The following is a 71,087-nucleotide window of genomic DNA, read 5'->3' as shown; positions in this document are numbered from 1 at the left end:
CCCGCGCCGCACTGTTCGCCTTCTTGCCCGGTGAACCAATAGGCTGATCGTTGGAATAAGGAAGCCGATGACAGCCGGTCGCAAGATTAAATTGCGATCGGCCGTCATCGGCTTCCTTATTCCAACGATTAGTCTATTCGTTCACCGGGCAAGAAGGCGAAGAGTGCGAGGCGCATGATCGACACGGCCCGAAGCGCGACAACGAGGTCGGCATGATGCTAGGGAGGCTGGCACCGTCTTGGCATTAAGGACTCGTTCACGTACTGGACGGCGAGAGAAGAAAAGTGGTCGCTGCGCCGGAGAGGCATGTCGGCGTTGTTGTCTCATCAAGGACTCGTTCACGGAACGGCGGCCGAGGAAAGGGGGCTCGTCTACAAAGTATATTGCGGCGTATAGGTGACCAAACATTCTAATCATCGGCACTAAAATGGAAGAAAGGCCAATGCAATTAAGAAGTAGCTAGTATGAACTAAATGGAATGCCTCATACTTTGTTGGTCGAAACAAATATGAACATCCCGGGATGGCGTTAGTGAGGCCGAGGTAGGATGCACAAGAGATTGATATTTGTGCCATCACACCAGGCTCACTAGCGACACCCGGAGTGTACGAGTTGACCGACTCTAATCATCGGCACTAAAATGGAAGAAAGAGCCAAGTGGTATCAACTAAATGGAATGCCTCATACTTTGTTGGTCGAAACAAATATTAACATCCAGGGATGGAGTAAGTGAGGCCAGGTAGGATGCACAAGATATTGATATTTGTGCCATCACACCAAGCCTCACTTGCTCCACCCCGAGTGTACGAGTGATCGACCAACCATCTAATCATCGACAAGTAAATCACTTGGGGTAATGTTAAAATGTTTGTCTCCATATTTGGGAGACATTTTTAATATTGGAGTCTAGCTAATGGAAATCAAGAACTAGTCTTGAGCTCCAAATGGTGATTAGAGGGAATTTATTCATCTTAAGCAACATTAGGGACAAATGGGATCATGCAAGGGACTTGGGTCATTTGGATCATAAGGCATCAATTAAGGAGGCAACCAGGGACAAAGGGAAACATTTGATGATCCATTATCATAGGAAACAAAGCAGCAACTTTTTCCCCTCTAATCTAGCTAGAGTCCTTAAAAGAAATCCATCATAAGCATGGTCAAATACACATATATAGCATTTGGAGAGCAAACAAGCGATGAGCCATATCACTCAATCCAATAATATAGTAATTTGGATCATAAGGCATCAATTAAGGAGGCAACCAGGGACAAATTAAGGGAAACATTTGATGATCCAAGTAAGTGCATGACACTTTGAGCTACCCAAGAATAAAGGCCAACGAGTGGATAAACATCTGCTCAACCATTTCTTGCACTAGAGGAAAAGTAACCAACATTGAAACTTGAATAGTCAAGTGACACTACAAGCAGACTCACACACACATGCAAACACATGTGTTGACGAGTAACTAATGGATATCAAGAACTAGTCTTGATCTCCAAATGGTGATTAGAGGGAATTTATTCATCTTAATTAAGCAACATTAGGGACAAATGGGATCATGCAAGGGACTTGGATCATTTGGATCATAAGGCATCAATTAAGGAGGCAACCAGGGACAAAGGGAAACATTTGATGATCCATTATCATAGGGACATAAGTCAAGATGCTCAAACACACATAGCATGCATGGAGCGAGATGCTCCAAAGGGATTATTCATCACTTGGTATATAGACCAAGTGATGCTGCTAAAGAGAGGCCAATCAAGAACCAGGTAAATCGAGTAAGTGATAGATATGCCTAAACAAGCAACAACACATAGCATATCCCGACTAACCGGATGAGACAAGTCTTGGTAGCCAAGCTGAATCACCTAGCACCACCTAGCCTTTTAAAACCATCGAAACAGTCCTTTTTCTTCAAAGGATACCACGGTGGCATTCATTTACATGATCCCCTACTCGTGGATATCTCTATTTTCATCAAAGCCAACACAAGAAATAGAAATTTATCATTACTCGAGTTGAGTTCAAAACAAAGTCTGGGGTACCATAAGGGATTATTCATCACTTGGTAGTAACCATCATAAGCATTCCATTTAAATCACACATTTTAGTATATGTTCTTATCCAAGTTTTTGCCTCAGCCTTTGCATCATTGGCTGAGCTAAGACATCAAGCTTCGGCCGGGGAGCATTCTTTATTTTTAGGGAACTATATGAACTATATGCACATGATCCGGTAAGCATCCCCACTAATCGAGCATTATAAGCATACCATAAGCTCACAAAAATCCATCAAGTAAATCATCGGGGGTCCAAAAAACTTGGGGTCCGGAAAACTAATCCCAACGAGAGAATTACTTGGGGTCCAGAAAACTAATCCCGAGCCAACCAAGAGCAACTATAAATATGTATGTATACAAGCCCACCGGTAGCATTTCATGCATTTAAATTCCTATGAACCAGTTAACCTCACTGAGCACAACAAGCATTTAAATGAACAGTAGCATCAAATTCCTATGAACCCATCAAGAAAATTGTTAACGAGTTAACCTCACTTGAGCACAACAAATGAACCGAGTAGTAATAAGCCATCAAGATTAACGAGTTAACCTCACCGAGCACAACAAATGAACCGAGTAGCATCAAATGAACCAACCGAGTAGCAATGCATCACTAGCAGACAATGCATCCAGAGCCAACAAATGAACCGGTAGCATCAAGATTAACGACTAAGCATCACTAGCAGACAATGCATCCAGAGCCAACCGAGCGAGCATTTCGTCGAGCACGTTGTGCTCGCGCGGGAGGAAGAGGGAGGGAGGGAGGGAGCTTACCGACGATTTGGAGAGTTGTGGAGGAGCTCACCGACGACGACGGCAGGGGTGGAGGTCGCGGCGGCTCTTCCACCTTGACGCGGCGGCGGCTCCTCCACCTTGACGCCGCGCCGGCCCTCCTCCTCCACGCCGCGGCGGCTTGTGCTGCTGGTGGCGGGGATGGGTGGAGCGTGGCGGCATCCGGCCCTCGCGGAGGAAGGCGGCGGCGGCGGCGACAGCGACAGCGACGGCATCGCTCGCCATGGAAGGCGGCGGCGCGGGGAGAGAGGGGAGAGGAACTTCTCTGTGGCGAGGGAGGGGTACGGCCTTGATATAGGACACGTTATTTCTGTGGCGCACCGAGACAAGTGCGCCACAGAAAACATTATTTTTGTGGCGCACTGTCGCCGTGCGCCACGAAGAAGTAATTTACGTGGCGCACCGAGGTTTGTGCGCCGTAGAAATTGTAAAACCAATGGTTGAGGGTGACAGGGTGTGGGGCCCACCAAGTTTTTGTGGCGCACGGTTTAGTAGTGCGCCATAAAATTAAGCTATTTCTGTGGCGCACCGAGCTTCGTGCGCCACAAAATAAGTTTCTGTGGCGCACTCAAAACGGTGCGCCACAGAACTAAGCTTCGCCTATAAGGGTTTTCCTACTAGTGCGAAACTTCAAAACAGTACGAAGCAACTTTAATGCAGTTGTAGACAACTATGCAACAACAAAATACAACTTCACTGCAACGGTAGGAAACTTCACAACAACATGAAGCAATGCCCGGATGCCGACGTGGTTGTCACCTAAATTTTACCGTTGGACACAAAATTTGCTCTATCGGGCACCAAAGTTATGCCGATAGGCACCAATGTTGCTTTGTTGGACACCGAAATTGCACCATTAGGCACCAAATTTGCTCTGACGGACACCAAAGTTAAGGCTCCGGGACCAAAGTTGCTCTATAGGGTACCAAAGTTGCTCCGTCGAGTACCGAAATTGCTCCGCAAGGCACCAAAGTTGCTCTGTTGGATACCAAAATTACACTGTTACGCAACAAATTTGCTCTAACGGGCACTGAAGTTACATCACCGAGCACGAAAGTTCCTCTGCACAGTACCAAAATTGCTCCATACGGCCCTCGAAGTTGCTCCCTCTTATGGGCACTGAAGTTACGACATTGACGGTGATGGTCAATGTCGCTGACTATGGCGACGGGATTCCGGGAGGGGAACCGCCTGTGGTTGAGGCGGGTGGTGGCCTCCGCGCCGCTGTGGAGGAGGTCAATAGCAGGGAAGGGAGCTGCGTGCCTTGGGGCCCTCCATGGTGGTGCCGCAGAGGTAGGGGCGGCGACGGTCTCCTGTCGGTTCGGAAGGAGCTGGAGCGGTGGTAGCCTCGAGCTGGCGGGGGAGAAGCAGGGGCGGTGGTGGACTTGCTCCGGCGGGAGAGGATTAGGGGCGGCGCGCAGCCTCCGGTCGGTGCGGGAGGAGCAGAGGCGCTGCCGCCGGCATGGCCTCAAGTAGGTGCGGGGCGGAGAGAGGTGCGGCGGCGCACTAGAGGCACGATTTGGGGAGGAACTGGGGACGAGTGCATGGGGCGTCGGTTGTCCTATAGTGCGTGTGCTCGAGAGGTCCATCTGGCATGCGCCCACCCGGAAGAATTTAGGTACTTTTATTGTAGCTAGTCTAAAACTAGTCAGAAGTATCAATCTTCGGTTTATGAGACCACACTCACAATGCATAGTATCATAGTTCATCATATTTAATGTTTGTAGAATCTCAATGCAAATTTTTGTATATGATATATTTGTTACTAATTTTTTAGTTTTACCTGCTATGATACGGTATCATATCATGATAGCACTCTCATCTTACTAATTGATGTGTCACATTAAAAATTTACCAGTATAGCATCCATGATACCACTAATTATACTTTCATTGTGGCTTGTTTAAATTGCTTCAGCCAATATGTAATATGAAGCTAGTAACAAAATAATTATCATGTGTACTTCGGTTTTCCTAAAAAAATTGCTACCTGAAAATTGACTTAGCTCTCGGTCGAGTTGTATATCATCGGATTTTCATCACGATCACTCAGTTGCAACAAGAAGAATGTCATTGGCCGTTAAATTTACTGGCTTTGTCATTCGTGCTAATTGTGAGTTATAATATAACTGATCCAATGACATCATTTAATTGAAAACTAAGTTAATTCTTATTCAACTAAGAATGAGTTACATACTATATACTGTATCATGACATTATGCAAATCCGGAGGCATGATACGTAGCTAAAATCTAACTTATGCAATCAATTTTCTCTAAAATGCAAAATAAATATTACATAACATATTGAAGGGAAACTTTGCAGTAGTTAGATCAAACCATACCTATACTCACTTTCCCGTTGACATTGCAATACCTATAGGAATCATGCATGTGTAGCATGATTCTCGAACGAATCACAATGCCACATGTTAACATGGATCCGAATATTTCAGGATTAAATATATGATGTGTCAGTAGCTACTGTTCATAAGTTCTTCATGTGATGGAATAATTTACGAATTTCCGTACAAATATAACATATTTGTTTTCGTGGACTTCTCCAACTTTGTAATACTTTTGTGCTTTATTTTCAATTCACTTGTCAGCTTCACTACATGAAAACACGGCTTTGCCATGTATATAAAAGACATGGCAAAGGGTCCCGGAACACAACAAACCCTTTGCCATGTGTTTACACATGGAAACACAATCACCACAGAGATGCCCTGGGCAGTGATAATTTGTCGTGTGTTTTTGTCCCTGAACTCGGCATTTCACATATGTACACAATTAATGTGCCTATTTTTGCGTGTTTTCATTCATCCCTGCAGTTCAAATTCCGTATGGACGTTATAGTAGCAGATCTATAACCAGATGAATAGATATATTACCATATCAATGATAACCATAGTGGTAACTGGTAACTGGTGGGGATATACGGGTGCTGCTGTATGCCGAGCTGGTCGGCGCGGATGCGGTCGCCGCACACCCCCCGCGCCCGGATTACTAAACTGGGCCACAGCCCGCAGCCCAACATCAGGTAAGCCGGTTTTTTCTTTTTCGTCTTTTTTTTCTGTTGTTTGTTTTCTTTTTTTAAAGAATCTTTTTTTAAAATCTGAATATTTGAAAATTTTAAAAAATTCAAATTAAAAATAAATCACTTTTTAAAAAATCTGAACATTTTAAGATTTCAACATTTTTTAATTTGAACAAAAATGTATTTTTTTCTATGAACAATTTCCGAATTTGAAAATTTCTAAATTTGAACAAAATTTATATTTGAACAATTTTCGAATCTGAACGATTTCATATTAGAACAATTTTCAAATTTGAACAAAATTCAAATTTGAACAAATTTCGAATATGAACAATTTTCATATTTGAATAAATTTTGAATTTAAACAGTTTTCATATTTGAACAGTTTTCGAATTTTAGTAATTCTCAAATTTGAAGTTTTTCGAATTTAAACATTTTTCGAATATAGACTTTTCTAATTTGAACAAAAGAAAGAATAAACAGAAAGAAAAAAGAAAATAAAACAGAAAACGGAAAAAGAAAAAAAAGAAAAAAAAAAGAGAAAACGGAAGCGAAAAAGTTAAATGGGCCAGGCCCAATACCCGACCAGGGGTGTGCGGCAACCTGCATCGGCACCGACCTGGTCGGTGTATAAGACTCCCGGGGATATACCCTTGGGGTCCATCACCAAGCTCACTCACCGGGGAAACCAAGGCCCAAGAACGGTTCACTTTGCTCCGAGTGGCCCAGGATCCATAGTGTCTGAAGCCCAAGGCTTTGCCTTGCGGAATTGGTTAGGGCCAATCCGGCCTTTAGCTTGTGTCAATCCCGATGATAATCCTTGTAAAAGCCTTGCCGGGGGTGCTCATATGATCCCTCGCGCAAAACCGTAGAAGGGATCCAATCTCGCTGTAATTCCACGCCCTAGCTCGCAGTCGCCAAAACCGACTCGACGAGCACCCCCATTGTAATCATGTGGATCAATAAAAACTAGCATGAAGTAGGCCGTTTACTCTTCGAAGGGATTGAACCTGGGTATGTGTAATCTCGTCCCACATATGGTTTTGCTCTCCTTGCCTCGCACCAACGAAGTGTCACACCCCGTAGCATCTACCGTGGTTAAAACAAAGACAGTGGCGCCCATCGTACGGCCGTGGGACGACTGGCCTCAGATCTGCAACGAGACCTCACACGCCAATCCGCCGGACAATAGCCACCGGCGGATTCCTCCACGTCTAGCCGAGCACTTATTGCCTAGCGTCGGCATCCGTCACCCACACCGAGATGGTGTAGATCGGCACGATCAATCTATTTGTCTGCTTCACTGGCGTCGTCGACCCGATCGAATCAGCGGGTTAGTCCACCGTCCGCCTCAACCCGCCGCCCGATTTCCACGCGCCGGTCAACTCTACAACGCCACCCTCCCGATCTCGGGAGCCATCCTCGCCGACGACGCTGCTTTGCTCGATTACGCCGACTCGGCGGCTGTAGGGTTAGTCGTTGGGTCAATCAAGCCAGCCTCCATCGCCAACTCCATCGTCCGAGTCTCCAATTCAGGAGATTTCGAGTATGGATCTCTATCCTCCCCCTCTTCGACTCCGACTCAGAGACAGAGTCCATTGAGTGTCCGCGACACCACGCCACCGTCAACTATCCCTCACAAAACTTTTGGCTCCCGCACGGCATCCAGAGGCCGCCGGACTCGTTCACCGACTACGTCGCCGGCGACGAGTGCCCGCGCTCGCTGCATCTGCGGGGGGATGGCTACGGCTGCTGTCGGTGGATCGTCGACGTGATCTACGACGCGCGCGGCAAGATGTACCTCCACATCGGCTGGGAGAAGTTTGCGCGCTACCACCGCCTCGAAGCCGGCTTCGTCCTCCTGTTCTCCTACTTTGGCGACAGAGACATGAGCGTCAAGGTATTCGACGAGACGCGTTGTCGTTGCAACTACCACGGCGACAACACCGACGAGGACGACGACTGAAGAGTGTTGTTTCTTCGCAGCGAATATATGCACGAAGGTCTCTCGTTGTTCTTCCTCGGAAGAACCAACAGGGGCACCCTCAGCAGCTGGATTTTCCAGTTTGGATGACTGGGTGTGCCCTCGAGTGTTCTTTCTTAGCAGCGAACACACGAAACCTTCGATGCTCGGCCTAGTTAGGTTTAGTTTTTTTTGCAATGTTTTATATTTGCGTCAACCATGGTTCAAACTATGTATTAGTTTATGGAAAAACCATGTTCCAAACTATATCTTCATGTAAACCACGTTCCAAATTACGTACTATTCCATGTATTAGTTTGTGGAATATTTCTTCTCTTTTTTGAAATAAAAATGCAAAAAAAAGAGTATTTTAATGTTTGGGGCGGTGTTTGGGGACCACGGCTGGGGAGCGACGTTCTCCAGGCACGAACGAAACACGTCCCCAATACGCTTAATCCGGCGTATTAGGAGACGCGACTGGAGATGCTCCAAGGGCTCCGCCGGTGGGGGTGGAGCGAGCCGTCAGAGGTGGGCGGAGAGCGCCATCTCGGCCGTTTTCTCTTGTTTCGTCGCAGCCACTTTCTCCAAGGATCCATATCGGCTAGGGGTGGGGCGGAGAAAGCCATCTCCAGGGCTCCGTCGCAGCCAGAGGTGGGCGCCCAGTCCATCATTAGATCAATTCCTGCTCAATCGCTAGCCCAATCTCAACACACAACCAAGGCAGTCCGAACATTGCGAATCTCCAGCCCAGAGCTATGAAGGAGTCCATTCAGACAGAGAGAAACGGCATGGTCATGACAATTCCCAGAAAAAGGGTGTCATTCTTCAAATGGGAAGTAGGCATGTGGAGTAAAACAAAGACTAAATAGCAGACAGACCTAAAAGCGTCCAGCAGAACAAGAAAAACAGACCGCACACCACGCGCATGGTCATGACCGTCCATACGCCACCAACAGGTGTCAAGCATGTGTACAAGTTGGTTCCATACAGGCAGATATAGAGTACTCACAGATATATTATGCACAGCAAGAGTTCGTAACTTTATATAGCTGGACAATGAGACGAAAGTGGAAATAGCTCTCCAGCTCTAGGATGCTCGTTTTAGATAAGAACTTGAAACCAATCCGGGATGAATCATGTTGTGTTATGGACCATACATATACGGTTGTGCTAATCAGGAAAACCAATCCTGGAAATGGGCATGCCGAAAGATGCACAATACATGAGTCTGGTAGACTGGTACCAAGGAACTGAAACTGGCAAATTAAGAGAATTTTAGACTCAGTGCAAACAATGAGTTTGGAGCAAACTACTGGGACTTACGAGTAACTGTAAGCATGTGTATCTCACATTCTCACACTCCCTCCGATTCATATTAATTGTCTCTAATATGGATGTATCTATACACAGTTTAATTCTAGATACATCCATACTAGCGACAAGTAATATGAATTGGAAGGAGTACTAAAAACTCCAACCTAGGCTCCAGAATATCATCAAACAGCATACATATCATATTGGCAAACCAGTTCAGATCAGTGGACTAAGATCAGTGGACAACTGACAAGAGTGACGTGCAACAATATTTGCAATAACAGGTAACAGATACAGGAACACTAGCCTGAGGCTTCTGGATGATCGTAAGCTTGTAACTAATGATGCCAAGAGGTCACAATACATGTGTGTGTTGCTCCTCCTACCAAACAAGTGAAACTGGCAGGTTCAGTCCAACATGGTACTAACATTAATTCACTCATGAGTAAGCATATATATACAGAAATTTAAGAACAGGGGACTACTGGGATGAGGTGAGAGCAAGATCATTGCACTAATGGATGACATATACACAAATACAGGCCTGAGACTCTTGGATAACTGTGTATGAACATCAGAAACTAAATACCGACATTATGTGGTGCAAATATTATGATAACAAAACTGAACTTAAGCTTGAATATCAGGAAACAACAGATTGGCAAACCAGAAACTTCGGTACAAATGACTTAAAAGGTAATATGAGCACAAAATTCACTGCATTAACTGATAACAGATACTACAGCAAAGCAGGTCTCATTGTCCAAGAAACTTAATGGGAAAACTCTCTAATTACCATAGCATTTCAGTAGAATGGCAGTAATCTAGTGATAGTACACTACGACTTCCAAACCATAAAGGATTGCACGGGGTACATAGCAAGAGAGGTAGTTCAAACTCCCCCATAATTGCAACCAAATAACCACCAGGAAATGATGTAAACTAACGGCCTACCTATTGTGCCTCCTCTGCCTCTTTCTTCTTCTTTTTCTTGTCCTTTTTCTTCTCACTTTTCTCAGCTTCGGCACTCTCTGGTTCAGCAACAACATCACTGCCTTCCTTGCTCTTCTTCTTTTTCTTTTTCTTCTCACTGGTACCCTTCTCCTCATCAGACAGTTCGACCTTCTCCTCCTTCACAGCTGATCCTGGTTCTCCCTTGTCCTTCTTTTTCTTCTTCTTCTTCTCACTCTTCTCCTCTTCCACAGCCTCAGTGCCCTCCTCCTCAACCTTGATCTTTTTGGCAGGTGTTGCAGCTACATCATCCTCATCAGTCTTCCTCTTCTTCTTCTTCTCCTTGAAGTCCTCACTTGCCAACACCTCCTGCTGTTCCACCTTCACCTTCTCGGGCTCCGGAGCAGCCGCAATGCTAGCAATCATAGCATCACCACCTGTAGGAAGCACCACATTGCGAAGCCACTCCTCTGGGGTCTTGTCAGTTGGCTTGCCATGCTTATCAAGGAGGCCCTCAGCGATCATCTTCTTCTTCTTAAGCGCCACCGGGCCAAGCCCCCACTTCCTTGGGTACGTGTCCCTGTCCATGACCACCCTCTTGATCTTGGCCACAGCACCATGGTCGCAAGTCGCCATAACAGCAGTGGGCATCTCAGCGATACCAATGGCAATCGCCTCCCCCTTGGTGGTCATGAGGACCACCTCCTCCCCAACATCAATGTCATTCTCAAACCGAAGCAACCCAGGGATCATAAGCTTGGCACCATAGCAGATAGCATTGACAGCAGAGTCCTTCACCACAAGCCTCTTGTAGCTCGTCAGAATCACCTCAAGCGGCATCACAACACGCCTGATGTAAGACTCGTCCTTGTGGTTGTCAAGCGCCCACATGGAGTCCATGACATCGTGCATGGTGACCATGTTGTCCTGCTCCCCAAGGATGCCCGACCGCACACGGCGGAGCTCCTGCATATGCGCGCCGACGCCGAGGAGCAGCCCGAGGTGCACGCAGAGGGTCCGGACGTAGGTCCCGGCCTCGCACGAGATCCAGAAGACGGCGAGGTGGCGCTCGGGGTCGTGCTCGAGGAGCTTGCTCTCGTAGATGGTGCGCACGCGGAGCTGGCGCTTGACGGCGGAGATGAGCGGCGGGCGCTGGAACACGGCGCCGGTGAGGGACTCGAGCGCGCGCGCGACGCGGGCCGTGTCGGGGACCGCGGCGTGGAAGCGCGCGATGCAGACGTACTCCTTGCCGGCGCCCTGCTGCGACTTGACGAGGCGCGTGGCGCGGTCGACGCAGACGATCAGGTTGCCCGTCACCTTGGGGTCGAGCGTGCCGCTGTGGCCCGTCTTCTCGACGCGGAGCAGGCGCTTGATCCAGGCCACCACCTCGTGGGAGGACGGGTTGGAGGGCTTGTCGAGGTTGATGACACCGTAGCGGAGGTACTCGGCGATGGGGCGCTTGAGCGGCGAGTGGCCGGAGGGGAGCGGCGTGTAGTGGCCGGTGCGGACGTTGAGGCGGTCGTAGTTCTTGAGGAGGAGCGGCCAGGTGGAGGTGTCGAGGGAGGGGACGAGGGCCTGCGGCTTGATCATGAAGCCGTCGGTCTTGGCCTCCGCCTCCGCCAGCGACGGCGCGTCGACGGCGGGGTCGGCGGCGGGAGCATCCTTGGACTTGGTCTTCTTCTTCTTGGATTTGGTGAGCTCGGAGGCGGGGGACGCGATGGCCGGCGGCGTGGAGGACATGGCGGCGGGTGGTGGGAGGGGAGGGAGGGGCTTTGGGGATTAGGGTTTTTGCGGCCGTGGCGGCTAGAGGAAGAAGTGGGGTTTTAAGGACAAGGGTTTAGCGGGTGAGGATGGTTGCGCGCTGCCGACCGTGGGCTCGATGGAATGGGCTTGCCGTTGGGCCGCCCAGCCAGAATACATGGAATGGGCTCGACGAATTTTGCTCTTGTGTTTCTGATTGAAGAAAGTCCACTTCTGGACCTTTCTTTGAAAAGTTCACTTTTCGTTCTAAATTTTTTTTTTATTCAAAACGGAGCTTAAACTCTCAGAATAGTCCACTTTTCATCCCATTTTGGTTGAGTTGAGGAAATCGCTGACGTGGAAAGAAAAAACAGCCATTTGAACCAAAGCATAAGCTAGGTGAGATGTGGAACCCAACATCTTAATGCAAAAAATTAAAACACCTATGTCCTAAACCAGTCTCTCGCTTGGTTTCTCCCTCTCTCAGTTCACTTGAAGCGTTGAGACACAAAGAACCGCTTGATTTTTCCATCAGCATTGTCATGCCTCTCTGTCCTTGCACCGTTGCCTTGAGTTTTTTGTCACCCTTGGCAGATCTTTGCCTAGCTCAACCGGGGTAAGGACTAAAAGTGAATGATTCTGAGTTCAAGGTTCATCTTGAACCAAACGAAAGTTTTAGGATCAAAAGTGAATTTTCACTAGAATTCAAGGACTAAAAGTGAACTTTCTTCTTTTTGATCCGGACGAGGGGTATATGGAACGAGAAAAGAGTGGATGCCTCGATGAGACATGTGAGGCTAGTTCCGATAAATTCACAAATATCATACTACCTCCGTCCCAAGGAATAAGGCATACGCATATTCCAAAACGAACTTTGACCATAAAAGTTGAATAACACAATCTTGATTATATTATACTAATTAGTATCGTTGGATTCGTATTAAAAAGCACTTCTAATGATGCTAATTTCATACAAACACTCTTTATATATTTGAAGTAATTCTTGGTCAAGCAAAAAACACGTAAAACGAGGGCGCCTTATTCCTTGAATCGGAGGTAGTATTTGTTATAGCCATAAATCGCTATACAGTTGCAATAAGTCAATGTATAGTTGTCAGTCGTCCTCATTTCGGAAGAAAAATAAGACTAGGCAATTAGCCAGCAGGGACTCTACAATGACTCAAACATTATTATTTTTTACAGGAATACGACACATTATTGATGTAATAACATCAATGCAAAGAAAAAAATAGATACAGTCCAAAGAATCTAGAAAAAAATGTGTGCCACTTTATTAAGAGAAAGATTGACATGTCAAAAGGTCGTCGGAGTAAAACCAGCAAGCAAAATGTTAATGTTGTTGACCACCAAACCAACCGGTGAACGATTTAGAGAAGAAGAGTTCATCCGTTGAATCAAGGACAAACATTTAGAGAGGAAGATTGCCCAAAAAATAACCATGGTTACAGCCTTGATGTTTCTTATTCTTCTTACTTCTCTCTACTTAAGGAGGTGATGCCCATGACGAGTCTAAAGTTGCCATGGTTACATCTCCTTATAGATTGTAAGTAGGTACAGCCTATTTCTTTGTGGAGATTGCGAAGAGTTTGTGCAAAATTAGTTCGGAAATAAGAGATCAATGTCATGGAAGAAGATAATACATGTCATGATGGATGTAGGCCAATGATCTACGTGAAAGTATCTAGGATATGGGAGATATTAGTCGGTTCTTATCCATTGCATAGATGAACCTATAAATTTCTCGAAGCTCCCCATACATGCTTAAGATGCCATTTTTGAATATAATTGTCATACAAAATGACCTAGCACAAACCTTTGCGCCGCCCGCTCATGCAGGAGGAGTGGTAGAGCCGCCCATGCCTACTGTAGGATGAACCTTAACTACCATAACATTGCTCACGTAGTTAGAAACTACGGCTGGAGTCGGTGGCGGAGCCAAGGACGGATCAAGAGGGGTGCTAATTTGTGACATACACAAAAAATTCTAGCATGCAACCAAAGTACGTAAAAAAAGAATAGCTAGCTCCCATCAAAAATGCACAAAACATAAATAGTCTAGTAGAGAAATTAAAAAGAGAGATATAGCAACTTTGGCGATGTGCCTCACTGTATAATTTTGGGAAATTAATCTGAGGAGAACTTGGGGAGACAGAGAAGAAGAACGGGGTAGGCCAGAGGAGCCAGAAGCAAGGATCTGTGGTGCGCGCGTGCATGAACGAGTGCAGGATTTCCTCTTTCATCATCATATACTTGGGGAGGGGGGCTTTAGGGATTATGGTTTCTGCAGAGATGCAGAGCGGCGCCGTGGCGGCTAGAGGAAGAACGGGGTTTTAAGGACAAGGGTTTAGCGGGTGAGGATGATGTGCGCTGCCCAGCGTAGGCTCGATGGAATGGGCTTGCCGTTGGGCCGCCCAGCCAGAATACATGGAATGGGCTCGATGAATTTTGCTCTTGTGTTTCTGATCCGAACGAAGGGTATATATGGAAGGAGAAAAAATGGATGCCTCGGTGAGACCTGTGAGGCCAGTTCCAATAAATTCACAAATATCATATTTGTTATAGCCATGGGAGAACCTTTGTTGGTATTTTTGAGTCTATGGTTTGTTATCTATCCTTGGCTGTCTTTAGAAAGGTACAAAATTGTGTCTTGAAAGAAGAAAGAGTTTGAAGACCTCGAATATTTGCTAGTATCTTTTAGACATTATTTTGTAACCGTTGGAGACAGCTCGTGTATCTCTACCATGTACTATTTGTTATTATGAATACTAGAACAATACCCCACGCGTTGCAGTGGGTATCTATTTAAAAAATCTAATAAAACACATAAACTTGGTTTATAGAATATGCAATATTTAGTTGGCCATAGGAGTTGAGACACTAAATTTAATAGCCATGAAATGGATATGTATTTAAAAATTTAAAAATCATTATATTCTAGAGGTGTACATGATTGATTTAGATAAGGTAAATAACCAAATGATATTGATGGCTTGCATGAAAAATGCATGCACATTGCCGCATGTTTTTAAAAACATCATATGTGGTTACATATAAGGGCACATAATTAACATTGAGTTTAATTCACAAAAAGTTCTTTTCATTATCAAACTATTTCGGTGTTCAAGTTGCACATGACTTAACTATATAATGATATAACAGGAGGGTATGATATTATCAATCGAGCGGAAAACAAAAGATGGCATTGCTAGTTTAATGGTTAAAAATAGATAATATAAATATCTTGCATGTAGAGATAGATAATAAATAATAACTATTAGTGGGATGAGGTGGACAAATGATTAGCTGAGGAAATAGGTGATGTGGATAGCTTGCATGTTGAGATAGACAAATATTAATTACACTTAGTGGAGTTTTGTTTTATAAGAAGTATAGATATGTGGTATTGATTGTGTCAAAAGAAAAATGCTATACAGTCGCCATAAGTCAATGTATAGTCGTCAGTCGTCCTCATTTTGGAAGAAAAAAAGAGTAGGCGATTAGCCCATAGCGACTCTGCAACGACTTAAACGTTACTTTTTTTTACAGGAATACGATACTTTATTAATTAAATAATGTCAATGCAAAATCTGAAATAAACCCTAAGCTAGCAAGTTCACAAGATCTAGAAAAAATGTGTGGCAAACCAGCAGGCAAAATGCTGATGTTGTTAACCACCAGACCAACCGGTGAACAATTTAGAGAAGAAGAGTTCATTCGTTGAATCAAGGACAAACAATTAGAGACGAAGATTGCCCAACAACCATAGTTATATCCTTCATGTTTCTTATTATTCTCACTTTTCTCTTCTCTCTGCTGAAGGAGGTGATGCCCATGAGGAGCCTAAAGTTGTCGTGGTTACATCTCCCTATAGATTGTAAGTAGGTTCAGCCTTTTTCTTTGTGGAGATTGCGTAGAGGTTGTGCTCGGAAATAAGAGATCAATATCATGGAAGAAGATAGTACATGCATGCCGCCACCAATATTTTTACACAATACAAATATGTGGGAGGGCGCATATCCCCCCCCCCCCCCTATATATGTCTGTGAGTTCGCCCTATATATGTTAGATCTTGCCAACAAATTTGCTACTGTTTTATAAATGGATGCAGCGGGACATCTCAAAGTAAAGTAGTATATGCGGTATGTAATCTTGTTGAGGAACAAAGCAGGCCCTGATGTTTTGGCACATGGGAGCGTATGCTCCCTTTATTTTGAAATACATGTTAGACACATTTTAAAATATCAAAAAAATTGAAACAAAAAATTTGCACCTACATCTTCACGTGCTACGCGCTCACAAAGTTGTTTCATAAAAAATCGACATGCCATGTGGCGTGTGTAAAAAAGACAAAAGTCGGTGCTGAAACAGAGACTTGTCACAAGATAAATTTTCTCTTTTTCGCTTAGACTACAAAAAATATCATTTTTTCGTGAAACTTGACGAATACACATATATTATGAAGATGTACATGTAAATCTTTTTGTCAAATTTTTTTAACACTTGGAATTATGTTTTTATGGTAGAGGGATCATACGCACCCGGAAGCCGAATTGAGTTTCTGACAAAGCAAGTCCTAAAATTCTGTCCTTCAAATAAATTGTATGTCACAAAACTATAAGCACAACAAATTAAACTGACAGGCCGGCCTTCTAACTATGTCTAAGATCGTGCATCAGGACAAGATCGAGTGTGTGGCAACACTAACTCTGGCTAATGAATGGCACCAAATTATTTATCTACTTATACATAATTAGTTTGTCTTAAATACACACTCGAATAAAGCCTTCGTGAAAGCTCCACCGCAAGTTAGTGGTTATTCAAAAGCTCTCCTTTCATCCTTTCACATACTACAAAGCCATGGCACATGTTCACCTTCATGATTTCTTAATATGTTTTCTAAAAATTTAAGAGTATTTGTGTTACCATGTATTTAGGTCTGAATTTCTTCAGCCGTGTGTTGCGGTCTGACTTTATAGCCAGTTGCTACGAGCAATTATTTTTTAGTAATGATTAAATGTTATACCAGTTACATATCCTAGGTTCAAATTTAGTTTTGGCACTAAGACCTTGATTTATTGGTTCAACTTTGATAGCAGGTAGGAAGGTTGTGAACAGCAATTACAAACTACTATGCGCTTAGATATGCCATCGGGTTTCATTCCGGTTGGTACCCTAGAGAAATTTTATCCGTTGATCCAACATTGCGATCCATGCAAGAATTTTCTTTTTTGTACTTTAAAGAATAAACAATACATTTTTGCACCATGTGAACAAATTATTACATTAGTGTGAACATTTTGCAGACATGAGAAAATGCAAACCTGAACACTGTATAAGACGGGGCAAAACATGCAAAGTGCCAAATTTTGGAGGCACATGAATGCAATAGGCCAATAGCTGTAGTAGAAGTAGAACTGAGGAATTCCTCCTGTGCGTTTTTTGCGACGACCCAAAATTGGGGGCGAAATCCAGCCCCCCACGATCCCAATCCCCGAGAAATCCGCGCTCGGAGCCCTAATCCCTCCCAAATCCCATCTCCGGCCGGCCAAATGCTTCCTGCCGGCGGTGGCCCGTCGGCCGCCGTCGCCGCTCTGTCTTTCCCGGACGCGGACGGCGACGACTACTCGGAAGACGGCGACTTTACTGACGCGCCGTTTCTCGAGCCGCCCGATCCGGGCCTCCCCGACCCCACCTCCTCCTCCGCCACCGCCCTGCTCCCCGCGGGCGGCCAGGCCTCGTCCGGCGGCGAGCGGCGGCCCCTCTTCCAGCGCCTCTGGACGGAGGAGGACGAGATCGTGATCCTCCGCGGCTTCGCGGAGTTCACCGCCGCGCGCGGCACGGCGTTCGCGTCGCACCAGTACGACACGGACCCCTTCTACGAGGACATGCGCCGCCGCCTCCAGCTCGACTTCTCCAAGAGCCAGCTCGTCGAGAAGCTCCGCCGCCTCAAGCGCAAGTACCGCAACTGCGTCTCCCGCCTCCGCGGCTCCGGCGCCGCCTTCTCCTTCCGCTCCCCGCACGAGCAGGCCATTTTCGAGATCGCGCGCAACATCTGGCGCCCCGCCAATAAGCACGGCAAGGACCCCTCGGCCGACTCCGACGACGAAGAAGCTGTTGTTGCCGCAGCCGCGGTTGCCGCCACAGCCGTCCCTGCGATCACCAGCCCCAACGGGAATGGGGAAGTCAAGTCCCCCTCAGGCTCAGGCCGGCAGCGCCGCCGAAGACGCTCCTCAGACTCCAATGCCCCTGCCCCTGTCCCTGCCACCATTCTGGTGCACCCCCCTCAACCAGTGCAGGTGCCTGTGTCAATCCCTGTCAAGATAGATGATTCGCTGCCAGCACTGCCACAGACTCCAATGCCTTTGACGGTGACCATGGAGGGATCAGAGCCTCTCAGATTTCCGCTCATGTCACCTCAGTCAGGGGTTGTTGATGTTGACAAGAACTGTCTGACACCTCTGTTTAAGGAGATGATTCATGCAGTGATACATGCTGGATCCAACCCGTTCGGTATGAAACTGCCCGAGCCACCGCTTGGGTTGCCCATGGATGGCGAGAAATGGAGAAATCAACGAATTCTAGAGCTGGAGGTGTACTTGAAGCGGATCGAACTGCTGCAGGACCAGGTGAAGGCGGCGCTTGAGGAGCTCAAGTCCTCCACACCTGAGACTTGAGGCTTTTAAATTAGGATCTGATAAGGTGACTCTTGTCATAGGATTATTGCTGCAGTTCTCAGGGTAAATGTTTAGGTTTTCCTCTTCTTCTTTTTTTGCAGATTTTCGTTCATAAAAGAATATTGTTAACAGGATTGGGGTTTGCAACTAGTTTATTTCTGGTTCTAATTGTTCATCTGATATTTAGCCGTGGTTTATTTCTGTATAATGTAGGTGTTTCTTTTTATCTGTGTTTAAGTGTTATGCTTTGAATGGCCAGTTAGGTCTGCTGATGAAAATTCTGAATCTTTCAATTCATTTGTTAGGTTACAGAGTGTTCTAGTTTCAGCATTTCACCTTCTGTACTGTATTCTCTAGTTTGTGCAATGTAGTTTATATGACAGGGATTATATAGGATAAACTAGTGTTTAATTTTTGGTTCAGCATGAGAGAATGACAGTAGTGATATGCTAAACAGGTGATAGTTTAACTTGTATTTGATCAGAATTCATGACCCTGTTTTTGTTGTGACGGTTATATGTTTGTTAATATCTGTGAACCAGATGATTTGGAAGTTACTTCTCCCTTTAATTCTCCTATTGGAATAGGTGATAGTTTAACTTGTATGCATGAGAGAATTCATGACCCTGTTTTTGTTGTGAAGGTTGACTGTTTGTTACTATCTTTGTACCGGATGATTTGGAAGTTACTTCTCCCTTTAATTCTCCTATTGGAATAATGTCAACGTATAAGAACAGAGGGTGTTTCTTATTGCTCAGTGACATACATTGGCATTATGAAAATCAGAGTTCCTTGTGTGCATCAGAATTAGGTGCAGGGCAGCACATTTGACGGTACTTCAGAAAGTTGTTCATGTGATATTTAGCTGCAGTTTATTTCTGTATAATGTAGGTGTTTCTTTTTATCTGTGGAAGTGTTATGCTTTGAGTGTCCAGTTAAGTCTGTTGATAGAAATTCTGAATCTTTCAATTAATTTGTTATGTTACAGAGTGTTGTAGTTTCAGCATTTCATCTTCAGTACTGTATTCTCTATTCCGTGCAATGTAGTTTATATGACAGGGATTATATAGGTTCAGCATGAGAGAATGACAGTGGTGATAGGCTAAACAGGTGATACTTTAACCTGTATTTGATCATGATTCAGGATCCTAGTTTATTTTGGTGAAGGTTGAATATTAGTTAATATCTGTGTACGAGATGATTTGGAAAACTTCTCCCTTTATTTGCCCTGTTGGAATAAGGTCAAGATATAAGAACATAGTTATTGCTTATTGATCAGTGACATACATTGCCACTAGGAAAACAAGAATTCCTTGCGTGCATCAGATTTAGGGGGCAGCACATTTGACAGTAAACCTACCATTCATGTGTTAAACTCAATATGGTACACAACGTGATGTTTTGTTTTTTGAGACCTTTATAATACAGTGTGTTGCTGTTATAGAGTGAATTACGGAAATGTAGGTCTATTGCTCTGTGAATTTGGATTGCTTCTGTCAGAGTACACAATATCAGTATATTGATTATCTTTTTCTACTTATCAATCATTAAAATGTTGAGTACATTGTCTACAGTTCAGTCACAAGTTAATATGATGGTACTTTCAGAAAGTTGATCACCTTATCTACCTTCCAATCATAGCAGTTCTCATTTTCCGAGAAGTGTAAAGTACTTAGTTTATAGTTTATGCCAGCCATGGTTAGCTTCTGTATTCCTCTCATTGAATTAGTGCTGTGAAATTGTCAAGTACCAAAGCTAAGGAAGAGTCTTGAGCATTGGGGAATACAAGAACTAGAAATGCTAGTTGCTGACTTGTTAATTACTGCCAGTTTATAATGATATCTGGATGTGCGATGTTTTCTGCTGGCTGTTGCGTTCCTACAGTGTTTTGTAGCTTTCAGTGTATATATGTTATAAGTATGAATGAGAAAAGAGGCTACAGTGTTTCATTGTGAAATGAAATGTTTGAGAGAAGGAACAACCCCAAGTTAACCTTCCCGAGTCCCAGAGCGCTGCGGCCACCTCTCAGCGTTCTAGAATATTTAGCTGCAATTTATTTCTTTGTAATGTACTCCTAGGATTGTAGGTGTTTCTTTTTTCTGTGGAGGTGCTTTGAGCGGCCAGTAAGGCCCCTGATAGAAATCTTAAATAATTTTAATTCAGTTCTCAGGATTGTTGTAGATTCAGACTTTCGGCGTTTCACCAATTCAACTCTTCTATATGACATCAATTGTAGGTTCTGGGACTGGCTGTGAATATAAATGATTGGGTAATGGGTACAAGGTAGTTTGATACGGCCACCAGTGCTTAATTTGTGTGTCAGCGTGAAAGAATGATAGAGTGGCAGGCTAAACAGGCGGTAGTTTGACTTTTGTTTGATTACATTTCATGATCCTGTTTATTCGCGAAGACCGGGAAGTACTCAATATTTGCATACAAGATGACTTGAAAATTACTTTTTTGTGGCACCATTTGCATTAAGCTCCTTTTGGCCAACTATAAGTACAGAGTTTTTACTCAGTCACATGCACATTGCTCTTCTGAATATCAGAGTTTGTTCTGTGTATCAAATTTGGAGGCTAGGGTGGAAAATTTGTCAGCAATTTACCTTTCATTTATGCACTAAACCCAATATGATAGTACAATGTGATGTTGTTAGAGGGCGAAGTATTGAAATTTAGGTCCAGTGATGTACCGCTTAATAATACAACCTCGGTTTGGAAATAAACGATATGTATCTAGACACCGAAATAAGTCTGTGTCTAGATGCATTTCGCCTGATGCCTTCAGCCTACTCGAGTTCGAAACCTTGTACTTGAAATCTTAGGAGAGTTGTACACAGTACACTGAAATGCGTCTAGACACAGACTTATTTCCGAACGGATGGAGCGGCGCGGCTGCGCCGCGACCTGGAGCTCCCGCGGCAGCGCCTGCCTGCGTGTGTGGCCTCTCCCGGCGGAATCCAACGCGGCCTGATCTTGGTGGCAAGCGCCCACCTGCGCGGCACCCTTCCTGTGGCGGCCCTCCGCCATCGCTCGCGGCAACGCTCAAATGGGGAAATCCCCCGACCAGGAACCACACGAGAGAAGGTCAATTGACCTCAATCATCTTATCTGTTCGTCTGTTTTGCACAAAAACCCTTGGATTTACAGGAATTGGCAAACAAGGCAATGAATGGCCTACTCGCGAGGCAGTGGTCGATCGCTCGGTCGCTTGATGTGGGCCGCACCAGCACGGAACTGTCCCTGGGCCATGTCGAACCACACCATCCGGGCCATGTAAAATGTACCGTAGCTACATAATACGTTTGGATTTTTGTGTTTAGATAGTCCCACCTCGCTCCCTTTTACTTTGCCCAGCCAACTTATACGCAAGATTACCATGGAGCCGCCTCCGAAAACTAGACACGATGAGAGAGGAAGGGATAGAGAGCCAAGCCACAATCAAAAAGAGAGCCTCGTGGAAGGAAAAATTCACGGGAGAAATCGTTGTCTACACTTCGGTTTTATAATTGTTATTACTTTTAGGTTTTCTTGTACTGCTATTGATGATTATAAATAGATAGATGGATTTTTTGAAAAAAAGCTTTAATAAACTAATTTAGTGCTTGGCCTTCTTCTGGGCCCAAAACTTGGCGTCCGCGATAACTTCCTCGGGGAAAGCCGTCTTCTAGGCTTGCATGGCACGCTCGCTCTCCTCGGTGCCGACGAGGCGGCGCTACTCGCGTATCAGGAGCCGTGGCTCGCTGGCGAACATTTCCACCTCCTCGCGACATGAAACGTCATCGAAGTTTATGTCGCGGAGGGGCCGGCATAAGCGCCATGCCGCATCATCGTATGCTCGCGCCACCTGGTGCACGCTCGGCCAGCTTCCGAGCGGCACGCGGTAGCCTCCCGCACGGATCTCGGCGTGAAGGTGCCGTTTTCGCGGTCGCGGACACCGCGGAAGCCGGGAGAGCCCACTCGGCGCGATGGTGGTGGCGTGCAGACGCGTGGCGGAGGCGAAAAGACGTGGCGTGCGGGGGGGATTTCCGCGCGGTTGTCGTGTCGCCCACGTCGCTTGTATAGAGCGCGCGAGAGCACACTGGAAGTTTCGCGTGATGCAACCTTTTCTCGCCCGCGAAAAATAATTCTCATCGCGCGCATTTCTCGCCTCTGCTGGAGCGTGCGAATAGCCCTCGCCCGTGGTAAACTGGCGGTTATTTCTCACACGCGGTGAAATACAGCTGCCGTTGGAGATGGTCTAATAAAATATTTAAGTTGTACAATTTTCATTTTCAAATACTGCACATGATTTTGTTTGGAATAGTTGTAACGCTCCCGTGCAACGCACGGGTATGTTTCCTAGTATCTCTAATGTGTAGACTTCACATTCTCTGTTCTACTGGAATCTGTGTTTCTTCAGTGATAGTGCGCGTGTATCAGTGTTGTGAATGCTTGTTCCACCTTTCCATCACAAGAGTTCTGCTTACCGTTGGCCTGATGCCTTCCGCCTACTCGAGTTCGAATTCTTGTACTTGAAATCTTAGGAGAGTTGCATCATTATTTTTAGAGGATTAGATGATTCTCTAAAACCATTTTATAAGATGTTGTGGCTGCAACTTTTCCGCATCCTGTAATATTGTATCCTCTAGAATAAATTCTATATTTCTCACATATATGTGTATTAAATTATCCCACAACTCTAGTTTTTCATAATTATAATTCAAACTACACAGTGTCAACATCAATAATATAGTAACATTTCGAATGCATATTTCAAAATTTTAAATTCAAACGCCAAGCCGGGTTTGAATCTGGTCTTTGCATTTTAGGAGAGTTGCATCATTCTTCTTTTAGATGATTCTCTATAACCATTTTAGGGGATGTTGTGACTACAACTTTTTGGGATCCTCTAAAGCCGCATCCTTCAAAATAAGTTCTCTATTTCTCACGTTGCATCATTTTAGGGGATGATTTCTTCAGTGAGATGTGTGTATACAAACTATACTATTATTCTCAATTCGCATCAATAAAATACAAAATTTGCAATATGAACATTGTATAATATAATAACAATCTGATCCTTCACCCGCCCGGACGTCGCCTATGCCGTTCAGCAGGTCTGCTTGTACATGCACGACCCACGTGAGCCGCATCTTAATGCGGTCAAGCGGATTCTTCGGTACATTCGCGGCACCGTCCACTATGGCCTGCAGCTACATCACTCGTCACCAACATCACTTACTGCTTATACTGATGCCGATTGGGCTGGATGCCCCGACACTCGCAAGTCGACTTCTAGGTATGGGGTTTTTCTTGGCGACAATCTGATCTCTTGGTCATCTAAGCGCCAACAAACTGTCTCCCGATCGAGCGTGGAGGCAGAATATCGTGGAGTCGCTAATGCAGTCGCTGAAGCATGTTGGTTACGCCAGCTCCTTTCCGAGCTCCGTCGCCCACTTCAGCGAGCCACTGTGGTCTACTGCGACAACATCTCCGCCGTCTACCTTTCGACGAATCCAGTTCAACATCAACGCACTAAGCATGTGGAGATTGTTCTTCATTTTGTTCGAGAGCGTGTAGCCTTTGGTGATGTCCGTGTTCTCCATGTTCCCACATCCTCGCAGTATGCTGATATCTTCATCAAAGGGTTGCCATCGACTATCTTCACCGAGTTCCGCTCCAGCCTGAACGTCCGCGGTGCTCCCGCTCCGACTGCGGGGGGTGTTAGACTTGTATGGTTAGGACACGTCTAGAGCAAACCGACTCAAAGAGTCCTACCTTATTTGTAATCTATTTGCCTTAGCAGCTAAATCTTCTTGTACTATATAATCCCAACGCGGGATCAAATCAATCTAAGAGCAACAATTATATTTGCCTTCAAATTCAAATGATATTTCAAATGTTCAAAATTAAACGTATTTTGAGATCCAAATGCATGACCAGACATAGAACAAGTGCATGAACAAACATGAGCAAATAAAAAGCAACATAGCCGGTCTCCAAAGATCATCATGCCTTGCATGCGTTGCCCCCCGAACCTCCTCCTCCTGTGTTTGGGTTGCCCTGTAGATCATCTATATCAGATACCGCATCCGGTTGGAAAGTAGAAGATAACCGCCAACATGCGGTACCGAGCCAAAAAGATACGGCAAAAATGCTTGAGCCCAACTTTTTTTGCAGAAAACCCTCATCGCTTCGCCAAATGTTACATATACGTGGATTTTGGGCCGAACTATTCAGTTTGCTGCATTGTTGGCGCGAGAAAAATTTCAGGTAGTTGGTTCCATTCGGCGGCCAAAGCCAGCCAATTTCCAACTAATCTTCCGCAGCAGGAGTAGGCCGAGTAGCTCCTTCCACTTCTCACTGTGCTCGAGTGGGGACTTTTAGATGAAGCTTTTCTGCTAGAGTGAGTTTTCTGCCACCCGTCCTTCATATTGGCAGCTTTTATAGGGAATGTGCCCTTTTAGATGGCATGGTAGTGTTCTTCTTACCTTTCAACCCTGCGTATCGCAGATAGCTTGGTGGTACTTTCAGAGGATTGCCCATTAACTTGTCTACCTTTTAATCACAATGGTGCTCATCTTCCTCGAAATTAAAATACTTCACTCGTGGTTAACTTAGTTATTGATGTATCCATCCAGTGTTGGCTTCTAAATTCCTTCCAGTGGACTTTTGATGTGAAAATTGTGATGTAAGAGCATGTCTAACAGGCCCCGTATTTTTTCGCCCCTTAAAACGCGAGTAGAGGGCCCTGTATCCAGTTTTCGCCGGCCAAAACTTCGACGGCTAGCTATGACCTCGTATCCCTAAACGGTAAAAAAGCATATTCCAAGAATATGCCAAATTAATTTCTTTTCTTTCCTCATCTTCCTTCTCTTCTTCTTCCACACGTGGGCACTCGCAGCCATGGCCAAATCGCGTCTCCGCTCCGGCCGCCCCGCCCGCGCACGCCGCCGGCCGCCCTCGCCCGCCATGGCCTGGCCGCCTCGCCCGCCACGCCTCGCCACGGCCCGGCCGCCTCGTCTCCCGCTCCGGCCGCCCCCGCGACGCCCGGCCCCGCCCGCCACGCTCCGGCCCGCTCCGGCCGCCCCGCGACGCCCCGGCCCCGCCTCGCTCCGGCCTCGCGACGCCTCGGCCGCCCCGCGACGCCCGGGCCTCCGGCCGCCCCGCCCGCCACGGCCTGCTGCTGCTCATCGCGCCATGCCATGCACCGGCCTCCGGCCGCCACGGCCCCGTCGCGCGACGCCGCCCCGGCCGCGAGCGACGCGATGAACGCTTGATTTCCGAAAATTCAGCCCGCCACGACTAGGGGGTTCGCCTCGTATTCAGCCTCCCACCCCGTACTTGTAAGGGGCGAGGAGCCGCCCGTACCCAAAACTGTAAAAATTCGATACCGGGAGCTGATTTACGGGGTCTGCTAGACGGCCGGGTAGAGCTCTACCCCGTATATCGGCGGTTATTTTACGGGGTTGGGGCTTTTAAGGGGTCTGTTAGACCTGCTCTAACCAAAAGCCAAGGAACCGTCTTCGATCCGTTGTGGGTCTCATTATATGGTTTAGTAGTGTGAATCCGTGGCGCCGAGTTCGAAAGATGTACTCTCCACAGCAGAGCATATCCGACCACTGATTTGAACAACTTATACGGAGTATTTGTTGTCAAGATCCAAATCGGTACGCACGTGTGCTGATGTGTGCTGGACCTGAAAGAGATGCCTGTCAAACAATCCAAGCCGCCAGTGAAGAAAAAAAACACTGATTTGAAAAAAGAACTCTCTGTATCTTACATATTTGTGTATATAAACTATGCTACAACTATAGTTTTGCATCAATATAATTCAGACTTTCCATGGTCAAAATCACAAGTTTAATAGCATTCAGACTTTTCTGGTTGCCTCTTCTCGGCCAATTCCAACTTAATTCATTTGCAAAACTTCAGCCGCTATCCCTATACCCTTGCTTGCATTCATCAACTCGTTGAGCTTCTCTCTGATGCCAATGAGCTTCCTCCGCTCCGCTGACCCCTGCCTGCACTCATCCTATCGTCTCATTCTTCGAAAGAGGACGAGGTGCTTAACCTCGATCTCTTCGGTGGACCCTGATCACTCACAGTGCTGGAGTGGGGGCTTTTAGAAGAAACTTTTCTGCTAGAGTGAGTTTTGAGCCTTTAAATTGGCAGTTTTGTAGGGAATAGTCCCTTTTAGATGATATGGTAGAGTTGCTCTTACCTTTCTGCCCTTCAGTTACGGAGATAATTTCAGAGGATTCAGGATTGTCGATTAACTTGTCAGCACTTTAATGACAATAGTGCTCATCTTCCATGAGGTTAAAATACTTTACTTGTACTAGTTATTTATGTATCCAGCCAGTGTTAGCTTCTGCATTCATGTGAGTGGACTGTTGATGTGAAATTGTGATGCAACCAAATGCTAAAGGGACCGTCTTCGATCAGTTATGCGTCTCATGTGGTTTAGTAGTGTGAATCCCGTGGCGCGGAGTTCGAAAGATGTACTCTTCCTCCACATCAGAGCATATCCTACCCACTGATTTCGACAACTTATATTTGTTGTCAAGATCCAAATTCGTACGCCCGTGTGCTGTTGTGTGCTGGACATGAGAGATGCCTGTCAAACAATCCAAGCCGCATGTGAAGAAAAAAAGGAACAAGAGTATACAAGTCTAAATTTCCAAGCCAGCAGTAGTCAAACATCATTATCTCCCCACCAACCCGATCGCAGCCTCTCAACTGTGGCAGATTTGCCAATCAAGTTGCCGAATCGACTCCTATATATAGAGAGAGCTGCTAGCCCCTTTGGCCATCAACAAACTACTACAACATAAAGCATTCCCCAGCTAGACAGGACAACACAGAGAGCTTTGCTCACTCGAAAAGCTTCGAGGCAACGATGAAGAACACCAAGCTCGTGGCGATCCTCGTTCTCCAGGCCGTCCTGGTCATGGGGATCCTCTCACACGTCAACGGTAACGTCGCCTTATTCATACTATCTGTTCCTGAACCAAGTTCTTCATATGCTAGTGAGAGTTCTTAAGCTTGAGCGACGAACTGATGTGATGGTGCCATTGTCATGCGTGCAGCCGACTACTTCCCGCCCTGCTGCGACAACTGCAGGTCCTTCTCCGGCGTCGACGTCTGCGACGACCCCCACCCCCAGTGCCCCACTGGCTGCTCGGCGTGCCGCGTGGTGACGACTAACCCCCAGACGTTCAGGTGCGCTGACATGAAGGCCACCGTCGACGGCACCTGCGGGGGACCCTGCAAGAAGTACTGATCGGTCCAAGCTCTGGACGACGACATGAAGATACATATACTCCGCCAAAAATAAAGCTCAGATGAGATGAGCAGAGTCATCGTATTGTGCGTGCCGACAATATGTCGTCGTCCGCGTTATTGCTTGCCTATTCTCTCTCTCGAGAAATGTTGTTATCGCTTGCCTATCAGCTGTGTGTTGTGTCCTCTCCTCCGTCAATAAAACAAACCTGTTGTGATTTGTGTATCGTCTCTGCTTAATAAGATGAATAAACACTACCTATATTGTTATTTGTGTATCTCTGCTTAGTAAGACGAAAATCAGTCCACTTAACAATGGATGTGCATTATCCAGCCGCATGCTTGATGAGCACCCACAAAAAAAAAAACCAACAAGCAGTTGATGTGCTATTTTTTTTGCGAAATGTGCATGAATTGTTTACTCTATGTCTCTGATATGGCATCCATTGTTTGCATATTGGCGGGTTTATTGAGATACCAGATCACTGGAACTAACAAGTGGTCTAGATAGGAAAGAGCGGAGTTTTTGGCCCAGAGTTCATCTGAACCTGCATGAGCAGAAAATTCAAACACAAATTGCAAAATGTTTCAAAAAATATCAAAACTTTTTTGGAAACAAACATGTTCAAGTGTTTTGTGTACGTTGCAGATTTCATAAAGGAATGGTGTTTCTGTTTTTTTTTTGGCAACACACATGTTTGAAAATTTCATACAAAACTAAAGTTTTTTTTGGCAACAAACATTCTCGTATTTTTGTTGTTGCTCTAAACTACCATTTTTAAAACCTTTGTTAGAGCACCTATTTTGTTTCTCAAAAATTTCTGCAGAGCACCATAGATATCGTTTCACCTTGAAAAATTGCACGTGAACATGTTTATTGCTCCAAAATATATAAAAAATAAAACTTTTGCCTATTTCTTGGAATTCACCTGGGTGCTGGGGAGCTCGAGAGCCGAGTTGGAATTTCAGCATCATGGGGAACAAGCTAGTTGCCAATTCTCTTTTCCCTCTGATAGATGGGAATGCTAGTTGCCGACTTTGTGTTTTTTTTTTTCAAAATGGGAAGCGAAGCCGAGATATGCATCAATCGATACACACAACCGTTTATTTCAAAATTTCAGATTCGTAAAGTTTACATCATATGGATTACATAGGGTGTACATAAATATTAGATATCTAAATAAAGAAAAATAAAGCATTTAAGCATCATGCAGATTAAATGTTAGAGACGGTCAAAAATTTATATTGCGGTACATGGCATAAAAATACAAATTAGTCTGCAATACTTGCAATCTGAGCCATGAAAATTCTTTACCCAGTTTCATAATTCCCCATTCAATGGTCATGGTCAAAGAATTTACTCTTGTGGATCAGTGTTATCTAATTTTCAGAACATCCATCCAATGGTCATGGTCAAAGAACTTGACTCTTGTGGATCAATGTTACCTAATTTTCTAAACACCCATCCAATTGTTGTGAACAACCATTTAACTACCTCTCAGTCCCTACCATTCATTTAAGTACACCATCAAGCGGCTAGAGTGACACTACTTTTAGTCAAGAGAGAGCCAAGAATCAAACTCACTCTTCCTAGTGCACCATTTGTGATGCTGGCACTTTAGATTTCTAGATATGGCATACTTCATTATCTCCTACACGATAATCCAAAGTTGTCATTGATTTAACCCTCTGGGTTCACATTCAAAACACGTACTAGTTTTGTACTACCCGTTTTAAATAAGTGTCGTAGCTTTGTATAGATACATATGTATCTACATATTTTTTAATGTGTAGATACATCTATATCTAAGAAGATGCAACACTTATTCTAAAACGGAGGAAATAATACATTGTGTCTTTACACGAGGATTTTCGTGAGTTTACTTAATTGCGGAGTTTTTTGGAGGTTCAAACTATACAACACAAGAGTTCAGCAAAATCAACACTCCACTAAGATAGTTTCCAAAGAATCATGATCTTGTTTTTTTTTTGAAGATTGGAAATCATAGCAAGTTTACCATGTGAGTGGTTTGATTTTGTTCTATAGAATCTGTTCTTAAGTACTACCTCTGTCCATTTTTAGATGTTAAAAATTTATCTAAATTCGAATGTATCTAGACTTTTTTTAGGCATAGATACATCCAAATTTAGACGAACCACTGGACATCTATTAATGGACGGAGGGAGTATTTGTTTTCATTACATTTTAAGATTTTTTTTTTGCATCCACTCAATCTTTCAGGAAAAAAATCACCTGTTTTCTCTATGCTATAAATCCAACATCGTAAACACTACACTATACCCTAGGATTCAATAGATGTGTGACATAAGAATCACATGTTATTATTCTATTTCTATGTTTTGGAATCCGTTGAATCAAAGCGACCGGCTTTGTTGTTAAAAAAGCACATTTCCTATTTTTCAGCTAGCTGAAAACACAATTCGTTCCAAGTCACATTGCTGTCCGTTGCTTTCATCTCTCGCACATATCTTGACGCAAGTCCGATCATCCCCCACGCGCTGTTACTTTCCGGTTTTCTTGTTTGTTGTCCGGTTTATTTTTTAGTCCCTTCATTTTGAATTTCGGGGTTCGTGCTCTCTTGTCTGTAGTTAGCTCCACTTTCCCCATCCTTTCCTCTGTCGCGGCCTCAGCGGAGAGAAATTTGGGGACGAGAGGCGGAGTCGAGGTGGTGGTAGACTCGTACGGGGCGGAGGGCCTGGTTCCGCCGCGGCGTGCTGGGAGGATTCCGGTCGTTTCTCCTCCCTGTGTTTCTCCTACTATATTTTGTTGCGGAAGGATGGGTGTGCGTGGAGGCAGAGGAGGTGGTTTCCTCCATGGAGAAGCTTTGAACGAGAAACCATCGTTTCGAGGGGGCGGTAGGAGCCTTCGTCGCCGGCATGATTGGTATGTTTCTTTGTGGTTGTGCCCGCGCGCCCCTGCCTGTTTGTTTTCGCATCAGAAACTTGTAGATCTGGTGTATATTTTGTTGTTCTTCGCTGAAAGGGTGAACGCTTATACATGGATTTTGGCTTGTTTTGATGTGATGATATTCTCGTGTGTGCGTCCCCCATGATATAGATGTTATTTTGTTCTTTTGCGATTCAGATAGATGTTGTTTTCCACTTATTTTGTTAGTCAATTTCATTTTGGTTCACTTGTGTGCGTCTATTGGTGGCTCCTATGCAGATCTTCTACTCCCGATGGTGGAGTAACAGCTGAATGATACAAGCCTAATTATGGATTACTACTAGCATAGCACCATTTCTCATAATCATGCTTCAGTGTTCTTCCCCTTATTTTGTTAGTCAATTTCATTTTGATTCACGTGTATGCGTCTGTTGGTGGCTCCTATGTAGATCTTCATTCAAAATTTTCATGTACCCATGGTTCTCAGATGACGAATATCCTACTTGCATCTAATCTCTGACGCTGGTTAGCATTATTTCTTGATAGCTGAGATCTCTGTCTGCCTACCACGAGGCACACGTTTTCTCGGTGCGTGCCTCACATGATTCCGCGTGCCCGTGTCTGCTGCCGAGCGTGCGCGCACGCTTCTCCCTTGCGTGCTGGCCGTCCAATCGACGCATACTAATACAAGCCTAATTACGGATTACCACTAGCATAGAATCATTTCTCATAATCATGCTTCAGCGTTCTTCCATTTTTCTTAGGCCATAAATCATTTTATATAAATCATAGCATTAGATAAGGTGTTAGCCTATGTATGGCTTCATTTTAGTTTGTAATCTATTTGTGTGTAGAGAGCGTTGGGTTTGCGGTGACATCTTGTTTATTGTCATTAAATTGAATTTTCTTATAGTTTTCTTCAATAGTCTGAATAGACCTAATGTTTATACTTTTGTTGTTCCTGTTAGTGGTATTTATGTTAGTGTCAAGGTGCATGGACTGAATGATAGCAGTTTCGGTACTAGCGAGGTGGCTGGTGCTGTTGCTGTATAAGATGGTCAATAATTAGGTGATTTTCAGATTCTTCTTTCCCTCTAAAACATCTTTTCATTGACTGTATTGAGTGCCCGTGCTTTGGATGTTTTTCATAATATTCTGCATGCCTTTTTCTTTTGTTTGTAATGCCATTCTGCAGCTATGCGGATTGTCTATGGCAAGTAATGTTTTCTGTACATCAAGGGGAAATCGGAGCTAACATAATATACATGGTTTGGCGTATGCAAAGTATTACTTTGTTTCATTGTACTAGTAGAATCTGCTTTAGCTAGGCGTTTTGTTCTTATTTTGAATATATAATAAGGATTATAGGTCGTTTTGGCTTTATGTAAAGGACTTTCGATTTTCAATTGCAACTCCACACTGTGGTCCACAATAGATATAATCTACAATTCTTGTTCTGTCTTTTGCTCTCTTGTAGAATCTATGGTTTTTGTGTTCTAGATGTTAAATTGTAGGACAGCGCAACTTTGGTTATCACCCTCCGTCAATCATTATGACATTCTTTTTTAACTTATAGGATAGTGCAACTTTGGCTATTAACTTTTGGCTCATTTTATGTTTTAAGGGTTTTTTTTTGTTTCTGTTTTTTCATATGAAGTGCTAAATATTTTTATTTAATTGCACTCATTCCTGCTTCTTTTTAGAATCTAGTCATTTTACTGTGTTTTATGTTTTTTATGTGCTCATGGGTGCTTGTGTTTTGTATGTAGGCATCGTATCAGCGACAACTGGCATATGCTTTGTGGGAATGGGCATCGTGTTTATTCTCATTTGGGTGATGTGTCTGATTATCTTTCATCAAATGCTGACTGTCATGATGAACTCAGCTCGTCTAGTGATGATCTAGGAGTTATTACTCTTCCCTTTTTGGAATTTCTCATATTTTTTCTTGGCTTCTTTTCTTTTTATGATTCTTATTGCTTTCGTTATTTTTATATTGAAGTTTTAAAATTATATAGGACATTGTCACCTCCCTGTTTATGATGGTGCTGTAGTTGCTGACCTTTCTTTCGTTGTATGGTAGTTGTGCCATGCCTCTTATAAACGTCAACACTGCAAACATGTCCCGAGTAGGCAAATTGCAATGTTTCATAGTTTGTATCATCTCTTGTTCAGCTTGAGACATGTATATATGTGACCTGCAGAATCTGCTCTGCGGGCATAGTTCATGGTTGTGCAAAAGGTGTAGAGTTGTGATTCGCCACAAGCCGTTTCTTTCACTCACCACCATTTCTACTTTGCAATATGTCTTAGCTATTACCGTGCTTTGTATTTGTGCTACAATCTGCTCATTTTCTACTTCTGTGTTTTTTCCATACTTGTTACATTTCATAGTAAATCTTATTACCTCATTGTTTCTTCGTTTGCTTGCAGTATGGTAAGATGAAACACAGCTGACTGAGAAGCCAACATTGTAAGCATACAGGTTGAAGAACTTTTGAACCTCCTCTCTTGTTTCAAACTGCATTCCAACCTTAGGTTTCAACTGGCTGTCACTCTCATTGTTTGAATTCTCTTCGTTTTGAACCCCCTCAGCAGTTAACTTCTCATTTGCTAGAAATATTTTTATATCATCTTCAGTAATCTCCTTCCGCCCTTCTGCAGTGACATCACTTGGGCTGGCATTTCCATTGGTTGTGCTCGTGGACGGGCCATCATGGTATTCTCCAGAACTTGTGTTGTTCTCTGATTTAGCCATTGCATTTCTTTTACTTATTTGATGTCCTTGTTCCACACCCTCAGATCTAGTAACCTGCATGCATGTTATCATTTTTTATTGGTCAGCACTTTGTTAATGTATGAAAACTATATTAAATAATGAAAAATGTTCTTAATAATCAAGAGAATGTCCTGGTCTAGCTGCATGTCGTAAAACATGCTTAGGTCCCATGAATTGTCTTTTTCTTGTTGAAGAGATGTAGTACATGAACCTTGATTGTCATCATCTGTTTTTCCATCTATATGAAGTAAAGCATGAGCTGGTACCTGCATATTTTATAAACGATATATTTTGGTCAGTAGACTTTTGTTTCATTTGGTTTTTTTCAGCAAATATGTTTTACAAAAATAATAGGTTAAAAATTACCTGTGCGTAGTCCTTTTGATATGTTGCAGTATCATTTATAGCACCAAGAAGCAAACCAGTGTATGCGAATCCTTCCTGCAATCCGATCATTAGCTAATTGTATACTCGTATGAATCTCCATTTTTTCTGTTATCACCTACTTGTGTGAAGAACTCATCTTGGATATCAATTGATGATGCATATCCTTGTGAGCATATCCCTGAAATATGCATGGGAATATTTTTTGGTAAATTAGCAAAAATTACATACGTGAAGAACTCTGCTGATCTCATTATCGGTATCATTTAAATAATTTTATTTTATTTTCTCTTAATTCTCTCATTCCTCTTCTCTCATTTTCCTTATCTTTGTCACTTAGTCCTATAATTTATCTCATTTTTCTCAGTTCTTAGGTCTCAGGTCTTAGGTTTCATTTTTTTCTTAATATTTAGTTCTTCATTATTTTCTCATTCCTCAGTTTAATTTGTTATTAATTTCTTCAGTTTCTCTTCATTATCTCAGTCTTATCATTCTCTGTCTCTATCACTTGTTCTCAGTTTTATTATTATTTTCTCAGTCTTTTCTTCAGTTCCTCTCTGTCTCAGTTCTTCATTTTACTTTGTTCAGTCTCTGGTTAGGTCCTTTCTGTGTTTGTTTAATTCATTCTTATTTCTCTTTTTCTTAGTTTCTTCAGTCTCTTAATCTTGTTTCTCAGTCCATGCATAGGACCTTCTCTCATTCCTCAGTCTCTTATTTTTCAGTTTTAGTCTTTCATTAGCTCACCTCATTTTCATAGTCTTCATTATTAGCTCAGTATTTTCTTCAATTCCTCTCTGTTACAGTTTTGTTGGCCGACATCAGTCCCAGTAATTAACCCACAAAAGATCCAGCTTTCTAGGCGGTATTAGTTTTGCAAGTTACAGTTTCATGGTAGATCGTATTTCTAAGATACAAAGTACCTGACCCTAACTTAATTCCTGCCCACTCAAGAGCCAAAACGGTGTAAGGAAACACGATAGCCAAATAATTTTGAGCCTAGCAGATCATTGAAGCAGAAACGATACTTTTTCACCCCACACGCTTAATCTGACTACTGCTGCTTTCCACAGAGGGAGAAGTGTTAGCTCCAACTGCAAAATGTACAACATGGGTCAACATCTAGCTCATTTTAATTTTCTCATTTCGGCTTTCAGTAATTTCTTCTAAGTTTTGTTTGCTCATTTTTCACATTCAAAATTAAGTAAAGCTCACCGATCCATGAACTGCAGTTACGGCAAGCCGGAGAAGCAGTGACGGAGATGGAGAAAACAGAACGGTTGCATGTGCATAATTTTTTTGTGATGTGTTATGTCTTCCTGTCTGGAACTATTTTTGTACTATCTAAGCATATCCCGATTCTTGGATTATACTATCAAGACTGCTCTCTCCTGCTCTTTATTTTCTCTCAGCTGTCTACTACTTCGGTCTTTTTCTTCAATTATGCCTACAAAATGGCATTGGCATACAAAGGGGAGACCTTATACATCTAGTTGCTTCATTATCTTATCACTTAGTTACACTCATTGTGTTCCTCAGTTTCTAGTTTTCATCTAGTTGTTTTCAATGCACTAGAAAAATAAGGCCGGTTAGGGCCTAGTGGCGGGGGGTGTTATCAGCCTTACATGTAATGGTGTAGCATTTTTCCTAACTGTATGTTGTCAATGCTCATGTTGATTCACCTTCTAGTGAGTTGTAGTTGTTAAGTGCTTCTGTGGGGGAAGTAAAACTTGAACAATAGTGCATCGAAATTAATTTTCTAACCAGGTATGCAACTACAACCATCAGAAAGAACCTGCTGCTTGCTACCATATTGTGAACAAAAAGCTCATTTTATTATAATCCCCTCTTTAGTTTGATCTTTTTCTCATTTTTGTAGCTCATTCCTATCAGTAATTTGATCTAAGAGTCTCTTTCTTTCAATTCTTCTTCTTATGATTAGCGGCCACAGGGGGGAGAGGTTAGTCACTAACATTCAGTGGCGGAGCCACACACTAGCTGTGTAGTCACTTGACTACACAGTTTTTCAACTATACAAAGAAAAATTATGTAGAAATTTTCTAAAAATTTACATAAATACATATATTTGACTACACAGATTTAAATTGACTACACAAGGTTGGAGTTCTGGCTCCGCCACTGCTAACATTGTGTCTGCATTCTGCAGTTGCTACCCTGGAGCCCGGTTCTAAACTCAAAGTTTGTTGTACCGATCTCACTTTCATTGTGGTGTGATGTCTACGGGAGCTTCTATTCTTGTAGACAGTGTTGGGCCTCCAAGAGCAGAGGTTTGTAGAACAGCAGCAAGTTTCCCTTAAGTGGATTACCCAAGGTTTATCGATCTCAGGGAGGAAGAGGTTAAAGATATCCCTCTCATGCAACCCTGCAACCACAAAGCAAGAAGTCTCTTGTGTCCCCAACACACCAAATAGGTGTACTAGTTCGGCGAAGAGATAGTGAAATACAGGTGGTATGAATAAGTAGCAACGGTGCCGTAAATTAGCTTGTCGGCGTGTAGTTGATGGTGGTAGTATTGCGACAGTAGTAACGCAATGAAACGAAGAAACAAGCAATAGTAACTCGAGCAGTATTTAGGAACAAGGCCTAGGGATTACACTTTCACTAGTGGACACTCTCAACATTGATCACATAACAGTAATAGATAAATGCATACTCTACACTTTTGTTGGATGATGAACACATTGCGTAGGATTACACGAACCCTCAATGCCGGAGTTAACAAGCTCCACAATAATGCTCATATTTTAGTAACCTTTAGTGTAAGATAGATCAAAAGACTAAACCAAGTACTAGCATAGCATGCACACTCGTCACCTTCATGCATATGTAGGAGGAATAGATCACATCAATATTATCATAGCAATAGTTAACTTCGCAATCTACAAGAGATCATGATCATAGCATAAACCAAGTACTAACACGGTGCACACACTCGTCACCTTTACACACGTGCGAAGGAATAGAACTACTTTAATAACTTTGCTAGAGTAGCACATAGATAGTAGTGATACAAAACTCATATGAATCTCAATCATGTAAAGCGACTCATGAGATCATTGTATTGAGGTACATGGGAGAGAGATTAACCACATAGCTACCGGTACAGCCCCGAGCCTCGATGGAGAACTACTCCCTCCTCATGGGAGCGACGAGCGGTGATGAAGATGGCGGTGGAGATGGCAGCGGTGTCGATGGAGAAGCCTTCCGGGGCACTTCCCCGCTCCGGCAGGGTGCCGGAACGGAGACTCCTGTCCCCCGCATCTTGGCTTCGCGATGGCGGCGGCTCCGGAAGGTTTTCCGTATCGTGGTTCTTCGCATCGTGGGTTTCGCGACGGAGGCTTTATATAGGCGAAGAGGCCGCGCGAGAGGGCTTCGGGGGCCCACACCATAGGGCGGCGCGGCCCCCTCTCGGCCGCGCCGGCCTATAGTTTGGCGGGCCTGTGGCCCCCTCCGACCTCTCCGGTGTGTTCCGGATGCTTCCGGGGATTCTAAGATCTTTGGCGTTGATTTCGTCCGATTCCGAGAATATTTCGTTACTAGGATTTCGAAACCAAAAACAGCAGAAAACGAGAACCGGCACTTCGGCATCTTGTTAATAGGTTAGTTCCGTAAAATGCACGAATATGACATAAAGTGTGCATAAAACATGTAGATAACATCAATAATGTGGCATGGAACACAAGAAATTATCGATACGTCGGAGACGTATCAGCATCCCTAAGCTTAGTTCGCTTCGTCCCGAGCGGGTAAAACGATAACAAAGATAATTTCTGAAGTGATATGCCATCATAACCTTGATCATACTATTTGTAAACATATGTAGTGGATGCAGCGATCAAAACAATGGTGATGACATGAGTAAACAGGTGAATCATATAGCAAAGACTTTTCATGAATAGCATTTCAAGACAAGCATCAATAAGTCTTGCATAAGAGTTAATTCATAAAGCAATAATTCAAAGTAGAGGCATTGAAGCAACATAATGGAAGATGAAGTTTCAGCGGTTGCTTTCAACTTGTAACATGTATATCTCATGGATAGTTGTCAATGCAAAGCAATATAACAAATGCAATAAGCAAGTATGTAAGAATCAATGCAAAGTTCACACAAGTGTTTGCTTCTTGAGGTGGAGGGAAATAGGTGAACTGACTCAACAATAAAAGTAAAAGAATGGTCCTTCGAAGAGGAAAGCATCGATTGCTATATTTGTGCTAGGGCTTTGATTTTGAAAACATAAAGAGAGCATAAAAGTAAAGTTTTGAGAGGTGTATGTTGTTGTCAACGAATGGTAGCGGGTACTCTAACCCCCTTGCCAGACAAACCTTCAAAGAGCGGCTCCCATTTTATTTTATTTTTGGATGGCACTCCTTCCAACCTTTCTTTCACAAACCATGGCTAACCGAATCCTCGGGTGCCTGCCAACAATCTCATACCATGAAGGAGTGCCTTTTTATTTTAGTTTTATTATGATGACACTCCTCCCAACCTTTGCTTACACAAGCCATGGCTAACCGAATCCTTCGGGTGCCGTCCAACAATCACATACCATGGAGGAGTGTCTATTTTTGTTAATTAATTTGGGACTGGGAATCCCATTGCCAGCTCTTTTTGCAAAATTATTGGATAAGCGGATGAAGCCACTAGTCCATTGGTGAAAGTTGCCCAACAAGATTGAAAGATAAACACCACATACTTCCTCATGAGCTATAAAACATTGACACAAATCAGAGGTGATAAATTTTGAATTGTTTAAAGGTAGCACTCAAACAATTTACTTTGGAATGGCAGGGAATACCATGTAGTAGGTAGGTATGGTGGACACAAATGGCATAGTGGTTGGCTCAAGTATTTGGATGCATGAGAAGTATTCCCTCTCGATACAAGGTTTAGGCTAGCAAGGTTATTTGAAACAAACACAAGTATGAACTAGTACAGCAAAACTCACATAAAAGACATATTACAAGGATTATAAGACTATACATCGTCTTCCTTGTTGTTCAAACACCTTACTAGAAATTATCTAGACCTTAGAGAGACCAATTATGCAAACCAAATTTTAGCATGCTCTATGTATTTCTTCATTAATGGGTGTAAAGCATATGATGCAAGAGCTTAAACATGAACACAACAATTGCCAAGTATCACATTACCCAAGACATTATAGCAAATTACTACATGTATCATTTTCCAATTCCAACCATATAACAATTTAACGAAGAGGAAACTTCGCCATGAATATTATGAGCTAAGAACACATGTGTTCATACGAACCAGCGGAGCGTGTCTCTCTCCCACACAAGCATTTATTCAAACAAAAACAAAAACAAAAGCACACAGACGCTCCAAGTAAAGTACATAAGATGTGATGGAATAAAAATATAGTTTCAGGGGAGGAACCTGATAATGTTGTCGATGAAGAAGGGGCTTCTTAGAATATGCAGGGGTGAACCACCGGGGCATCCCCAAGCTTAGAGCTTTCACTCTCCTTGATCATATTACATCATACTCCTCTCTTGATCCTTGAAAACTTCCTCCACACCAAACTCGAAACAAACTCATTAGAGGGTTAGTGGACAATAAATATTAACATGTTCAGAGGTGACACAATCATTCTTAACACTTCTGGACATTGCATAAAGCTACTGGACATTAATGGATCAAAGAAATCCACCCAACACAGCGAAAGAAGCAATGCGAAATAAAAGGCAGAATCTGTCAAAAACAGAACAGTCCGTAAAGACGAATTTTAAAATGGCACCAGACTTGCTCAAATGGAAAAACTCAAAACTAATGAAAGTTGCGTACATATCCGAGGATCACTCACGTAAATTGGCATAATTTTCTGAGTTACCTGCAGAGAATTAGACCCAGATTCGTGACAGACATGACAATGCTGTTTCGCAAGCAAGCAATCCAAATCTAGCATCAACTTTACCATAGAGACTTTACTTGGCACAAAAACATGATAAGGAGAGGTTGCTACAGTAGTAAACAACTTCCAAGACACAAATATAAAACAAAGTACTGTAGCAAAATAACACATGGGTTATCTCCCAAGAAGTTCTTTTCTTTATAGCCATTAAGATGGGCTCAAGCAGCTTTAATGATGCACTCGCAAGAGATAGTATTTGAAGCAAAAGAGAGCATCAAGAGGCAAATTCAAAACAAATTTAAGTCTAACATGCTTCCTATGCATAGGAATCTTGTAAATAAACAAGTTCATGAAGAGCAAAGTAACAAGCATAGGGAGATAAAACAAGTGTAGCTTCAAAAATTTCAGCACATAGAGAGGCATTTTAGTAACATGAAAATTTCTACAACCATATTTTCCTCTCTCATAATAACTTTCAGTAGCATCATGAGCAAACTCAACAATATAACTATCACATAAAGCATTCTTATCATGAGTCTCATGCATAAAATTATTACTCTCCACATAAGCATAATCAATTTTATTAGTTGTAGTGGGAGCAAATTCAACAAAGTAGCTATCATTATTATTCTCATCAAGTGTAGGAGGCATAGTATAATCAAAGAAAATTTTCTCCTCAATGCTTGGGGGACTAAAAAGATCATGAAAACCAGCTTCCCCAAGCTTAGAACTTTCTATATTATTATCAACAATGGTGTTCAAAGCGTTCATACTAATATTACTACCAAGCATGCAAATAAGATTTCATAGGTTTTTTAATTTTCGCATCAAACAATCCATGTTTTAAATCAGGAAATAGAATAAGAAGCTCATTGTTGTCCATTATGCCAAACTAGTGTAAACAAGAAACAAAAAGATGCAATTGCAGGATCTAAACGAAGTAGCTTCGAGCACACACACAACGGCGCCAGAAAAGTACTTTACCTGGGACCGGTGTATGAGAGCCTTTTACCTTTCCTCCCCGGCAACGGCGCCAGAAAATAGCTTGGCGCGTAGTTGACGAGGGAGGAAAAGTGCTTAATTGCCGGACTTGCCAATGTGTGAGTGCCGTTTACCTTCCCTCCCCGGCAACGGCGCCAGAAAAGTGCTTGATGTCTACGGGAGCTTCTATTCTTGTAGACAGTGTTGGGCCTCCAAGAGCAGAGGTTTGTAGAACAGCAGCAGAAGTTTCCCTTAAGTGGATTACCCAAGGTTTATCGATCTCGTGGAGGAAGAGGTTAAAGATATCCCTCTCATGCAACCCCGCAACCACAAAGCAAGAAGTCTCTTGTGTCCCCAACACACCAAATAGGTGTACTAGTTCGGCGAAGAGATAGTGAAATACAGGTGGTATGAATAAGTAGCAACGGTGCCGTAAATTAGCTTGTCGGGCGTGTAGTTGATGGTGGTAGTATTGCAGCAGTAGTAACGCAAGAAACAAGAAACAAGCAATAGTAACTCAGCAGTATTTAGGAACAAGGCCTAGGGATTACACTTTCACTAGTGGACACTCTCAACATTGATCACATAACATGAATAGATAAATGCATACTCTACACTTTTGTTGGATGATGAACACATTGCGTAGGATTACACGAACCCTCAATGCCGGAGTTAACAAGCTCCACAATAATGCTCATATTTTAGTAACCTTTAGTGTAAGATAGATCTAAAGACTAAACCAAGTACTAGCATAGCATGCACACTGTCACCTTCATGCATATGTAGGAGGAATAGATCACATCAATATTATCATAGCAATAGTTAACTTCGCAATCTACAAGAGATCATGATCATAGCATAAACCAAGTACTAACACGGTGCACACACTGTCACCTTTACACACGTGCAGGAGGAATAGAACTACTTTAATAACTTTGCTAGAGTAGCACATAGATAGTAGTGATACAAAACTCATATGAATCTCAATCATGTAAAGCAGCTCATGAGATCATTGTATTGAGGTACATGGGAGAGAGATTAACCACATAGCTACCGGTACAGCCCCGAGCCTCGATGGAGAACTACTCCCTCCTCATGGGAGCAGAGCAGCGGTGATGAAGATGGCGGTGGAGATGGCAGCGGTGTCGATGGAGAAGCCTTCCGGGGCACTTCCCCGCTCCGGCGAGGTGCCGGAACGGAGACTCCTGTCCCCCAGATCTTGGCTTCGCGATGGCGGCGGCTCTGGAAGGTTTTCCGTATCGTGGTTCTTCGCATCAGGGGTTTCGCGACGGAGGCTTTATATAGGCGAAGAGGCGGCGCAGGAGGGCTTCTGGGGGGCCCACACCATAGGGCGGCGCGACCCCCCCTCTGGCCACGCCAGCCTATAGTTTGGTGGGCCTGTGGCCCCCCTCTGACCTCTCTGGTGTGTTCTGGATGCTTCCGGGGATTCTAAGATCTTTGGCGTTGACTTCGTCCGATTCCGAGAATATTTCGTTACTAGGATTTCTGAAACCAAAAACAGCAGAAAACAGGAACTGGCACTTCGGCATCTTGTTAATAGGTTAGTTCCAGAAAATGCACGAATATGACATAAAGTGTGCATAAAACATGTAGATAACATCAATAATGTGGCATGGAACACAAGAAATTATCGATACGTCGGAGACGTATCATGGTGCAGGTTTCTTTTAGACACACACGAGCTTATATCTCAGATTTACAACACAAGAGATATGCGTGAATTTAGAGTTTTATTATCCCTTATTTATGTGTTCACGATTTTTGTACAGAATTCAAAATGCATATGAGGCTAGTGTTGAGATGTTTGAGCATTCTTGTATGTACTTACAGTGTATCCTTGTTAGGTCTTTTCTTCTTATTTGTAATGCATGTGTTATACATGTATTACTCGTTTCTCATTCTGCATCGACAAAAGGACAGAAGAGTCCAGCTGATCTGCACATGCCATAGTACTGTGACGCTGGCAGCTTTTGGTGTTCATTGCAATTTTTTGTTTTCTTATTTGTAGTCTGCTAAGCAAGCAACAAGTGGAGAATTCAATTTACTCATCTTTTTACTCATGAGTGATAAGATTCCTGGCTAGGGGCTTTTACTTCTCTTAAGCATGATGGTTTTTGTGTTGTTTCAGAATACAATCCACTATTTCTATGGAGATAAAGACAATTAAAAGGGGGCTTCATTTGTAGATCAACAATGCTGAAGATAGAGGTACTGGAAAGTAGAGGAGAAGGTGTGCCGGGGGTGAAGAACCTCAACATAGAGTGGATGAGATCCAGAAGTTTGCCCATCTGGATCTGCCTTCTTCAGTATGCAGGTTCTCTCATTCCCCTGCACCGTGGATCTCTCTCTTTTTATTCCTGTGGATCTCTCTTTTTTCTCTGATTTCTGATCCTCGTCTCGTTTCCTATGCTGTGGCCATCGCTGATGGGAAGAAGGTGCTTCGCGTGAGGAGGAAGAATAGAGATGCTGATGATGTGGTCGTTGGTAGAGTTAGCAAGGAATAGTAGGCCCATCCATTTGTTGTTCGTTTGTAATTCCCAAAAAACATCCAGATGTAGCATATTTGGGTTTTCCCTTCTTTTAGTCCATGTCATTAATAGAGGCGCGAATTAAATGAGTTTGGTGATGTATTGACTGGAAAAACTAGAGAAGAAAGCCGAACTGAATTGACAGCGATGCATTAAATGAGTCGTTTTTTTTTTTGTAGTGGAAACTGATTTGAATGAGGATGAAGCGCTCGGATGGAATGAGTAAATGAGGAGTACCTATGCCAAAATCTGACTTATGCTGAATTGTGTTTTCAGCTAGATGATGTTTAGACACTCCCTAAGAAAGAGACCGTATTTTTGAAGACAAAAACGAACACGAGGAAGCCAGTAACCACACTTGACATGGGTGTTTGCATTTACCTGGATTTATTCCAGGATTTAACCGGCGCTATGCTTTCAGTGGTAGGTGACGTGCCCGTCAACAACGAGGCGCCAGTGGTGACTTCGTCAACTTCAAGATATGCCGGCTCAGTCCCTCGGAGGTGCTCATAGGGGTAGGGTGTGCGTGCGTGCGTTCATAAGGGTGTTTGTACGTACGTGTTTGTGAGCGTCTGCGTTGTACCGTGTTCTAAAAAAAAAAAACCACACTGTGTACAAAAGGGCTGCTACTACCACAACACCGCCGTTGAGCACCCCCTTTCTCCGTTCCCCCCTCTCCCTTCTCAAACAAGATTCCCCCTCAAAACGCCCGCGTAAAAATGGCGAGCCGAGGCGGCGCCGGCGCCTGTGCCGGCGGCTGGGACAGCCTCGACGACGACGACTGGGGCCTAACCGAGGAGCAGTTCGACAAGCTCGAGCAGGACGCCTACCGCGTGCTCGCAGAGCGCAAGGCCTCCTCCTCCGCCGCCTCCACCGCCCCTATTGCCTCCCCGCTCCCCCACCGCGCCCCAGTCTCGCCGGCGGCCACGGCCTCTTCGCCCGTCAGGAACGACCACCCCGCCTCCCGGATCTCCCTCGAGTCTCGATTTGGCAAGGTTAGGGTTTCCTCCGCTCTTCCGCTGTCCCGGTTTTTTTGTGTGGGGTTTACTGTTGGTCGTCTGCTGGGGTTTGGGTCTGCCGACACGGGAAATTGGAAATATCTGTTGCTCTGACGGTCCAATGAGTTTGGAATTCCGGGCTATTTCGTGAATGCTGTATTGTTCACCGGCGTGGTTTTGCCCAAGATTTGTGGCATTGCTGATATGGTACGAAATGTGGTGGGAGTTCCGCCTAATGCTTCTGTACATTGGTAAATTTGTCACATTTCTCATGTTTTTCGGGTTAAAATTTCATCATTCTTTGCACTCCCCTCCAAAGATAGGGGAAACTAGCATTCAGAATCACGGTAGTAAACCCCTTCCCTTCTTCTACCTAGCTACCTATAGTGATTTATTTTCAAGAAGCTGAGGTGGTCTTGCCCAAGATTCGTGGCATTGCTGACATGGTCTGAGATGTGATAGTGGCTGCTCTAAATTTGTCAACTCCGTCACACGCTTAAAGTTCTTATACGCCCGGGGCCGAGTTCTCTGTCTGAAGAATGATGACTCGTGAATTTGGACAATGACTTCTACGCTGGCCATTTCGTGAATGGCATAATTTGTACACTGGTTTCTTTGAGCTCAAATCTTTTTGCCCTGCTCCATGTGAAAAATGGAATGACTTTTAGCTTAAACCATTTGTCAACTTTCTCATGCTTTTTAGGTCATTTTTCCTCTCATTGTTTGTAGTTTAAGTTGCGATAAACCAGACTTTCTGTAGGAAGACTGACGAATTTGGACCTAGATACGTTCACCGTTTTGTGCATAGCATTATTTCAGCAATTCAGGAGCTGAGCCTGGCGTCATCAAATTTTTGAGCCTGAAATGTTTTAAGATATTCTGTTCTGTCTGTTGATAAAGAACTGTCTAGCCTAACTATGGTTCCAACTTGGGAATTCGGTTATTGCTAAGGCCCCCAACTTCCTGTGTCCGAACTTCTCGTAGCTGCACTTGGTAGGTCCCGTTCAGTTGGACTGCCTGAATCACGCCCGTATGGTTGAAGGGAGCTTGGTTTTGGTCATAACGATGGAATTACTTGTGTTTGAACCGTTGTTAAGGGCAACTTGGAGCTCTTCTCGCTCTCTTTTATTTCCAGTTCCTTTTTACTCCATTTTGTTCTCAAAAGAATTTAGATTTGAAAATAAGCTGATGTTTTCTGACCTGAGGAAACAAGGATGCAGACATAGATTCAAAACATGAGATAAATCCGAATGCCAGTTTAACTATATTGTTTTGAACTCTACACAACACTCACAATGGCTTTTCATACAATGCTGGTGAATGTGGCATGCTAGATACACGTTTTTTGGGGTAGTTTATCAATGGTTTCGTTTGCTGAATGAATTGTTTTGATTTTCCCTCCTGTGGACCAGCCTTATTATAGAGATTTGTCTATTTCGTTTTATATTACCAGCATCCAGCTTGGAGATAAATGAAATTCTTTAACTATTCCTCACCATTCCCTAATGTCAGGTAGAACCACTTTCACCTTCCCGCCTTAGTCAATCAACCGCAGGTATACAACATTCTTGGCACTTCCTGTTTTTTCTAACATGAACTATCCCTATCTCATTTTTTTCTTCCAATTGTCATTGAAGTGAATAATAGTCAGGGAAGTTCGTCTAAGATATCTGTGCATCTTTTCCTACATTCCAGTGGTATGATTGCAGCGAAGTTCCCTTATAACCAGGTGCATTTCCTCCCATACCAAATCTTCAATCAGTTGCCACTGAATTATATTGTAACCATATATTTAGCTACGTCTGTTCTCTCTCAGAAACTTGTGGATGCATTTCGCAAGATCCCAAGAGCTAGCTGGAGTGGGAAAGAAAGGTTCGTTAATTCTGTTGGCAGCATTGCGAGATATTTTTATAGCACAGCCAAGCTTGATGCCTTCTGTGAAACTAACAACTTATTCCTGATTCTCTTGTACTTAATTTTTCAAATCTTTAGGGTATGGATGTTCCCTCCCACATCTTTGTCAACAGCAGAGGAAGTTCTTCGTGAAGTACCTGGATTAGCTGTTGAGGTACTTCTGTACATGTGAACTTTGAAGAAATGTTGTTTCTTGTAATAGTCCCCCATGTCGTTTTGATGATTTTTTTATTGCCTTCTTGCATAATGGGTTTAACTGCACAGTTCCTACTTTTCTACTGCATCACTCTTACAACAGTTACCTTGCTGGTTTAAAACTATGAACTATGAACTATAAGAATTTTTTCCGAAGATTGTTAAAGAAAAATTGTTATGGCTTACCAAGTCAAGATTTGTAGGTATTCATGTCCAGTATTTTTGTTGTTAGTAGGAAGTAAGTAAAGCTTGCATTTTCAGTTTTTGGAAACAAAGGAACTCAACTGACAGAAGTACCAGGGAAATAAGCCTTTGTGTGCCATTGACCATATGGTTGAAGGCTTGAAGCAAGACCTACCTACAGTGTCTGTTATGAAGAACAGCCTTTTAAGATCCAACTGTGCGGACATCTTGAATTATCCATTCTAACCATACCATGTACTTTCCTAGCAGGTTCAAAGACTGGATCCACTAGTTCAACGGGCTTTTGCTGCCGCTTTAGCTGCCAAAGATCTTCGAGGTATCTATTTTTTCAGAAACAGTGCTGAAACGCCACACACATTTTTTTTTTCATTCACTTGTTTCTGAGATGCCGTTTGAAAGGGACACAATTTTTCATCCACTTTATTCTAGGCGTTGTTGTACGATCAATATCTAGCCTTCTTTAGTATCTGCTCATTCACTTGGATTCATGATAAATATGGAAAAGTGAAATATTTCTTTAACAGTACTATCTCAAATGAAAGTAAGTGCAAACCTAGCCATTGGTGCATTGGTGTTAGGCTTTCGGTTGCACTTCTTTAGTCTTTCTCCAGATGCTAACCTCTGTTATTTTGGTGAAGGTTTGTATGATAGGATTCCAACTGATGTTGAGTCGAAGCTTATGCCATTTCAACGTGAAGGAGTTAGGTATTATTGTGATCCAACATTCATTGAATATATTTTTTACTTATGGGCAGAACAGTAGGAAATATCTCGTGTTGTATTGTGTCATGTAATGCTGAAGCCTGTTAAACGGAGCATGCATAGTACCAAATACCCCTGGACTAGGAGCCTATGCATAATGCATATACTTCTGGGCACTGAAGCTGAACAAGTCTAATGTAGCCATAGTAACTTCATGGTCTGTATATATTTGCACTTAGAATGTGTTACTTATTTACCATATTTAAGATTTCTACTCCGTCTTTCTTATTGTAGGTTTGCTTTACAGCATGGGGGCAGAGTGCTGATAGCAGATGAAATGGGTCTTGGGAAGACATTACAGGTACGTACATTATCTCTGGATCATGATCATTCATCACTTTGTCATGCATTTTAGTCTTTCTACATTAGACTGAACTTGAAGTTGATTCATCATGCGACATTTGGGGCTCTCTTCTATCAGGACATGGTACTAGTGGTTACGTTATGTGCATGAGACTGGTTACGTTGATCAGTACCAATTCTCACTCCAGGTGGACTAGCCAATAGTCCCTACTAAGAGCAGCTTGAGAGAATATCAATCAATAAAAGCTTGAGTACTTTAACTTTAGAACTCAGACTGTTTAACACTCATCAATATTTAATCTGGAACAACAGTTACGTTGTGTCATTAGTTTATGTTACTGTCTCGTGAGACATCAATAAAAATGAGAGATTTTTAGTTTAATAAGAATTATTGTGTAGTGACGCTTTCAGGCATTCTTTTTGCACATAATTTTCTCGATGCAGGCAATCGCTGTTGCTTCTTGCCTTCATGAAGCCGGGCCAGTTCTTGTAATCTCCCCATCTTCCTTGCGATTGCATTGGGCTACCGTGAGCAGTTCCTACTTCTTAGAACTTCTAATTTCAACCATAGTTTCTTTTGTGCATAAGTGTGATCTGAACTTGGTACTTTGCGATTCTAACAGATGATTCAGCATTGGCTTAACATCCCTACAGAAGATATCTTGGTACATCCTCTTTGTTTTCTTAATGTAAAAAGCGAGTATGAATGCTGTTTTACTTTGGATTAATTGTCTTGTTTAGTGTGAACTGCTCAGAGTATCATATATCTACATGAATTACTTGTACCCCCTTCCAAATATAAGGCAAAGAGTCAAACTTGTTACATTTGTAGAAAAAAATTCAAACATCTTCAATACCAAATAAATACACTAAAACATATTCCACGATGCATCTACTGATATTGATTTGGTATTGTAGATGTTGATTTTTTTATTTATAAACTTGGTCAAACTTAAGTAAGTTTTTTCGAGAAAACGCAAAGGACCTTTGCGTTTCATTTCATTGAAAAGATAGGAGTTTGTTTACATCCTCCTAGGAGTTTAACTTAAGACAAAGCTAATATGCCTTATATTTTGGGCAGGAAGAGTATTATATTGTTTTCACTAGTTTTCTGTAGTTGTTACAAATATCCCATCCCAGATCTAATAATTGTGAGCTGTATTTCTGTCAAATTCTTAAGCAAATCTGTTCCTTAATTTCTACCGGATGTGATATTAAGCTGCACAGCTTGCATGTTAGCCTCCCATTATATTGATTTGATTTATCTTGTCAGATACATAAGCTTGCAATTTGTTGTTTTGTTTTGCTATGCTGGACAGTTTAGGCCCTCCTGTTTTCCCTTATCATCTTCAACCATAATCATAATCAGTAATCAGCCACCCTTCATTTGTATGAAATTCTTGGGATTCTTACACCCCAAACATGTTTTCTTGCATATTTATTTCCTAACTGAACAGAACTTTTTTGTCTTATCCATTTCCTTGACCATAGAAACTCTTTATACTTCACTTTGCTAGAAATATAATGTACTTTTGTAGTAGTTCTATGACATTCAGAGAATATCTGTAGGCTGTAGAATCAGATATAGAAATTTGGAAAAGATCTCTTTCAAAGTATTGGTTACAAGGATCGAGGATGATTTTTTTTATAGGAATGTCGTAGGGGAGGCCCTACAGCGACTTTATTTTGAAAGAATAATGTCCGCCGAGACTTGACCTGGGCAGCTGGGTTGTACATCATAGTACCTTCGATGTGTAGTCTAATATTTTACAATCTCTGCAAATTCTGGTAGGACATATGGTGGTACAATAAGAAGCACTGATACTGGGATATGAACACGGGGACATGGGATACAAATATTTGCCAGAAACAGCCTTATGGGAATTTTATTGAAAAATACAGCATGTAATCAGCACAGAAGTATATTTTTAAGATGTGAGATCAAAGTATTGCCCATTTGTTGTCTCCCAACCGCCTTTTCATCGATGCTTGATCCTAAATTAAGTCTATCCAGTGGGCCCACTCAGAGGCATCACTCTCTGCTTCTATGTCTCTCTATTCAGTGGCAAGCCACCCACCTTCTAAAGATGAGCGGCAAGCTACACATAAAAGATTAAACACATACTAAAGGAGGGCTACTAGATTAAAAAAGGCAGAGCTCCTAGCTACTATTGTGGATTATTAGCCAGCCAAGCAAACAAAGAAAAATGAGAACAAAACACGAAGAAAAACAGAGAAGGGAAGAGAGAGCCGGAGGTACATGCTGCCTGGGTTTAAGGACGAAGGTGTCTGCCAGCATGGAGGGAGAAGGTGGAGGGGATCTTGTCGGCGACGGCATGTGGAAGGAATCCCGGAGGCAGCAGCGCGTGGAGGAAGATGGCGATGGTGGCGACCAGTAAGTACAGGTGGCAGAAGCAGTGACCGGTGAGTATGGATGGCAGTGGCATGGTTGCTGGAGCCTGGACTATAGCATTGTGTCCCCGTGGAGAGACTGTGGTGCCTGGGTCTACTGCTCCCATGTCTAGGGTTAGTATCGAGCTTGGGCCTTGCTGGGCTGCCTGCTTGCCTCGCCTTGTGTCCCCTACGTATCCTTCCCATATCACACACTTATCAGCATTTGTTTTTTTTTTCAAAGCAGAAAAAATGGGATACTTGGGGAATCATGTACTGTATGAGTGCTTCATAGGTGGTACACATTAAGTTTCACAGACCAACCAGTTCATCTGAAACACTCAAACTAATGGTTTAAGGTGGGCAATGCACTTGTACTTCAATACTCCCCCCTCACGTGTTTCTCCCTCGGGCTTAAACATGGACCAAATCGTGGGTTACAATATTTTTTATTTAAACTGCACTAGCTGGATCTTGAACTTGTCAAGTTTCATGCACTAGTTAACACAACCAAAAGTCCGAACTGATGGAAAGGGCTAGGCAATCTACATACACTATGACACCCCCTCTCACGTGGACATGGGGAAGTCAACACGTGAATAGAAAAAGAACAATCTCACCTATGACATAAGAGGCCTATATGTGGACACAGAGGGGCAACAACAATTTTCAATAAATTTTGAAAGCCAGGAGTTGTACCCAAGACTTCACTGCTCGGATACCATGTCAAATATATCTATTATGTATTTCATCTTATCCATGTGTAATACTGCGAGTGATGAATAGGATAATGTATTTTCAGGTGGTATTACCACAAACTGGAGGATCAAACAAGGCAGGATTCAGATTGGTGTACTCAAACACCAAAGGCGATTTTTGCTTGGATGGGGCGTTCAACGTGATATCTTATGATGTAGTTCCCAAGATACAAAGCACACTCCTGGACTTGGATTTCAAGGTATAGATTCATTTAATCCCTTACTTCATTTACAATCATGGGCTGTGTGTGATTTAAAGTTTGACATAGTGTGTTCCTCCTCCCTACCCCAACTTGCATGGAAAAAAGACTTTGATGTTGTTGTAATGTGTTCCTCCTATGCTTCAAACGTGTTTGCACTAGTAGAGGGGCATGGGATGTACATGTAGGTTGAAGATTGCTTTCATGAAGCTTAGCTGACTATAGTTTTTGTCAACTTGATTTTACCACTGGATAGGACTATCGGGTTTTCGGCATCTGCAAATTTAGCATCTTAATAACACTGTCATCTTGGCAAGATCAGTAGATGTATGTAATTAATTGGATCAGAACTACTTTGGGGTTGATGTTTTACTTCGTGGAGTGAGGCAAATGAGTTCCACATAAACCTTAGAAGGAAGGGATCAGCTCTGTTTTGTTGTCCATGTGTTTAGTTTGGTTATTTCTTTCATGGGCAACTAAAGAAACTGGATTTCATTTTAGTCAAATAAAAAGACTGACCTGTTTCATTTTACCTCCATGATTTGATAAATTCGGACATAATTGAATATCCTTTACATTGTATTGTAAGTTTTATCATTTATTTGTTGGTGTTGATCTTTATCTCATTTTGCATGTGCTGAAGAAACTAGTGATAACCGTGTGTTCTATCTACAGTGAAATGAATTGAGAATGTTGTTAGTCACACTCCATTTTATTCACTTCAAATGGTTTTCATTCAGATAGTTATAGCCGACGAATCACATTTCATGAAGAATTCACAAGCAAAGAGAACTATTGCTTCACTTCCTGTTCTGCAGGTTCGATGTTTCTTACTAGAAAAAGTGTTCTCTATTTTTGGATTATAAATTTGTTGTGCACATGTTTATTACGGGTTAATTTGGTTCAGTAGATTTTGATGTTGTGCATCACTTTATCCCAATCAATTATAGTTTGGTATACTTATTTCTTTAACATAATTTTTGTTCTGGTGGAAAAAATCTCCAAAGAATGTTTTCTAATTAATCTAACTAGTTCCTTGGGATGCATTATGTTTTCTTAAGCTTGATTCCATCAATAATAAACTTAGTAAAGGAACAGTCCCTTGCCTGATTTCAGGGTCAAGTAATATTTTCAATCTAATTGACATGGAAGTATTAACAAAATTGACATTATAATTTCAGAAAGCTGAATATGTTATTTTACTAAGTGGGACTCCTGCTTTATCTCGCCCTATTGAGTTGTATACTCAGGTACGTATCCTCAAGATTTAGTTTGGACATACTTAAAATCAGAAGTTAGTTGTAGAGAAAAAACTAACTTTCGTACACATGCAGCTCCAGGCATTGTATCCTAATGTGTACAAGAATGTTAATGAATATGGCAGTAGATATTGCCAAGGTGTAAGTACTAGCCTAACTAACTTGCTGCCTGACTTTATGCCACCAATTATGATTGATTTACTGTGATTCTTCCTCAGGGTTTCTTTGGGGTGTATCAAGGTGCTAGCAATCACGAGGAGCTACATAACTTGATGAAAGCCACTGTCATGATCCGCAGGTTGAAGAAAGACGTTCTTTCAGAGTTGCCTGTTAAACGTAGACAACAGGTAATCCTCTTTGGGTATCAACTTAGTTGAATAGTTTCATGTATAGAATCTGGACTCTCCTAACAGTTCCACAAATCTTTTGACCACTAGGCACTAGCATGACCTTTTGGCTGAGTCCTTGTCCGATTCTTTCTGGGCCTTGTGTCGACTATTGTTTTGTCGCTCAAAATCAAAGTTTTCTTTACTCATGTATCTTATACATAATCCGAGAAAACTCTATGAGTTAGGTCTGATGGCCTTTTGTTTATTTCCTGTCTGACCAATCTTTTAACTTCCTATCATGCTATTATGATTCTTAAGGTTCTGCACCTAATGTTTGTATCTTCTGAATCTGTCCAGGTCTTTATGGATTTGAGTGAGAAAGAGATAAAACCGATCCGTGCCCTTTTCCGTGAGGTACACTATTTTTTTTTTGGTTGTGTTTCTGTCTTTTCTTCTGCAAACTATACCTCATAGTGGATGAGAACTTTGGAATCAGTTCTTGGTAGCTCAATGTTTGATTGTTCATAATTGGTTAATGAAGACCTTTTAACATGGCGTGCTTAGATGGCTTAACCTCCCTAATTCCTTGATCATCCAGTGAGCTATTTTATTCATATACACCACAAATTCTCAAAGCTAGCACTGTATTACTATATTAGTTCTTCTCAAGGTTAGTTAACAAAGTAATTATGGGTGTACTCTTCTTTCCGTTTTGTACCATATAGGCGACATTTTTTGCGGGGTACCTATAGGTGAGTTTGAAATGGTTAACTTTCTTTTTGTTAATACAGAAAAGGACAATATGTATTCATTTGTCCTTTGTTTGATTGCCAATTTGTGAGAGCAGTTCTACAATGAAGGTTATACTCTTGTGCACTATAGGTTGTGATGTGGTTTGTCTTTTTGTAGTTGGAGACTGTGAAGATCAATATGAAGTCTTGTGATTCCCAGGAGACGATGGAGTCTCTCAAATTTTCTCAAAAAAATATTATCAACAAGGTAATCTTAATATGTATGACAGTGCGCCTTCATGCTTGGAGTATATTTCCTTTCCTTCTCATCTTATGTCATTATATCCAATGCTCCTTAGGCTGCTCATAGTGGAGAGTAACTTAGACTAGTAACATATGTCATGTTACTAGTCTAAGTTACTACCTCCATAGTGGGTAGTAACTTAGATATGGTGTCATGCAATGTGTCATTAATTATGTTGTAGACTCATATTGCTTTGAAATATGTGATGTTATGGTAACATAGCTAGTTACCACCTCACTCTCTTTCTTCATTTATTGGTATGCCATGTCACCAAAATGATTTGAGATGTGTGATGTTACCACCTATGTTACCCCCACTATGAGCAGTCTTATACATTCTTGACATAAGGAATTGCTGATAAAACTATGGAGTTACATGTTTTAATAGAACAAATAAATTGGCACGATTCCTGTTATATTATGTACCACCACAAGCTTGTGTTTGCACTCTCTGAAAATTATTTTATTGTTAATGGCAGTACTCATATGTCATGTCTAACTGCAGATCTACAATGACTCAGCTGCGGCCAAAATTCCAGCAGTGCTAGATTACCTGGGCACTATAATTGAGGTAATTGCATGAGCTGTTTATAAATTTTCCTCTTATTCTACTACTATGGATCAGACATGAGAACTGTCAGGAACTGGCTAGTTGCTGCCAGTTTCAGGATTGCCAGTTGAGGATTATAGCTTGCCTAGCTGAAGTTGACACCTCCACTGATTTCAACCAATTTTTACTGAACAATCAACCATGCGTGATCCAAATAACTCTGGTTGTGTTTCATGTTCATTGATGGGATCACATTGTTACATGCTTGCATCTGTATGAAAGTATCCATATGTTGCCTTCTCGATTGATTTTTGAAACCTCTCTGTTTCATTTTTCTTTGAGAACCCAGTCAGGAATGTGCCTTCTGTTAACTGGATTTGAATGTCCTCTGTATTCTGCATTTTGAATAATGCTCCATTGGTCTATTATTATTTCGTGCAATTAACATCCTATCATTGTTAACTATTGGCTATATTTTTCAGGCAGATTGCAAATTCTTAATATTTGCACATCATCAACCCATGATTGATGCTATTCACCAACACCTCTTGGTAAGCGCCTAAGAGCGTGTTTTGATTTGACTTATTTATGATGATACCATGGGCTTCTATATACCTAAGCACTACCATGTTTCAGAAAAAGAAAGTCAATTGTATAAGAATCGATGGTCAAACACCTGTAGCTGCAAGGCAAACTTTAGTTACGGATTTCCAGAACAAGGATGACATCAAGGCAGCAGTGGTATGTGTTCATTCCTATAATTTTTGCTTTTTGTGTTTTTTATTATTCTAGTCGGCATGTTGTCCATATCCCACTTAGCGGACATCATCATGCAGCCAAAATTTCATCGATGATTTTTTTTTTGTATAGAAAACAGTACGTACATTGCATATAATCTGACTGAAATTAACATGTGTGCACATGATACATTTATGTTTTTGAACCCATTAGTAATTGGTATATTTGAAAACTGTGCACTTGCCCACAAACATAATCAAAGATTGGTAGCTTGACTGAAACTGCTGCCCAGTTTTAATTTTTTGAGAAGAGTGACTTTGTACCATGATACAACTTGGAAATGCCACTCTAGAAATGTGTCTCCTTAGATAGGGGTGCAAGCAATCAGCGCATTTCCAACAATTTGGATGTTAAGTTAATGTAACAGTATCTGCCTTTTTTTTTCATGTACCAACAATACATCATCTGAGTACTCCATAGTGTATCTTAAGTTATCTAATAGGAGGTGGGAGAATAGATAAATCTGCTCTCTTTTCACCTTGGAGCTTGTGCATGTCTTCTTGGTTTATGTACAGACAAGCTTGCTGTCTCTCCTCCTTATTCCCTGCCACATCATCATAAATCATACATGGCAAGTTTTACCACCGACTGTATCATACTATTGGAGATGCCCTCACAAAGGCTTAATGTTATGACATTGAGAATACTTGGTGTCACCACATTAGGCAATGTTCCAACCATACAGAGACCATGTTACCAAATTTTGTGAAGAGTAAGTTACGTTATTTACTTGGTCCAACCTCATGATAACCTAACACTTGTAGTTATCCATCAAAGCTGGAGGCGTCGGGTTAACTTTGACAGCAGCAAGCACAGTAATCTTTGCGGAGTTATCATGGACTCCAGGTGACATTATTCAAGCAGAAGATCGTGCCCACCGGATTGGTCAGGTGAGCATTGTGTTCCTTGTTCTAGCTTACCGTGTGGCTTTGCTGCAGTTGTTACTTTTGCTTACTTCTCCAATTTCCAGGTTTCCTCGGTGAACATATATTACCTTCTCGCAAATGAAACGGTAGATGATATTATATGGTACATGCCCTGGACTTTGTTTTCCCTACATAAATGTTGTATTTCAGCTCATGCACTGAATTGTGATTTTAACCTGTTGCTTCGTAGGGACGTTGTTCAAGGCAAACTTGAGAATTTGGGGCAGGTACGCTTCTTTTAGCAGCATATAGTCTCTACACCTTATTTACACATATTCCCTAGTCAAGCCAATTCAAAACTGTGTTGTGCCATATAATCTCCATTGAAGTTTCTGCATGCTCAACGTTTGATTTTCCATGAATGGATCTGATTAGGCGATTTTTTGTTGTTACCAGATGCTGGATGGGGAGGAGAAAACTCTGGCAGTTTCCCAGAGTGAGACCAGACCAAGCCCCTCGAAGCAGAAGACACTCGACTCCTACCTCAAGCGATGCAGCACTTCCATAGAAACCCAGCCCAGCCCGAAGAGTCGCAGATTTTGATGATGTGTCGCTGTCTGTGTGTGTTCGACGGCGTGATTCTATTTGTTTCTTTGCTGGAGTGGTCCTGCTGTGTACTGCTGCTGTAAACGAATGTGATAGGGTCAGCGTGTATGGTAGCACTGGCCAGAATTGGGCCGCAGTGTATTTTGTTGCAGAGTACTGTCATGTTATAACTTGTAATATTCGTGAATATGGGAACGTTAGACTTCTTCTGTGGGTAGTAGTAGATGGCAATGAGAATGTTTGTATCTATGTAACTGGAGATCAAGTATGTGTGGCGGCATATTTGTCTCACTGCCGAGTTTGCCTTGCTAAATTTGGTGCCAACATTTGGGTCCGCAAATTTGTCTGCCTGCTGTGGCCGATGGACATACGGGGACTAAGCAGCTTCCTTTTCATAGTAGCTGCTATGCGCAGCTAGCTCTGTACCGCCTAGCTAGCACATGAATATCAACAGTAAACATAACTCAAGTAGAAGTAAAGTTCGTATCAGGTGAAAACCAGCAGATTCTGAAAATCTGAAAACGTTGGTATGCACCGCTGGATTATGTACCAACGTTCAGATCACCCACCTCAACTCATTTTGCAGAAACGCCCCTAGAAGTACAACAGAAAGTCATCCCTAATCCCCTCCACTCATTCTCTCTCCATGTTCTTCCATTCTGAAGCCAGATCCATCCCATCAGGTTCGGCTTCTCCCATGGCCACCTACACCAGCAATCTTTGGTCACTCCTCCCAAACAAAGTTCAACGCTGTTGTTTGATTCTGCATGGACTGGGTGCACAGATTCGTTGACAAAGCTACCAGATCTTGGCCAATATTCTGAGAAACAACTGTCTTGTCTCTTGGATTCCCTTTTTCTTGGTTTTGACTTTGTTCAGATTCGTTTGTTTATGCTGCCCCATTCACGGTTGATTTCTTGATTTGTGGAACTCCAGTTCCAAGTCTAAATCTTCACGAGATGGTGTATTGGTGTTGATCCGACCTTGGCTTATTTGTTGTCCATTTCATATGTGAAAAGCTTCAAATTCATGTTGATGATAATTTAAGTTCTTTGGAATTGTTCTTATTCAAGTCAGTATGTAGAGAAATTCTCAAGATATTCATCAGTTCGAGTCTGGATCGGGAATATGTTTGCCCGTCACTGTGAGCAACCATGAACGTGTACGACTTACTAATATGCTAGGTCATAGGGGGTTTCTAGAAAATGTGCAGCAAGTGGTTGGTGGGAGGATGAAGACTCAAATCTAGCCCTTGGAACATGATCGAATGGCTAGGAGCTGAAATTTTCAGATTTTCAGGATCTATCTCATTTTCACCTGATATGTTCCCAAGTAAACATCTTGATATTCTACAATCAGTCACCAGAACAATTTGAGCTGAGGCAATCTTGTTCCTAGAGAAACCCAGCAACATGCATCTGGGTTTGTTAAAAGGGCAACCGTACAAAATTTCAGCATTAGTCTGTCACGCCAGTTGGTTTTGTGAAGTATCTAGCTTCACCTGCAGAAACAATTAAAATCAATTGCTTGAGAAAGCCATTTTTTTTTTGTAATGCTAGTCTTGCAACTCACGGTAGAGTTTAGGTACGTTGAGCTTGTCGACGAGTAAATAACTAAATATCATAAAATATCGCTTTGAAAGTGTAGTGTTGTACTTTTGTGGGCATATTGCGTGGTAAAGGTGCAGTTTGGTGAAATGTTTCCTAAAGTTAGTTAATATTTATACTAGCGAAAATCCGAAAAGGCAAAATCGCTTATTGCCATACATGCACGATTGATCTTCTCTGTATACCGGCCTAGTTAGTACGTACATGATATCAACAGTAGACATAACTCAAGTAGTAGTGAAGGTCTTGATATTCTACAGTCAATCATCACAACAATTTGAGTTGCCGCGATTTTGTTTCAAGAGAAACCATGCAACATGCATCTGGGTTTCTTACAAGAGCAAACATACAGGACGCTTGATGAGAGCTCGAATCTGGTTTCTCTGAAGTAGCATCTGGGTTCTCTGCTAAGGTAATTAAAACGCTTGAGAAAGCCAAATTTTGTCAGAATGCTAGTCTTGCAACTCACGGTAGAGTTTAGGTACAGTGAACTTGTCGAGGAGTAAATATCATAAAACTTATGCCTTGAAAGTGTAGTGTTGTAGTTTTGTGGGCACATTGCGTAGTAAAAGTTCTGTTTGGTGAAATGTTTAGTAAAGCTAGTTAATATTTATACCAGCGAAAAGGCAAAATCGCATATTGCCATACATGCGCGATTGATCTTGCATCCTTGCAGGGGAAGTTTTTCCACATCCAAGGTATGGCAAATTTGGTTCATAGCAGTTGTCCACGCCCATGATGACGCTGACATGGTACCAACCACCAAGACATAACATTTTGCACATGTCCTAGATTAGTCAGCTGGGACGGCGAACGGATATCAACTGAAAAAATAGTCGTTACTTTTTCCACTCGATGTCTATGCCCGGCAGCTTACTTCGACTGGCGGCGGCGTGCTTTCTCTGAACCAATCCCATTATTATTGTCTGCTCCACGTCTCTATAAATAGCATGCAGATTCGAGCTCTCATCACAACAGCTGAACATCAACTAGCTCACCTGGGAGTGCTCTTCAGCTAAGCTTGAGATCCAGAGCTGCACTACTCGATAACAACATGCAAGGCCTCGCGCTCACCGCATCCTCCAGCAAGATCGTGCTCGCGATGTTCCTGCTCGGCTTGGCGGCTGGTGCCGCCGCCGCCGACGGCCGGAGGCGGCACGTCTCCAGAAGCCCCGAAGAGCCGTGTAAGAAGATGACGCTCTACTACCACGACATCCTCTACAACGGCGTCAACAACTCAGCAAACGCGACGGCGGCGCCGGCAACGAAACCGACGGTGCTGAGCACCGTGATCAACCCCAACGGCACCTACTTCGGCATGCTGGTGGTGTTCGACGACCCGGTAACAGAGGGCAAGGCGCTGCCAGTGGCCGGGGAGGAGCCGGCGGCACGCGCTCAAGGGTTCTACTTCTATAACATGAAGCAGACGACCAGCGCGTGGTTCGCCTTCACCCTCGTGTTCAACTCCACGGAGTCTAAGGGCACCCTCAACCTCATGGGCGCCGACCTCATGGACGAGAAGACGCGCGACTTCTCCGTCGTCGGTGGCACCGGCGACTTCTTCATGGCGCGCGGCGTGGCCACCATCCGCACCGACGTCATCGAGGGCTTCTACTACTTCCGCCTGCAGATGGACATCAAGCTCTACGAGTGCTACGTCTGAAACTCTCATCGGACGTTGAAGGTGGAATTAATATGCTAGCACATGCGCGTGCCAATTAGGGAGTGAATAAAATAATGATGGCTTCCCATTCCATACATGTTTCTTTCACGGTTAAATTGTCATGTGCGTGCATGATATATAGCTTCTTTTTATAGCTTACATATAGTTCAAATGAAGGATTTTCTCGTGCCACCGTTTAGTGTACCATGTCTCATCTTAAATCAATATCCACCAGAAAGACTAATCATTTTTCTTTTGAGAACTCTCAACCTTTATTCATGTATCATCAGGATGAATTTTGCTACAGTGCCAGTTAAGTTTAGGGTTTTGGTGTGGCAACATGTCCACTGATCTCTTTATATATCATCATGGGAGGTTATAAGGGTACAATACAACGTACATGTATATATGGTGCAAACTGATTCTAACACTCTCCTCAATTTAAAGTAGTACATACAAGATTTAGATTGGTCCTGAAGCGGGCTAACAACTGTCGTGTGACTAGTTTAGTAAATACATAAGCCAACTGATCAACCGAAGAGATAAACCTCACCTCTAAAGTACCATCACCTACTCACTCACACACAAATTGAAAGTCGATCTCAATGTGCCTCGTGCGAGCATGGAACACTGGATTTGCAGTTAGGTAAGTATCCCCTCTGTTATTAAATAAACCATAAGATGAGGACACGCTGATGGCAAACTCTAAGTTTTTTGAGCAAAGAATCTACTCAAATGGCTTCAGCAGCGCCATTTGCCAATGCCTTATACTCTGCCTCTTATTTACTTGACCACGAGGCAGTAGGATGTTTCTTCAAACTTCGTGATACAAGATTAGACCCAACGAAGATCGCAAAACCTCTAGTGGAGCGAGAATCATCAACACATCCTACCCAGTCTACATCTGTCTAAATGCCAATACCCACAAAAGGTGACTTGTGGATTGTCAAGCCGGTGTTCAAAGTCCATTTAACATAGCGCAGAATACGCTTAACTGCTTCCCAGTGTACCTCACTAATAGGCTGATCGCGAGGAACTGGCATACCTTGTTGACATTAAAAGAAATATATGTGCATGTGAGAGTCAAATATTCTAAACCACCAACAATACTATTGTACCAGCAAGAATCTTTAGTACCCAATGGTGAACTAGTATCTCGAGCAAGCTGTTCCATAGGAACCAGTGGAGTTCAAGGAGTACTAACTGAATGAAGAAGGTCAAGTGCATACTTACATTGAGTCAGTGTCATGCCCCCATAAGTGTAAGACGCTTCAAGTCCAAAAAAATAGGACAACACACCAAGGTCCTTAATAGGAAAAGAGTCAGCAAGAGAGCGTACCAGGTGGTTAACAACAACATGATTAGAGCGAACAGTGACAATAATATAGACATAGATCAGCATGTAAATCTGAACATCATCTTGAGAGAAGATGAACAAAGACGTATCAGCCTTGGAGGAAGTGAAACCCAACTGACGCAAATGAGCAGGTAAACGGCGTACCAAGCTCGAGGAGACTGCTTAAGTCTATAGATAACACGCTGTAACTTACATCCATGAGACGGGTGCCGAGTATCCTCAAAACCGGTAAGCTGCTGCATGCAGAAAAGTATTGCTAACATCAATCTGACGTAGGATCCAACCTATATACTACAAGAGAAAGAACCAAACTCACGGTTACTGGCTTGACCACATGACGGAACATGTCATCGTAATCAATACCATGCTGCTGAGTGATACCACGAGCAACGAGACGTGCCTTGTGATTGTCAACAGATCTGCACTTTGGAGATTTGAAATTAACTACTTAGATCTACTTATATTTTGTCAAAATATAAAGTATTTGAAATTAATATTTTACAATTCGTGGCTTAAATCCTTGATTATATGCCCATTTTTCCATAATTTTTTGAAACTCAAAAATATGATTATTGATTAAAAAACAAAATCACGGGTGCCTATGTGCACCAAATCTCTGTCGGAGTGTATCTTCTCAAGGGAATCAAAGACTGACATGGCTAGCTAAAATAGCGATACATGCTAGTTCTGATCACATACGGCTAGAGGTGGGGCTGCTGGTCAAGAAGATGCTCGAATCTCCCGGACGAGCCGATGGTGCCGATATGGGCCGGGCGCCATACCGTGAGGAGAAAAATGCTCAACCATCAACACTTAGCATTATAGCCTCCATCATGCGGGTTAGTTTTCTGAAGTAGCATCTGAGTTCACTGCAAAATCGATTAAAAGCAATTGCTTGAGAAAGCCATTTTTTGTCAGAATGCTAGTCTTGCAACTCACGGTAGAGTTTTAGGTACATTGAACTTGTCGAGGAGTAAATATCATAAAACTTATGCCTTGAAAGTGTAGTGTTGTAGTTTTGTGGGCACATTACGTAGTAAAAGTTCTGTTTGGTGAAATGTTTCGTAAAGCTAGTTAATATTTATACCAGCGAAAAGGCAAAATCGCATATTGCCATACATGCTCGATTGATCTTGCAAGGGAAGTTTTTCCACATCCAGGTATGTCAAATTCGGGTCATATATAGCAGTTGTTCACGCCCATGTTGACGCTGACATTGTACCAACCACCAAGACATAATATTTTGCACATGTCCTAGATTAGTCATCCGGGACGGCGAACGGATACCAACTGAAAAAATAGTCGTCACTTTTTCCACTCGATGTCTATGCCCGGCATCTTAATTACTGGCGACTGTGTGCTTCCTCTGAACCAATCCCATTATTATTATCTGCTCCACGTCTCTATAAATAGCATGCACGTTCGAGGTCTCACCACAACAGCAACATACACGACAGTCCTCTTCAGCTAAGCTTAGTGTCTAAGAGGTTGAGATCCAGAGCTGCACTACTTGATAACAAGATGCAAGGCCTCATTGCCACGGCATCTTCCAGGATCGTGCTCGCGATCTTCCTGCTCGGCTTGGCGGCTGGTGCCGCCGCCGCCGCCGACGGCCGGAGGTGGCACGTCTCCAGCAGCCCCGAAGAGCCGTGCAAGAAGATGACGCTCTACTACCACGACATCCTCTACAACGGTGCTAACAACTCCGCAAACGCGACGTCGGCGCCGGCAACGAAACCGACGGTGCTGAGCACCGTGATCAACCCCAACGGCACCTACTTCGGCATGCTGGTGGTGTTCGACGACCCGGTAACAGAGGGCAAGGCGCTGCCAGTGGCCGGGGAGGAGCCGGCGGCACGCGCTCAGGGGTTCTACTTCTACAACATGAAGCAGACGACCAGCGCGTGGTTCGCCTTCACCCTCGTGTTCAACTCCACGGAGTCTAAGGGCACCCTCAACCTCATGGGCGCCGACCTCATGGACGAGAAGACGCGCGACTTTTCCGTCGTCGGCGGCACCGGCGACTTCTTCATGGCTCGCGGCATCGCCACCATCCGCACCGACGTCATCGAGGGCTTCTACTACTTCCGCCTGCAGATGGACATCAAGCTCTACGAGTGCTACGTCTGAAACTCCCGTCTGACGACGTCGTTGAAGGTGGAGTAACACATGCGCGTGCCAATTAGGGAGTGAAGAAAATAATGATGTCTTCCCATTCCATACATGTTTCTTCCACGGTTAAATTGTCATGTGCGTGATTACAACGTAATGACATTTATATATATATATATATCACTCTGTTTTATAATATAAGGCGTTTTAGCATGGAACAGAGGCAGTGTCTTCCTTTTTACTTACATGTATATCGCTTAAATAAAGGTTTTTCTCCGGTTCCATGCAGGATGTGCCACCGATTAATGTACGGCATTCTTTTGGCAATCAATACCTTTTATATTTAAACTAGCAAATAGTACATGGCAGATATACTACAACGATTATAAAATAAAGTCTAATTTTTTTTTATATCTTCGAACTCTTTATTTTTCCAAGACAGAATCTCTTACTTTTCTGAAGGCAGCCGTAAAAAAAAAAGATATCAAACCACAGACCTGTAAATACCAACGAGTGTTCTCTTAGCTATGTCGCGGCAAACAACGTAGCGATGATGAGGAAGAGGGTGGGTTAACCTCTCCGGCTACATTCATGTCCTTCCCACGCTGACGACCCGCAGGCCGACTGGGGGAAGGCGCCGGTGGCCAAGAAAGGTAAGGGGTACTGTAATCTGTACTACTGCAGCAAAACTTCCCATATTGCTTGGCTAGTTGGATTCACCCAACATAAAATTGGTCGGTCTTAAAAGGATTGTAAGATTGTATCATAATATGAAGCATCCATGGCCGGTCCCAAGATTTCGGGTGTCCAACCAGAATCTCAGTAAACATAAAAATCATTAAAAAAATATCTTAAAATCTAACTTATACACACTCTAGGGCATCGAAAAACAATATTCAAATCAAACTACATACTCCCTTGATTCCTGTTTAATCGACGTGACATACGATACATACATACTAGCTGGCAGCTAGCTGCCTCGCTACCACTCACGTCGATTTAATCGGAACAGAGGGAGTATTTATTAGTTCCATTTGGGTTATTATTCCGATTTGGCATTTGCAGTGCAATGTGCCAATACAGCAACATTCATGGTCTCGTCATGGACTTTTGTCATTTTAACATTTTTATTTTTGTACATGCAAGACTCGTATTGTGACTGTTGCAAACTACTTGTAATAACACTATTTCAACCTATAGGTGTTAAAGCTATTGATGTGGGCATTACCCTTCGGGTAACTAATGTTGCACTACCTCTTGCGGCCCAGCTAAGTGCTCATGATGGCACTCGATGATAAGGTGGGATACTACGTCGATGCCGAAGAAGATTCCTTGAAAAACAAGACGAAGAGACGAAGAATACAAGGAAGGTTTAGTGCTAGTACTCTTTGTAACCTAGTCGTACCCGGACAGATCTCTCAAGACCTGGCTCCCTATATAAGGGCTAGGAGAGGGGCTGCCGAGGACACACACAATCTTAGCAATCATAACCACCATAAGTCTAGAGCTAGGTCCCTGCAGAACTTAGCCTCTCGACGAGATCATAGCCGAAACCTTCGGCACCCCATTGTAACTCGATATTTTCATAATCAAGATCAGACAGGCAGAACGTAAGGGTTTTACCTCATCGAAGGCCCCGAACCTGGGTAAATCGCTTTTCCCGCTTGTTTGATAACCGATGTCTCGTGTCAGCCTACAGGATTCCATCTATCCTAAGCCCCAAACGGAGGGCATTGCCGAGGAGTACCATCGACAATTGGTGCCGTCTCTGGGAAACCTGTTGGCACAAGATCCGTCATCGGCAGATCCAGCTATGTTGTCGACAGCTTCATCGACGCCGTCGACATCGCCAAGCCCAGGGAGTCCGATTCGATTCGGTTCCTACGAGTTCACCCCGCATAACGACTTGTCACGTTCAACTTTTTCGGGTCTGCAAGGAAACTTGGGCATGACGTTCGGAAGCGTCCACTGTAACGTCAACGCGGAGGGAGTCCTTCGGTTGCTGGAGCCGTTCGTCCCCAGATCAGTAAGGAAACCGTCCCTATCAGCCGCAGGATCGGTCACGTTGTCATCGATTGATCTTTCAGCTGGCTTAACAGACTCGACGAGTTCGTCTCGACCATCGACCCCTCGGTCGGTATCTTCAATATCGGTTGGATCCGATGACCCCATGTCATCGGATATGACCTCGTACTATGATGTCTACGCACGCTTCTATTCATGTAGACAGTGTTGGGCCTCCAAGAGCAGAGGTTTGTAGAACAGCAGCAAGTTTCCCTTAAGTGGATCACCCAAGGTTTATCGAACTCAGGGAGGAAGAGGTCAAAGATATCCCTCTCAAGCAACCCCGCAATCACGATACAAGAAGTCTCTTGTGTCCCCAACACACCTAATACACTTGTCAGATGTATAGGTGCACTAGTTCGGCGAAGAGATAGTGAAATACAAGTAGTATGGATGTATATGAGTGGTAATAGCAATCTGAATAAAATATGGCAGCGAGTAAACATGCAACAGAACAGTAAATAAACGGAGATTTGATGTTTGGAAACAAGGCCTAGGGATCATACTTTCACTAGTGGACACTCTCAACATTGATCACATAATAAAACCACTCTACACTCTCTTGTTGGATGACAAACACCATTAATTGTGTAGGGCTACAAGAGCACCTCAATGCCGGAGTTAACAAGCTCCACAACATTCGATGTTCATATTTAAATAACCTTAGAGTGCATAATAGATCATTGCAATTTAGACCGAGAACTAACATAGCGCACACACTGTCACCATTACACTATGAAAGGGGGAATAGATCACATCAATACTATCATAGTAATAGTTAACTTCATAATCTACAAGAGATTACAATCATAACCTACGCCAAGTACTACATGATGCACACACTGTCACCATTACATCATGAAGGAGGAATAGAGTACTTTAATAACATCACCAGAGTAACACATAGATGATATTCAACTAGATCACAAAGAGAGAGATGAACCACATAGCTACGGTAGAGCCCTCAGCCTCGGGGGAGAATTACTCCCTCCTCATCATGGAGACAGCGATGGCGGTGAAGATGGCGGTGAAGATGCCTTCCGGGGGCACTTCCCCGTCCTGGCAGGGTGCCGGAACAGAGAATTCTGTCCCCCGAATTGGAGTTTCGCGATGGCGGCGGCTCTGGAAGGTTTTCTGGTGTTTCATCAATCTGTGTCGATGTTTTAGGTCAGGAGACATCTTATAGGCGAAGAGGTGGAGTCGGAGGGGCCACGGGGCCTCCTCACACTAGGGGGGTGCGCCCCCCCTGGGCCGCGCCGCCCACACGTGTGGGGCCCCAGGGCTCCCCTCTGGTCCCCCTTTGACTTTCTGGAAGGTTCCGGGAAAAATAAGATGTTGGGCATTGATTTCGTCCGATTCCGAGAATATTTCCTTTGTAGGATTTCTGAAACCAAAAATAGCAGAAAACAGCAACTGGCCCTTCGGCATCTCGTCAATAGGTTAGTTCCGGAAAATGCATCAAAACGATATAAAGTGTGAACAAAACTTGTAGGTATTGTCATAAAACAAGCATGGAACATCAGAAATTATAGATACGTTGGAGACGTATCAAGCATCCCCAAGCTTAGTTCCTACTCGTCCTCGAGTAGGTAAACGATAAAAAGAATAATTTCTGTAGTGACATGCTACTTACATAATCTTGATCATACTATTGTAAAGCATATGAGATGAATGCAGCGATTCGAAGCAATGATGAAGACAATGAGTAAACAAATGAATCATATAGCAAAGACTTTTCATGAATAATACTTTCAAGACAAGCATCAATAGGACTTGCATAAGAGTTACTCATAAAGCAATAGATTCAAAGTAGAAGGCATTGAAGCAACACAAAGGATGATTAAGTTTCAGCAATTGCTTTCAACTTGTAACATGTATATCTCCTGGATAGTTGTCAACATAAAGCAATATAACAAGTGCAATAGGTAAACATGTAAGAATCAATGCACACAGTTGACACAAGTGTTTGCTTCTAAGATAGAAAGAAGTGGGTAAACTGACTCAACATAAAGTAAAAGAAAGGCCCTTCGCAGAGGGAAGCATGGATTACTATTTTTGTGCTAGAGCTTTTATTTTGAAAACATAGAAACAATTTTGTCAATGGTAGTAATAAAGCATATGCGTTATGTATAAGATATCCTATAAGTTGCAAGTCTCATGCATAGATTATCAATAGTGCTCGCACCTTGTTCTAATTAGCTTGGATTAACATGGATTATCATTGCATACATATGTTTCAACCAAGTGTCACAAAGGGGTACCTCTATGCCGCCTGTATAGAGGTTTAAAGAGAAAGTTCGCATTGGATTTCTCGCTTTTGATTATTCTCAACTTAGACATCCATACCGGGACAACATAGACAACAGATAATGGACTCCTCTTTTAATGCTTAAGCATTTAACAACAGATAATATTCTCATAAGAGATTGAGGATTAATTGTCCAAACTGAAACTTCCACCATGATTCATGGCTTTAGTTAGCGGCCCAATGTTCTTCTCTAACAATATGCATACTCAAACCATTTGATCATGAAAATCACCCTTACTTCAGACAAGACGAACATGCATAGCAACTCACATGATATTCAACAAAGGTAAAAGTTGATGGCATCCCCAGAAACATGGTTATCGCTCAACAAGCAACTTATTAAGAAATAAGATACATAAGTACATATTCTTCACCACAATAGTTTTTTAAGGCTATTTTCCCATGAGCTATGTATTGTAAAGGCAAAGAATAGAATTTTAAAGGTAGCACTCAAGTAATGTACTTTGGAATGGCAGAGAAATACCATGTAGTAGGTAGGTATGGTGGACACAAATGGCATAGTTTTTGGCTCAAGGATTTGGATGCACGAGAAGAATCCCTCTCAATACAAGGCTAGGCTAGCAAGGTTGTTTGAAGCAAACTCAAGTATAAAACGGTGTAGCAAGACTCACATATGAACATATTGTAAGCATTATAAGACTTTACATCGTCTTCCTTGTTGTTTAAACACCTTAACCAGAAAATATCTAGACTCTAGAGAGACCAATCATGCAAACCAAATTTTAACAAGCTCTATGTAGTTCTTCATTAATGGGTGCAAGGTACATGATGCAAGAGCTTAAACATGATCTATATGAGCACAACAATTGCCAAGTATCAAATTATTCAAGACAATATACCAATTACCACATGAAGCATTTTCTGTTTCCAACCAAATAGCAATTAACAAAGCGGGTTTCAACTCCGCCATGAACATTAAGAGTAAAGCTAAGAACACATGTGTTCATACGCAACAGCGGAGCGTGTCTCTCTCCCACACAAGCATGAATTTATTCAAACAAAACAAAAACAAACAGACGCTCCAAGTAAAGAACATATGATGTGACCGAATAAAAATATAGTTTCAATAGAAGAAACCTGATAAATTATTGATGAAGAAGGGGATGCCTTGGGCATCCCCAAGCTTAGACGCTTGAGTCTCCTTGAAATATGCAGGGATGAACCACCGGGGCATCCCCAAGCTTAGACTTTTCACTCTTCTTAATCATATATCATCCTCCTCTCTTGACCCTTGAAAACTTCTGCCACACCAAACTTCTCATAAACTTCATTAGAGGGGTTAGTACTCAAAAAAAAACCTTAATCCACTTTAGCCCTGTAGTGACACATTGCAAGCACTCAATAAAACATTAGCTACAGCTCTCCTCGTCTAGAAAGCCTTGCTTAAAGTCCACAAAAGACAGTGCAAACAACAGAGACAGAATCTGTCAAAACAGAACAGCCAGTAAACATGAATTTTTAAGAGGTACTTCCGTTGCTCAAATCAGAAAACTCAAAACTAATGAAAGTTGCGTACATATCTGAGGAACACGCACGTAAATTGGCAGATTTTTATGAGTTACCTACAGAGAGCCCTGCCCAAATTCGTGACAGATAGAAATCTGTTTCTGCGCAGAAATCCAAATCTAGTATCAACCTTCTATTAGAGACTTCACTTGGCACAACAACGCAATAAAATAAAGATAAGAAGAGGTTGCTACAGTAGTAATAATTTCCAAGACACAACAAAACAGTAGCAAAATGAAGACATGGGTTATCTCCCAAGAAGTTCTTTCTTTATAGCCATTAAGATGGGCTCAGCAATTTTAATGATGCTCGCGCAAGAAATAAGAGTTGAAGCAAAAGAGAGCATCAAGAAGCAAATTCAAAACACATTTAAGCCCAACCCACTTCCTATGAAAATCAATCTTGTACACAAATAAATTCATGAAGAACAAAGTGACAAGCATAAGAAGGCAATACAAGCGCAACTTCAAAATTCTCAACATAAAGAGGGGAAACTTAATATTATTAAGATGCATATAACCATGTTTCCCTCTCTCATAATAACTTTTAGTAGCATCATTGATGAAATCCACAATATGTCCATCACTTAAAACATTCTTATCATGGTTCATATGCATAAAAGTATCATTATTTTTGGCATAAGAAAAACTCTTCTCATTAATAGTAATTGGAGCAGGATCATTATCAAGAATTTGAACATGGTAAACAAGTTGCATACCAAGGGAATTGTTTTTGGCAATCCAATCATAACTATGACAAGTTTCATAAGGATAGTTATAACCTATATCATAGCATTCTTTATAATAATCATCAAAGATTGGAGGCACAGTGTCATCATAAGAAATAGAATAGTTATCTTTCATAGTATGTTCATCTGTGACCATACCATCATTGTTACTAGAAGGAGATGTATCAAACATATAATGATTAGTAGCAAAAGGATTTTCAAACACCTCATCCCCAAGCTTAGAGCTTTCTATATCATTATGGGAGGAATCATGGATAGTACTGATACTATGGCAATTATTAACATTATCATTTTCAGAATTAGTTTCCCAGAGATTTGCAATATCAAAAGTAGTGTGCTCTTTCAAATCATGATCACTAATGTAGGTAAAGGGCATAGGAAGATCATTGTATTCAGATTCATTATCATAATAATCATCAGGAGCAACATACTTACGGTTGCCTATCGTTATCTCATACACGCGGGGATATGCTGTTACCTCTTTCTTTTTATTCCCCTTCTTCTTCTTCTTCTTCTTCTTCTTCTTCTTCTTCTTCTTCTTCTTCTTCTTCTTCTTCTTCTTCGTTCCCTTCTTCTTCTTCTTCTTCTTCTTCTTCTTCTTCTTCTTCTCCTCCTTCTCCTCGTTCCCTTCTTTAGGAGGAAGAGGCTTGAAGGGGGGCTCCTCCACATAACCTGATTTATTTCCAGAAACAATAGAAGAAACTTGGGAGGATTCCTCCTTTTCATTAATAAGTTCAAAACACACCGCGGTCCTATCATATTTTGGCAAAGTGTCATCTTCTAAAGTATTTTGTATGTAAGTATTTGTATGGCAATTATCAATGCAATAAGAAAAACACCCATGCAGGACATCATCAATATCAAGATCACTCATATGTAACAAAGAGATTTTTCTTGATAACTCTTCACACCACAAAAATAAAGTAAGTTCATCATGCTGATTAGGAGTAATTTCATCATCACCATACAAATTTGCAGCACTCATGGGGTTCGAATTATCATTGGAGGAGCATTGAAAATTAAAATGTCCCGTTCTATGGCAAAGTTCACAAATAAAAGGATAGAGGGCACAAACCTTTTTACCAAGATCATCTAGAGCCCTAGACCACTTTCTAGTTTTTTCATTTCCGTGATGGATACAATATTCATCTTCGATTTGATTAATTCCACAAGGTCTATGCATTCCACAAAAATTAACATGCTTATAAGAA

General features: G+C 42.6%; 6 protein-coding genes, 1 long non-coding RNA gene and 1 pseudogene across 8 annotated transcripts; 6 read left to right on the top strand and 2 right to left on the bottom strand.

Moving 5' to 3' along the window:
- The window catches only part of LOC124673536, a 10,710-nt pseudogene extending 6,260 nt beyond the window's left edge, over window positions 1–4,450 (bottom strand).
- A 5,384-nt stretch (window positions 4,451–9,834) lies between these two features.
- Window positions 9,835–11,867, bottom strand: LOC124675301 (H/ACA ribonucleoprotein complex subunit 4-like). Its single transcript, XM_047211365.1, has one exon. It carries the CDS (start codon window positions 11,865–11,867, stop codon window positions 10,131–10,133), a length of 1,737 nt encoding a protein of 578 aa, XP_047067321.1. The 3' UTR covers window positions 9,835–10,130.
- Window positions 11,868–17,290: 5,423 nt separating this feature from the next.
- Window positions 17,291–19,067, top strand: LOC124677512 (probable transcription factor At5g28040). The gene has a single exon (XM_047213496.1). It carries the CDS (start codon window positions 17,438–17,440, stop codon window positions 18,560–18,562), a length of 1,125 nt encoding a protein of 374 aa, XP_047069452.1. The 5' UTR covers window positions 17,291–17,437; the 3' UTR covers window positions 18,563–19,067.
- Window positions 19,068–27,378: 8,311 nt separating this feature from the next.
- Window positions 27,379–28,101, top strand: LOC124677765 (Bowman-Birk type proteinase inhibitor B5-like). Its single transcript, XM_047213728.1, has 2 exons — window positions 27,379–27,524; window positions 27,639–28,101. Exons 1-2 carry the CDS (start codon window positions 27,449–27,451, stop codon window positions 27,830–27,832), a joined length of 270 nt encoding a protein of 89 aa, XP_047069684.1. The 5' UTR covers window positions 27,379–27,448; the 3' UTR covers window positions 27,833–28,101.
- Window positions 28,102–31,410: 3,309 nt separating this feature from the next.
- Window positions 31,411–43,480, top strand: LOC124679349. Of its 2 annotated transcripts, XR_006994940.1 has the most exons (5): window positions 31,411–31,808; window positions 32,509–33,224; window positions 33,404–33,458; window positions 42,924–43,109; window positions 43,231–43,480. It is a non-coding gene; the product is annotated as an uncharacterized LOC124679349 (long non-coding RNA). The 2 variants fall into 2 exon arrangements; XR_006994939.1 differs by lacking the exons at window positions 42,924–43,109; window positions 43,231–43,480 and having other exon boundaries at window positions 33,404–36,125.
- A 562-nt stretch (window positions 43,481–44,042) lies between these two features.
- LOC124673535 (SWI/SNF-related matrix-associated actin-dependent regulator of chromatin subfamily A-like protein 1) lies at window positions 44,043–56,803 on the top strand. The gene is made up of 24 exons (XM_047209598.1): window positions 44,043–44,318; window positions 45,834–45,876; window positions 45,959–46,050; window positions 46,138–46,193; window positions 46,314–46,389; window positions 46,884–46,950; window positions 47,273–47,339; window positions 47,631–47,697; window positions 48,144–48,227; window positions 48,323–48,364; window positions 50,893–51,048; window positions 51,789–51,866; window positions 52,230–52,298; window positions 52,383–52,448; window positions 52,526–52,654; window positions 52,994–53,050; window positions 53,546–53,635; window positions 54,176–54,241; window positions 54,703–54,771; window positions 54,857–54,961; window positions 55,783–55,908; window positions 55,989–56,047; window positions 56,135–56,171; window positions 56,341–56,803. The coding sequence occupies exons 1-24, from the start codon at window positions 44,043–44,045 to the stop codon at window positions 56,485–56,487; spliced, it is 2,124 nt and encodes a 707-aa protein (XP_047065554.1). The 3' UTR covers window positions 56,488–56,803.
- A 2,283-nt stretch (window positions 56,804–59,086) lies between these two features.
- On the top strand, window positions 59,087–59,851 carry LOC124674711 (dirigent protein 5-like). Its single transcript, XM_047210758.1, has one exon. It carries the CDS (start codon window positions 59,152–59,154, stop codon window positions 59,758–59,760), a length of 609 nt encoding a protein of 202 aa, XP_047066714.1. The 5' UTR covers window positions 59,087–59,151; the 3' UTR covers window positions 59,761–59,851.
- A 2,733-nt stretch (window positions 59,852–62,584) lies between these two features.
- LOC124669504 (dirigent protein 5-like) lies at window positions 62,585–63,442 on the top strand. Its single transcript, XM_047206116.1, has one exon. The coding sequence runs from the start codon at window positions 62,639–62,641 to the stop codon at window positions 63,245–63,247; it is 609 nt and encodes a 202-aa protein (XP_047062072.1). The 5' UTR covers window positions 62,585–62,638; the 3' UTR covers window positions 63,248–63,442.
- Window positions 63,443–71,087: the final 7,645 nt, after the last annotated feature.

The sequence above is a fragment of the Lolium rigidum genome, chromosome 7 (assembly GCF_022539505.1).
Source record: "Lolium rigidum isolate FL_2022 chromosome 7, APGP_CSIRO_Lrig_0.1, whole genome shotgun sequence".
Lineage (NCBI taxonomy): Eukaryota > Viridiplantae > Streptophyta > Magnoliopsida > Poales > Poaceae > Lolium > Lolium rigidum.
The sequence above is the reverse complement of the archived record's forward strand: the minus strand, read 5'-3'. Positions and strand labels throughout refer to the sequence as shown.

Excerpts from the sequence above, each read along its gene's own strand:
- LOC124669504 (XM_047206116.1), top strand. The coding sequence starts at position 62,639 with ATGCAAGGCCTCATTGCCACGGCATCTTCCAGGATCGTGCTCGCGATC.
- LOC124677512 (XM_047213496.1), top strand. The coding sequence starts at position 17,438 with ATGCTTCCTGCCGGCGGTGGCCCGTCGGCCGCCGTCGCCGCTCTGTCT.
- LOC124675301 (XM_047211365.1), bottom strand. The coding sequence starts at position 11,867 with ATGTCCTCCACGCCGCCGGCCATCGCGTCCCCCGCCTCCGAGCTCACC.
- LOC124677765 (XM_047213728.1), top strand. The coding sequence starts at position 27,449 with ATGAAGAACACCAAGCTCGTGGCGATCCTCGTTCTCCAGGCCGTCCTG. Across the intron at positions 27,525-27,638 it reads GATCCTCTCACACGTCAACG|CCGACTACTTCCCGCCCTGC; the intron begins GTAACGTCGCCT and ends TCATGCGTGCAG.
- LOC124674711 (XM_047210758.1), top strand. The coding sequence starts at position 59,152 with ATGCAAGGCCTCGCGCTCACCGCATCCTCCAGCAAGATCGTGCTCGCG.
- LOC124673535 (XM_047209598.1), top strand. The coding sequence starts at position 44,043 with ATGGCGAGCCGAGGCGGCGCCGGCGCCTGTGCCGGCGGCTGGGACAGC. Across the intron at positions 46,051-46,137 it reads CGAAGTTCCCTTATAACCAG|AAACTTGTGGATGCATTTCG; the intron begins GTGCATTTCCTC and ends GTTCTCTCTCAG. Across the intron at positions 48,365-50,892 it reads TCCCTACAGAAGATATCTTG|GTGGTATTACCACAAACTGG; the intron begins GTACATCCTCTT and ends ATGTATTTTCAG.